General features: G+C 43.4%; 1 protein-coding gene across 2 annotated transcripts; it reads left to right on the top strand.

The window, feature by feature from the left end:
• The first annotated feature begins 15,984 nt into the window (after nucleotides 1-15,984).
• On the top strand, nucleotides 15,985-46,780 carry LOC141258853 (serotriflin-like). 2 transcript variants are annotated; one of them, XM_073674035.1, is made up of 9 exons: nucleotides 16,043-16,071; nucleotides 24,045-24,130; nucleotides 28,955-29,023; nucleotides 30,486-30,602; nucleotides 32,218-32,308; nucleotides 39,999-40,144; nucleotides 43,234-43,328; nucleotides 44,813-44,901; nucleotides 46,520-46,780. In XM_073674035.1, the coding sequence occupies exons 3-9, from the start codon at nucleotides 28,961-28,963 to the stop codon at nucleotides 46,663-46,665; spliced, it is 747 nt and encodes a 248-aa protein (XP_073530136.1). In that variant the 5' UTR covers nucleotides 16,043-16,071; nucleotides 24,045-24,130; nucleotides 28,955-28,960; the 3' UTR covers nucleotides 46,666-46,780. The 2 variants fall into 2 exon arrangements, with proteins under 2 accessions (XP_073530135.1, XP_073530136.1); XM_073674034.1 differs by lacking the exon at nucleotides 24,045-24,130 and having other exon boundaries at nucleotides 15,985-16,071.
• The last annotated feature ends 25,309 nt before the right edge of the window (nucleotides 46,781-72,089 follow it).

Genomic DNA, 72,089 nt, shown 5'->3' with positions numbered 1-72,089 from the left:
GAGGAAGCAAATGCGATTTGGGTGACACCTTTGAGGACTGGAGTATTTGTGATGTTGAAGTTGATGTGGAGGAGAGCCCACTTAAAGGAGCACTTGATATCCGTTGAAGCACCTGCTGTTTTTGTGCCTCATCTGGAATTTGTAGCGATTGGCGTGGCCGTAAGAAAGGGATCTTAACACATTGTCCGCTAAAAGAAGTAGACATTTTAGTTTGGCTGGAAGATGGTCTTTCTTCTGCAGATGTTACTGTTGCTTTAACACCTACCCCACGGACACAACCTTTTTTCCCCTTCCCAACACGCCTATTCCCCTTTCCACCAGCAGCAGGCCTTTTTCCACTCATTTTGGTGGTTAACTAATTCACAACTCTGGAGTTGTTTGCACAAAAAAACAATGGATGGTAACCGAGCAGAGCTGAGTGGCCAAACTGTGGTATTAGGCCAAAACTATTGGCTGGGTTAGATGCAGAAAAAAATTATTTTGAATTTGCAACCTGATGGAGGTCAGTATAGATGGACTAATACAAATAGTCCCACACACAGCTAGAAGCCCAAATATTTTTTCAGAGGTTCTGTAGATGCAGATAAAAATTATTTTTAATTTGCAACCTGATGGAGGTCAGTATAGATGGACTAATAGACCAAGTCCCACACACTGCTAGAAGCCCAAATATTTTTTCAGAGCTAGATGCAGAAAAAAATTATTTTTAATTTGCAACCTGATGGAGGTCAGTATAGATGGACTAATAGACCAAGTCCCACACACCGCTAGAAGCCCAACTATTTTTTCAGAGCTAGATGCAGAAAAAAATTATATTCAATTTGCAACCTGCTGGAGGTCAGTATAGAAGGACTAATAGAACAAGTCTCACACACTGCTAGAAGCCCAAATATTTTTTCAGAGCTAAATGAAGAAAAAAGTCATTTTTAATTTGCAACCTGATGGAGGTCAGTATAGATGGACTAATAGACCAAGTCCCACACACTGCTAGAAGCCCAAATATTTTTTTAGAGCTAGATGCAGAAAAAAATTATTTTTAATTTGCAACCTGATGGAGGTCAGTATAGATGGACTAATAGACCAAGTCCCACACACCGCTAGAAGCCCAAATATTTTTTCAGAGCTAGATGCAGAAAAAAATTATTTTTAATTTGCAACCTGATGGAGGTCAGTATAGATGGACTAATAGACCAAGTCCCACACACCGCTAGAAGCCCAAATATTTTTTCAGAGCTAGATGCAGAAAAAAATTATTTTTAATTTGCAACCTGATGGAGGTCAGTATAGATGGACTAATAGACCAAGTCCCACACACCGCTAGAAGCCCAAAAATTTTTTCAGAGCTAGATGCAGAAAAAAAATATTTTTAATTTGCAACCTGATGGAGGTCAGTATAGATGGACTAATAGACCAAGTCCCACACACCGCTAGAAGCCCAAATATTTTTTCAGAGCTAGATGCAGAAAAAAATTATTTTTAATTTGCAACCTGATGGAGGTCAGTATAGATGGACTAATAGACCAAGTCCCACACACCGCTAGAAGCCCAAATATTTTTTCAGAGCTAGATGCAGAAAAAAATGATTTTTAATTTGCAACCTGATGGAGGTCAGTATAGATGGACTAATAGACCAAGTCCCACACACTGCTAGAAGCCCAAATATTTTTTCAGAGCTAGATGCAGAAAAAAATTATATTCAGTTTGCAACCTTATGGAGGTCAGTATAGATGGACTAAAAGAATGATGCTATGCCCAAAAGATTTTACTTCACTAGGTGCAGTAAAAAATTGGTATTCTATACACAGGTGTTATATCTTGCAACACAGATAGGCTACTCCACTGACTAACACACTCTGCAATAGGCCAAAAAGGATTAGCTTTGCTAGATTCAGCCAAATGCTGTGAAAAAAACTTGCACAGCACTGGCACAGACCTGCCTGGCAAAAACTGATAGGAACTCATGTAACCTAGTCCTGAAAAGGACTCCAATTACAATTAGTCTTTACTCCCACAACCTATCTATTTAAGAGCACAGACCTCCCTGATAAAAGTCGTAGGAAATGCTGTAACCTAGTCCTTAAAAGGACTGCAATCACAACTATTCCCTACTCCCAAGCTATCTGTATATTTGTGCGAAAATTGGCTTGAAATTAACAAGGTATAGCGCACACAGCAACAGCGGTGCCGTCTAACACGCAGCTGCAGCAGTGAGAAAATGGTGGCGACGGGGAAAATGGCTTGGTCTTATAGGGCAAGGACATGTGACATACACTGCCAATGACACATGCCCTTGCTTGTGTGAAAAAAAGCACTTCGCTCCGTGTGTGCGCTGCTGATAGGCTGACAGATTGCACCTCCCCACTGCAAATGCGGGAAAGAGAAAAAAAAATGGAGATCTTCATTGTTCCTGCAGAGATCCATCCCCTGCCCCTCCCCCCACCCCGCTGTACACTCAAACTGCGTATTAACATTAATTTTCATCATTACTGAGAAAAAATCCAGTTATGATTTTGGTGCACGAACAGTTATCGAACATAACCTCGAACAGCCGAATTTTTCTCAAATTGTTCGTGTTCGCCGAACGGCTCGAACACCGCCCAAAACAGCTCGAATTTGAGATTGGCGAACAGTTCGAGTAGAACAACGCTCATCTCTAGTGCTGACGGACCAGGGACCTGCCTTAGAAGCGGAGGTCTTCCAGGAATTCTGCAATCTGTATGGCTGACGGAAGATAAGGACGACACCCTATCATCCGCAAACTAATGGACTTTGTGAGAAAATGAACCAGGTGGTAATGGATCTTCTGAAAACGTTGCCCCTGGAAGAACGCAGTCTGTGGCCTGAGAAGCTGCCCGATCTGGTGGACCTATACAACCACATCCCGGTAGGTTCCACCAACTGTACCCCGGCTTACCTAATGAGGGCGAGACCTGGTAAGTTACCTGTTGACCTGGAAATGGGAGTCCTGACACCCGAGGACACTTCACCAGAAGCAGACTGGGACACAGAGAGGCAGCAGCAGTACCGGAAAGTACAGGAGAGCGTGGAGCGAAGTCTCTGTCAGGCTAGGGAGAGACAAGAGAAAACTTACAACCAGTATGCTCCCGCTGTTCCCCTGGTGCCCAGAGAGCAGGTCTTGAAGAGGAAAAGACGGCTCCACAAGTTGGACGACCAGTGGGAGAAGGACCCGTACACCGTACTGCCCTCAAGCCATGAGAACCCGAAGGTCTGTACCATCAGTAAAGACGGAGGGGAGACCACAGCCATTGTATCCCGGGATCACCTGAAGAAGTGTCCTGAACAGCTACGGAACCCTGAAGAGGAACAAGAAGACAATCGACCCGTAGAGGAAAGGGAAGATATGGTTAGTACTGTGCTCGGAGACTTCCCTCGGTCTTGGACTCAAGTCAATGGTGCAGTTGTGGTACCCGTACTCACCTTCCTCCAACCAGCATCCCAAGCACCTACGGAGCAACAGGTAGAGCTGGAAGAACAGCCGGTCCAGGAGGCAGAAGACCCCACACCAGCAGATCAGGAGGATCAACCCTCTGCTTGCAGTGAGCCTGCCATATCCCTAGTGAGCCAAAGGGCCCATAGACAGCTGCCCAATTTACCCTTGACAGCTCCTACACCCTGTAGTTCAGGGCCAGACAGTCAGCTCCGTAGGTCCACTAGGGCCACTAGAGGCCAGTTACCCGCACGTTGGAGGATTTGAAGTGTATAAATTGTTTTATTTGTGGTTACCTGTTTTTCTTGTTGCTTGTGTATAATTATGTGTTTCTAGTTGTTTATAGGAGTCTTTGGTGGATTTACCGGGAATCCTGTGTACATAGTTGGAGCGTAACCCAGGACGGACTAAAGACTGTTAAGGACTCGGGGCAGGACAGACCCCTACCTGGTTACGTCTCCCTGTTTTGGTGAAATGGACACCTTGCTTTCTTCAAAGACTGCACCCGGTTACGGACATGCCGTATGTGTTTCTTTATTGTATTGTTATTGTTATATCTTGTTATGTTTTTCTAAAATATGTTTAGTCCCGGAGTACTAAATTTCACTAGGGGGGAATGTGACACCCCAGGGGTCTGGTTGCCACAGTGATAGAGATATTACGTCTGAGAGCAGGTGGGAGGTCTCTTGGTCAGGAATCCTATGCATGCCACACCTCCTGCACAGTCCTGGGAGGGGAAGAACTTCCCCTATATAAAACTGGGGCTGAGGCAGGGTCAGTGAGTAGAGAAGAAGAAGAGACAGAGAAAAGAAGCAAATATAGGAACAGAACATCAGGAGCTCTGTGGGAGCAGTGTTACAAGGAGTCAGGGGCTGGCAGCTGCAGAGCTCGCCCTGACTGAGAAGATTTCTTACCGGACCCGGAGTCCGAGGCTGTGGGGACTAACTCCTACCCAGCAGCAGAATCCGTCAGGCAGGGGATTCCAGGTCCTCTGGCCAAGAAACCCGAAGGCCCCGAGTCACCGGCCATACGGGTGAGCACCACACGGTACACTGAGGGACGTGGGCTACTTATACCCGCCTCTAGCAAGGTAGCCAGAAGAGTACAGTTAGTTTGGGAGGCCTACAACTCCGCCTGGCCAGGGGAGATCCCATCTGCTCAAGGACTGACCAGGCCCCAATCGCTAGCCAGTACTCCGGGAGGGTCTATCTTTGTCACCAGTAAAGACCCTGAACTACACCGTACCATCTCCGAGTGGTTCCTGCAACCCCCATCATCCACGTCGGCTGCCCTGAGGCCATACCCCTCCCGTTGGGGGTTATACTATCACGCTGCACAATCCTACCACCGGCCTCAGCGGTCTGCCCTGCAGCAGCAGCTCCTTAGCTGTACTCAACGGGTGGCGTAGTCGTCCAACATCTACCGCTGATACATCGCCGCTCAGTTTGACTCCCTGGGCACGGACCGGGTCACCGCCACGAGACTACAACCCTCAACCGATCCGGCTCCGGGTAAGCTCCTGCGTGCGCAACGCAGCGCGACACAGGCCCAGGGGCGCGTCATGTGAACATATCCGAAGGTGTGGAGGAACATTTTTGTTTTTTGATATTTATTTTGCCTTATATACAAGTCATTACCCTGGAAAGGATGTTCCTTAACATATTTCCCAGGAAATTCCATTTTGGTTTTGTTTTATTGTGAGTCTATAAAAGTGGCATAATACCTCTGACAACGTTGTTCACAGCAGTGACCTGGGAGTCAGAAATGCTTTCAGGGGTCTTCTCCATGCTGTTCCCATGTCATTTGAGCACTGTTCCCATCGATTTGGGCAATTTTTAGACCCTCTGCAGACAGCCGGCGGGAGCCGCCAGAAAAATGCTCTTGTTTCCCATAGACTTACATTGGGCTCGTTACTCGGACCGAGCACTTGAGCATTCCAATTTGCTCAACTGGAATGATGAGTACCCGAGCATTTTAGTGCTCGCTAATCACTGCCAATAGAGTGTGATGAGCATAGGGTCCCAGGTCTTATATAGACCCGATGACGCTACAACCAACATGGCTACGGCATTACAGTGACTGTCACGCAATACCTGCTTAGTAATTGGATGCCTAAAATGCGCCCGAGCATTTCAAAATTACTCGCTGAGCATCGAGCATCTCGAGCACTGTGATGCTTGGGCAAGTAACAGATGGTGGCGAGCATGCTTGCTCATCACTATTAATTAGTGCGCTATAAATGTTTGTTTGACGCCATCTTCATCTGTAGTAAGTGGCGCCAAACAAACATTCATTAAACACTAACTAATAATTGCACATTGCTTACGCCCTTTGCAGACTTTGTCCATCCATTAACTTTGACCATGCTCTGTAAACAGCACAAAAGTCAAGAATCTGAAGTGGACAGCTTCTTTAAAAGGGTTGTTTTATGATGTATTTTCAGGTATGCACTGTGCTCATCTGCCCTCCTGCTTACCTGTATAGTGCTCTCTACCATATGATAACCTTCAAATGAGCCCAAGGGGATTAAAACTACTGCATCCACGGATCTGGCCTGCTCCAGAGCAGTTCATTGCAAGCTCTATACAAAATTGCCTGTAAGTAAACAATAAAACCAGCAAGAAAGAAGAAAATCACAAATCCAGAGAGGATTTAAAAAAAAGATAAAATTAAAAGTTGACACTTTTTACAAGCACTTTTGCCGTTTTACCTAATTTAAGAAGATGAGCCAACCTCTTTAAGAATATAATGTATCTTTATAGTAGTCAGAGCACAGTTCCAAAAATGATAGATAGATTTAGATTCTGTCTACCGCTAGCCACCACTGGAGGGAGTGTTGTAGCTTGCTGTATACAATTTAATGCGGTTGTTCTAGCATAGCTATTTTTTTACTTACCTTATTTTTCGGACTATAAGATGAACTTTTTTCCTCCAAAAATTGTGAGGAAAGTGGGGGGTGCGTCTTATTGTCCGAATACTATATTATTGTATGGCCGCTTGGTGGTGGGTGTGGGGGTGCGGCACCGGGGGATCAGCGGGGCACCGGAGGCAGCAGCCGCCTGCTGCAGCCTAGCTGTACCCGCTACTAAAGAAAATGAATATTCCCTGCTCCCCATGCCCATGGGCGTGGAGAGCAATGAATATGCATTTCTCTTAATAGCCTGCACACTGTAGAAGCAAAGCAGCTCCTGCTGCCGCTCTGCAGTCAGTGTGCCCACTATTAAAGCTCATGAATATTTGCTACAACCAACTCCCATGGGTTGTAGTGAATATCCATGTTCTTTAACAGCAGGCACACTGACCGCAGTGCGGCAGCAGTAGCAGCGCTGCGGTACAGTGTGCCAGCTATTGAACATGCTCACTGCTCCCTACGCACAGAGTCCCGGCGTGGGGAGCAGTTACTATTCCAGCATGCCCTGCCATGCACTGCTCACACAGTGAGAGTGTCAGCAGCAGAGCGGGACAGCGCTGGAGGAGAGAGGAGATGAGTATGGTTGTTCTTTTTTTTTTGTAGGCAGCGTGATGGGGGCTCAGAGGGTGCCATACATACCAGGTTGGGGGCTCAGAGGGGTGCCATGCATACCAGGATGGGGGCTTAGAAGGTGCCATACATACCAGGATGGGGGCTCAGAAGGTACAAAACATACCAGGATGGGGTCTCAGAAGGTGCCATACATACCAGGATGGGGGCTCAGAAGGTGCCACACATACCAGGATGGGGACTCAGAAGGTGCCATACATACCAGAATGGGGGCTCAGAGGGTGTCATGCATACCAGGATGGGGGCTCAGAAGGTGCCATACACAGCAGAATGGGGGCTCAAAAGGTGCCATGCATACCAGGATGGGGGCTCAGAAGGTGCCACACATACCAGGATGGGGGCTTAGAGGGTGCCATGCATACCAGGATGGGGGCTCAGAGGGTGCCATGCATACCAGGATGGGGGCTCAAGGGGTGCCATGCATACCAGGATGGGGGCTCAAGGGGTGCCATGCATACCAGGATTGGGTATCAAGGGGTGCCATGCATACCAGGATGGGGGCTCAAGGGGTGCCATGCATACCAGGATGGGGGCTCAAGGGGTGCCATGCATACCAGGATGGGGGAATAAAGGGGTGCCATGCATACCAGGATGGGGGATAAAGGGGTGCCATGCATACCAGGATGGGGGCCACTTATACCAGGAAGGAGGGGCCATACATTCCAGGATGGAGGATATTAACAGAATTGGGGGACATTACCCCAATACCAGTGTCAGTAGCAGACCCCCTCCCCCAGAACAGGGCATCATGACCACATTTTTTGCTTAATTTTTTTTTCTATTTTCCTCCTTTAAATCCTAGGTGTGTCTTATGGTCCAGTGCGTCTTATAGTCCAAAAAATACTTTTTTTACAGGATAGGTCATCAATAGCAGATCAGTGGGGGTTCAAAACCAATGTCCCACTAATCAGCTGTTATTTCCTTTGCTCAACTCCATTCAATGCCGGCTACTGCAACACAGCTTCTATGTAAAATAATAGGATCTGTGCTGCTGGACCAAATAATAGCTGATCAGTGGGGGGCTTGGATGTTTAATGTCCACCAATCTCCTATTGATGACCTATCCTGCATATTTCATGAAATATACCCATGCTTGGAACAACCCTTTAACTCAATAATGACACAGCATGCAGTAAGCTCCAAAGCTCTCCGACTGAAGTTAGTCAGAATTATTTAATATCTCCAATATTCCGTCACAGTTTACATTATTAATATAAACTACAGAGAAAAAAATTAAAATATATAAAAGGGTAAAAACTACAGCCATCAAATAAGTAAGGATTTGTCTAGTTACAATCTAGATTGAATTGGTGATCTGTTTGTTTCTCTGCAAGTTCCAAATATTACCAAGGATACCTGGAGACTAAAGCTTGGCGACTCCAGTCCAATGCTTATGTCAAGACAAACTCATCTGCCAAGGAGATTTGACTGTGGTTCCTGAAATAAACGATTAAATATGAGCGTTATTTATTTTACTTAAAATATTTCCAGAGTCTGCACTGATCCATAACTTCAAAACCTAATCTGTGCTGTCATGAAGGATAACCTGTCCATGTCCTTGTACTTCATGTTTCGTGTTATTTACCTTTTCCTAATTTCTGAAGTTTCTTCTTCTTCTTCTTTTTTTTTATTTATTTTATATTTTTTTAACTTATTTGTTATATTCGATTGCTCCAAATCTTCAGAGATAATTTAGGCTTGTTTTCTGAGATTTAAGAAATTCTTGTCCAGTGGAGGTAATGTTATAAAACATCTATTCCCTATAGCTAATGGTGGACCACCATTCCTCGAGATATGTGCCCCAGTTGTCTGTCCCAAGTCGACAAAACATTTTTTAACACATCCTGTGGATATGAGTACAAATGAACCAATCCATTCATAATGATTCAAATTTGTTAAAAAATTTCACAGAAATTGTAGATTTACTATTATCTAAATTTTTGGGGATTCAATTCACAAAAATCCAGCAAAATGGCTGTAAGCCGGCTGTCACTTTGGTGGATTCTTTTGACGGCTGTAAGTAAGTAAACAATAAATTATAAAACATTGTTTTCACATGTCCTGGCCCCATCTCTCACCAGTCCTGATGATACAGCTCCCCAGCTGGTCCTCTGCTCTTTACTCTTTACTCCTTGGATGTTCTGGCACTGATTGGACCTAATGCCAAGTTGAGCACAACGAACATATTCAGATATGGTGCTTAACAAGGCCTTATGCAGTGGTTGGGCATTACACACGTACTGTATTCGTCTAGTGAATGCCAGAAGATTCATAGACCAGAGAAAGTAAGCAAAGGACCATGGAGGAACTGTGACAGCAGGACAGGATAGTATAATTTTTTATTCTTTTTAATGCCTTACCAGTTACCTCCCATTTGTTTATTACGGTTAGGCATGTGGAAAAATGTCAGAGCATAATTAATGTCTTTTTGGGGTACTTTAGAGCCTAACTGAAACTATTCTCTAATCTGTTGACCAATTCACTCATTTATAGATATGAGGTCTAAAACTAAAATGCCAGGTCTGACTTCTCCCAAGTCAATGGAAAATAAACATCACTAACTCAAAACTTTTACAGAAATAGAAAAAAAAAAGTATCCTGTATTTTTTAAAATAAAAATTGCATAGTTAACTCCTTCATGACATGTGCCGTACATGTATGGCACTTGGCATGTCTCTCCCTTTGGCGCGGACTCCAGCAATGAGCCCGCATCTTTCTGGGGACATGACAGCTGATCCACGTGATCCACTTGTGGCTGTTAACTAGTTAAATGCTGATGTCAATCTCTGACAATGGTATTCAACATGGCTACGGCGGAAGAGCATCACTAGTCCCGCCCATTGACGCCCATGTCACCTGACTGATGGCCGATGGGTTGCCATGACAACCCGGGGTCTGCAGGAGACCTCTGCGGTTGTCATTGCCAGGATGCTATAAGCGCCGCCCAGCAGTTGGCATTCATAGCAAGGGACCATTTCTGTTACACACAGGCAATCTGATCATCGCAGCTTCTAGTCTCCCATGGAGACTATTGAAGCATGTAAAAAGTTAAAAAAAAATTGTAAAAATTAAAAATAAACTAAAACAATATAAAAGTTTAAATCACCCCCCTTCCCCCCCCTTCAAAATAAAACAATAAAAACTGAAATATACACATATTTGGTATTGCCATGTTCAGAATCGACCGATCTATCAATATATAAAGATAATTAATCTGATTGGTAAATGGGGTAACGAGAAAAAAATGAAAAAGCCAGAATTAAATTTTTTTGTCGTCGCAACATTGCAATAAAATGCAATAACAGGCAAACAAAACATTGTATCTACCCAAAAATGGTATCAATAAAAACGTCTGCTTGGCGCATAAAAACAAAGTCTTCGCACAGTCCCATATCTTGAAAAATGGAAACGCTCCAGGTCTCGGAAATGGTGACTTTTTTACACAAAATTTGTATTTTTTTTCACCACTTAAATAAAAAAGAACCTATAGATATTTGGTATATACAAACTCGTAATGAACTGGAGAATCAAAATGGCAGGTCAGTTTTAGCATTTAGTGAAAATGGTAAAAAAAAAAAAAATTTAAACTTTTCCCACAAAAAATAAGCCCTCACGTGGCCATATTGACCAAAAAATAAAAAAAGTTATGGCTGTGGGAAGAAGGGGAGCAAAAAACGAAAGCGCAAAAATGGAAAATGGCAGGGGGTAAAGGTTTTAAAGACCTTTTTAACTTGTAGGACTACTTTCCTTGCAAAGAACCAAGGACCAGTGAGTGGATGGTGCCCTACATGCAATGTTCCATGGGAAAAAAAATTCAAATCAGCTCTCTTCCTTAAGAAGGATTTGACTCTTCAGTGCTATCCAAAGGGAACTATACTGCAATCAGTGTCTGAGCCATAAAAAGTCTTAAAACATAAATAGGTTTATCTTCCAAACCAGACACCCATCTATATACAGTTTTTATTAATTTAAAATCAATTTTTAAATCAAAATTTAAGTTTAAAATTTAGTGGCCTTCAGCTCGATCTCAAGCCATGGTGACTTGATGAATGACCATTCTGTATGAAGATTGGTCTTGTGCAAGCCTAGAAAGCTCCAACAGGGTCTTCTCCACCATTATCTTGATAGTATCAAGCCATCAGGTTGCTGGTCTTTCTTTTCACCTTGTTCCTTCTACAGTGGCTTGCAAAAGTATTCACCGTCCTTTTTACCTATTTTGTACAACCTGTGTTTAAACATTTTTGTAATCCGATTTTAGTGTGATGCATCAGCGCTAAATAGATTCAAAATAGTTTAAATATAGTTTAAAAATAAATTGGTGAAGTGAAGTGAGAAAAATCTGAGCATAAATTAACTTTATGGGATCAAATAACTAAAAATTTACATGCACATATGTATTAACCCATTTTAACCCCTTATGAAGCCTCTAAAAAATACTGGTGCAAGCAATTACCTTCATAAGTCACATGCTTAGTGAAAGGAAGTCCACCTATGTGCAATCTAAGTGTCACATGGTCTGCCAGTATATATACTTTACCTTTTCTGAAAGGTCACAGAGGCTGCAACACCATTAAGCAAGAGGTATCACTAACCAAACAACACCATAACGACAAAGAAGCTCTCCAAACAAGTCAAGGAGAACATTGTTGCGAAGTACAAGTCAGGGTTACATTGTAAAAAAAATATCCCAATGTCTGATGATCCCCCAGAGCACCATCAAACCCATTATCATCAAATGGAAAGAAGAACGGAGCACACAAACCTGCGAAGGGAGGACCACCCATCAAAACTCTCTGACCCGACAAGTACGGCATTAATAAGAGAGGTATCACAGAGACTAAAGGCAACCCTAAAGAAGCTGCAGAGTTCCCAAGTAGAGACTGAAGTATTTGTCCATATAACCACAATAAAATGTACACTCCATAGAGGTGGCCTTTATGGAACAGTGGGCAGAAAAAATCTTTACTTACACAAAAATTGTAAGGCTCGTTTTGAGTTTGCCAAAAGACATGTGGGAGACTCTGCAAATGTATGGAGGAAGGTGCTGTGGTCAGATGACACAAAAATTGAAGCAACACAGCTCATCAGCCCAAGAACAACATCTCCACAGTGAAATATGGTGCTATGGAGATGTTTTTTGGTAAAAGACATAGGGAAAATGGTTTGAGTTGATGGGAAGATGGATGGTGCGAAATACAGGGATATTCTTGAGTAAAACCTGTTTCAGTCTAAGTGATTTGAGACTGGGAAAGAGGTTCACCTTCCAACAAGACAATGACCCAAAGCATACTGCTAAAGCAACACTCGAGTGGTTTAATGGGAAACATGTAAATGTTTTGGAGTGGCCTAGTCAAAGCCCAGACCTTAATCCAATTGAGAATCTGTGGTCAAACTTGAAGATTGCTGTTCACCAGAGGAAACCGTTTAACTTGTAGGAGCTGGAGCAGTTTTGTCTTGAGGAATGGGCAAAAATCCCAGTGGCAAGATATGGAAAGTTCATAGAGACTTATCCAAAGTGACTTACAGATGTAATTGCTGCAAAAGGAGCCTTTTCAAAGTACTGACTTTAGGGGGGTGAATAGTTATGCACAATGAAGTTTTCAATTATTTTGTCCTATTTGTTGTTTACTTCACAATAAAAAGAAATACAAATGATCACAGTTGTAGGCATTTTCTTTACATGAACTGATTGAAATGATGCAAACCCTCAAGAAAAATAGTGAAATTCCTGGTTGTCAGGTAGCAAAAATGCCAAAGTGGAGTGAATACTTTCACAAGCCAGTGCATTCTTCCTATCATTATGTCATTCTCCATTGATTTCTCTCTTTATTTATGTGTCCAAAATATGCAATTGTAGCTTGGTGATCCTTGCTTCGAGTGACATGTCTAGCTTTATTTGTTCCAAAATTGATTTGTTTGTTCTTCTTGCCTTTTATGGTATTGATAATATCCTTCTCTGGCACCACATTTCGAAGGTGTAGATTATTTTTCTGTCTTGTTTGTTTATCGTCCAGTTTTCGCATCCGTATGTCACCACAGAAAAGAACAAATTAAGTACGAGCCGTGACTTCATCGCCAGTGAAATGTTACTCAATTTGAAGACCTTTTCCGGTGACTTCATTGTTGATTTGCCCATAGTTGTTATCCTGTTGACTTCCGGTGTCGTCAGTGCATCTTGAGTGATCATCAATTTAAGAAGATTGAAGTCCTTTACAACTTCCAGTTAGTCACCATCCATTTCAAATGTGTCCTGGCTGTTCCTGGTAATAATCAATATCTTTGCTTTCTTTGTGTTGAGTAGCAGTGCCATGTTCGAACTTTCCTTCTTGACACTCTGTAATAAGTCCTTCATTCCGTCTACGCTTGTTGCTACCGATGTTGTATCATTTGCAAGTCATCTAACATGTACCTCAAAATAATTCTTAAGTAGAAAAAATAGATAATTCTTTACAGTCAAGTCCTAGATTAGCTACATAGAGGGGTGTTTACTGAGACTGGAGTTTCATACAACATTTTTAAAGGGAACCTGACAGCTGATACAGTGCCATGAAAAAGTATTCATACCTCATGAACTTTTCCATATATTTTCATTTTACACTCACAAATTTAAATTAATTTCATGGGGATTTTATGTGATAAATCAACACTAAGTAGCAAGTATTTGTGAAGTGTAAATGATATATGATTTTATAATTATTTTAAAAATATAAGTCTGAAAATTGTGATGTGTATTTGTATTCAGCCCTCCCAAAGCAAACACTTTGTTGAACCACCTCTCCCTGCATTCACTGCTGCATGTCTTTTGGGGTATGCCTTTAATAGCTTAACTTACCTAGATGCTGAACTTTTTGCTCTTTCTTCTCTGCAAACTAGCACTAGCTCAGTAAGATTGGATGGAGGCATCTGTGGACAGGAAATTTCAAGTCTTGTCACAGATTCTCAATTGAATCGAGTTCTGGATTGTGACTTGGCCATTCACACATATGAATATGTTTTGATCTAAACCATCCATTGTAGCTATGGCTGGATGTTTAGGGTTGGTGTTCAGCTGGAAGGTGAACCTATGTCCCAGTCTCAAGTCTTTTGCAGCCTCTCAGGTTTTGTTCCAGGATTGCCCTGGATTGCTCCATCCATCTTCTCATCCAGTATCTTTGTCTGTGCTGAAAAATACCAATCATACCTTGCAGCAGTTCAGGCTTGCATTTTTTTACAGTGCCCATCATTGTAAGTTTTCGTTTTAGCGACAGCTGCCCCAGTTGGTGCGATGTAAAAAAGTTGTCACATGTCACATTTTGTCCTCTTAGTCAAACGTCAAATCTGAAATGACTCGTATTCACTGATTATTTTCAGGTTTTTCACCAGGACTTTTTCCTGTGTATACCTGAGCGTTTGGAGCATATGAAATGCTGTTGTCACAAAGTGTCCAAATCTTGATGCGTACTTTGCTGGTTTACTCAGTATATATTGTTTGAAGAGCACCTTCCTCAGAATGCACAAGTTGTTCATCCACAGTGACATTTTCACCAGTATTGTATAATTTTGGAAGAATCTCTCTCCAGTAAGTCCAAAATGTTCTAATATAGGCTAGTTATCAGAAAAGTATCTGAAGTTAGCAGAGGACAACTTTCCTGCCTGGGCAGAAGGCTGTAAGTTGCCAATTACATATTTGTTTTTAGAATGAATTGCTTGAATCGGACTAGTTGTCTTGGTATCATCATCAGATTTAACTTCAGAACCAGAATTCTCGTAATCACTCTCCCAGTCACTTATATGACCATCATCTTCGGACACTTTCTCTTAGTTGGATATCTTTTTCGGAATCTGAGACATTGGCAAACCTCTACAATTCAGCTTCACTCAATGGACGTCTTCGCCACATTTTTATCCAATCATCCAAATAATCGACACATGGCTTTCATGGGGTTAAATCAGCCCTGTGGAATAAAATAGCACTATACAGTATTAGTAAGCAATAATAATAATAATAAAATGCAACAACCACTAACCAGTGTAGCTTATATACTACAGAAAAGCAGACCTGCACAAACCTGTACTCACAGCCCATCCATCTACAGTAACTTGCAAAGGTATAGAGCACATGGACCTGTAGGAACTGGAAATATGGATAAACAATAGTAGATGCATTAGATAATCCACAATGATACTATAAATCATTTATGTGACTGAAAATATGGCAGGAGATCTGTATAAAACACTATTGGGTCATATTGACTAGAACAGTACATGGGTAGCAAATATTATTTTATACAGAAAGAGTTTAAAGGAAAAAAAAAACACTCATAGCAACACCTGTCCATAAACACACTTGCGTAACCACAATTTGCCGATCCTCATAATAAATAATCTGCAGCTTCACAAACTTTTCTTTCGGGTCAAATAGACCCTAACCCGATTAGGGTTAAACTTACATGGCTGAAATCATGCAGCAAGTGTTTGATATACAGTATGTTGGCCATGGGTCGAACTGCATGTAGTAGCTGTCAGGTTTCCTTTAAATGAAATTCACTGGTGTCAAATCATCCAAATTTATTGAAAAAAGCACTCTTACAGGTCTCATTCACATGTTCATTTTTCATGTACGTGTTCTATCTGTGCTCTTCATATCGTGCAAAAATGTAGCAAATTTTCAGAGTTTGATACAGTAGAAATCTACCACTTTGATGAATTGGTCCCTTAGGGTTTATGTTATCAGCTTTGTGAGCAGAAAAAGATATAATAGTAACAGTAGTAATTATAATACAAAACACACACATGTTAAGCTTTGACAAAATCTTTATCTGTCCATTTCTCGACAAGCCTTATGCCTACAAATACAGGCGGAAAGTTTTTGTCCACAAATAGATTATACAATTTTATTTGTGTTTCATGAGTGATTTACGGCTAATCCCATGTGTTAACACTTGCAAAAACATTTTTTTCTGCCCTTGTAGTAAATCATTCATTGGTGTCAACGGGTTCATTGAGTTTAAGGTCACGGTACCTCAATATGATATATAAACCATTTTGCTAACATGAGTCTCTTGTTTGACCTTCAACAATAGAAGGTGAACTACAACCACAGGTATGGTAAACTGGTTTACAAGTTAATATATCATTTATATAATGGAAGAAAAATTTATGATTAGCCTGAAAAAATGTCAACCTAAAAAAAAACCTTTACCATGGCTTTTTTTTTAATAATCTTTCTATCATTTTTGGTGAAAAAGTTTCTTGACTCTCAAATAAGTCATCAAAAATTGTAATTGTTTTCTTTAGTCCTTTCGGTAAGTTTATAAAAGAAAATGTCCAAATGTAAATATTTGTTGGTTTTATTAATACTCAGGTGAATTTTTACAGTTTTTTTTTTTATTTAATTGAATTACTTTAATTGTTTCACTTTTATTTAATTGTTTTACTTTTTTTATGCTTTTTACTATTTGTTTTGAAGAACTTCAGGTCTTGATTGTATAGAGCTGTATTCTAACTTGTACAGATTTTTGTCATCTATTTTAAACTCAGAGATGTAAACCATTTTGATAATGTTCATTATGTTACTCTATTGTTATGTTACTGTAGACATTAAATATTTCATTTTAAGCTTATGACCATGAGGGTGATAGCTATAGGACGTGAAAATATAGGTCTTGCACCCAGAATTTGGTACCTGAGGAAACCCAAAAGTCCTTGTGCCACATAAGACATCTTCGTTATAATGATGTCAATAGTGAACTTACCCGTTGTGCATTTTACTTATTTTTTTATTATTTTAAGCTGTTTAAGAATCTGTAAATAAGAAAAGGAACTTAGGAGTAAACTGTATAGGAAATGTTGCAACAGAATACATTTATCTTTACTTATTTATTTACTTCTTTAACTTAGTTTTTTAGCACATTTATTACTTTAATAAATGCATTTGTGTTGATAGAATGTTTGTTACAAATGGCATAATAAACAAACAGTTAAAGAAAACCTGACAGCTGAGGCATGCTGCACTATCCACGGGAAGCATGCATCAGACTGTGGCTGTATGAATTTGGCCATGTACGTTCAACTCTAAAATTTATAGAAAAACATTGTTTAATAGCTGCCAGAAATCAAGCTGTATTGGAGACTATAAAGGCAGATGGGTTCCTCATGGCTTCACTCCACCTACTGCCCTGGAAGGATATGTCTCACACTGTGTGAATGTACAGGGAGAGACCTATCACTCAAGAGAAGCGGGTGGGAAGAAGCAGGAAGGGACCCACCTGTCTGACCAGTCTCCTCTACGGCTTTTTCCCTAGAGACAAATAAACTGTTTTTTTTTCTTAAATCTGCGACGTTCCAGAGTTAAACATACCTGAGATCATACAGCTAGTGTCTGATACATGCTGCCAATGGATTGGCAAGCATGTAGCAGCTGTCAGGTTCCCTTTAAATCAAATTGTGAAAAAAAGCAATTCTGGGTTTTGAGTTTGTGACATTCATTGTTAAGCAAAAATATTCTGGTCATTACAATTATGTAAATGCTGAAGAAAAAATTCTGAAATTGGTAAAATAATTTAAAAATTTGTGTCGCCATTTTCTGACACCCCTAGCTTTTTTACTTCCATCGATGGAGCTGTGTTAGAGCTTGTTTGTTTTTGCCCTAAGCTATAATTTTATTGATAATATTTTGGGGTACATATGATATTTTGATAACTTTTTATTGCAGAAGTGCGTTGACCAAAAATTTAAAATTCTGGAGTTTGGATTTTTTTTCTTCTTTTTGACTTTTAACATATGGTTTAAATAATTCTATATTTTGCTATATAGCACTTTTTTGCACATGATTATATCAAATATGTCTAATTTGTTTTATATTTTTTTAATTTCTCTATTTTTGAAGGGGTAGAAAAGAAGACTGCTCAAAGCTTTGTATGATTTTCTTTAATTTCTTTATATTTTTTTATTGTTATCCTATTTTTTAGTCCCTTTAGGGGACTTTCACCTTTGATCACTTTTACTGCCAAAATATTGCAGTATAAGCCAAGACAAAATCGTAGTTCTCCCATAAATCCCAACTTGTGTCACAGGAGAACTAGCATGGCAGTTATGGGGGCCTTCAGCAGGCACAGGGTGACATGAGAACACATTCGTTCATAATGATCACGTCATGCAGTCAGAAATTGACAGTGCCACTTAAATAGTTAAATGGCAGCGATCAGAGTGCGCTATAGTTACAGACAGATGCCGACTATGTAACACAGTCAACATCTACTTGGTATGAAACAAAATCAGCTCCTGAACCGGCTTTATACTTTGCTTAGCGAGCTATGATGAATATGTACGCCATAGGTTGTTAAGTAGTTGAAATGAACATTTTAAGAGCCTGTTTCTCTTTTTTATTTGTAAAGAAATCTTGGCTGAGATTTAACCTGAAAATAGGAATATGCCCTAAAAATCTCCACTAAAGTTTAAGAAGATAAAATAATAATAATAATAATAATTTAGTATATTATAGTGTGTATATATATATATATATATATATATATATATATATTTAATATATACTGTATATATACATATAATGAGTTGATTATATGGAGAATCGAGTGTGGGTCGAATTTATTACAATTCGTGGTTTCATGTGAATATTAGAATATTTTGAGATTAGATTTGAGGTTCACAAAAATATATTTTTCTGCACCATTTCCCACACTGATAAAATATCGGAGAGTGGGCTAAAGTCTAATTGCTTTACTGTGTTGGCCTCCCCATTGTGCCCTACCACTATAACATCTAGCCGATTATCATACCTTGTACAGTGGTGGTCAGTACCTGGGTCATCACAGATCAGCGGTTCCCAGTGGAGAAGTTATTTTCCATGTCCAGAGTCACTGGGTAAATCTCTCCCTCCTGTAGAGTGAAAGCTCTTATGGTCAGAGGAGTCTTCTCTCTCTATCCTGTAGAATGCAAGCTCTTATAGACATCAGGGTCCTCTCTATCTCTTTTGTAGAGTGTAAGCTCTTATGATCAGTAGGGTCCTCTTTATATATCCTGTATAGTGTAAGCTCTTATGGTCAGCTGGGTCCTCTTTCTCCTGTAGAGTGTGAGCTCTTATGGTCAACAGGGCCATCTCTCTCTCCCCTCAAGTGTATTTTCCGAGCAATTACAAGCTTTCACCGTATTCAGATTCACACAAATTTATTCACTACAAATCACATTTTTTGGGAATATTCAATGAAGTCAGTGAATTCAAATTGCAGAAGATCTGCTCATGTATATATATATATATATATATATATATATATATATATATATATATACAGTGCTGGCCAAAAGTATTGGCACCCCTGCAATTCTGTCAGATAATACTCAGTTTCTTCCTGAAAGTGATTACAATCACAAATTCTTTGGTATTATTCTCTTCATTTAATTTGCTTGCAAGGAAAAAACACAAAAGAGAATGAAGCAAAAATCAAATCATTGATCATTTCACACAAAACTCCAAAAAAGGGCCGGACAAAAGTATTGGCACCCTCAGCCTAATACTTGGTTGCACAACCTTTAGCCAAAATATCTGCGAACAACCGCTTCCAGTAACCTCAATGAGTTGCTTACAATGCTCTGCTGGAATTGTAGACCATTCTTCTTTGGCAAACTGCTCCAGGTCCCTGATATTTCAAGGGTGCCTTCTCCAAACTGCCATTTTGAGATCTCTCCACAGGTGTTCTATGGGATTCAGGTCTGGACTCATTGCTGGCCACCTTAGAAGTCTCCAGTGCATTCTCTCAAACCATTTTATAGTGCTTTTGAAACTGTGTTTTGGGTCATTGTCCTGCTGGAAGACCCATGACCTCTGAGGGAGACCCAGCTTTCTCACACTGGGCCCTACATTATGCTGCAAAATTTGTTGGTAGTCTTCAGACTTCATAATGCCATGCACACGATCAAGCAGTCCAGTGCCAGAGGCAGCAAAGCAACCCCAAAACATCAGGGAACCTCCACCATGTTTGACTGTAGGGACCGTGTTCTTTTCTTTGAATGCCTCTTTTTTTTTCCTGTACACTCTATGTTGATGCTGTTTCCAAAAAAGCTCTACTTTTATCTCATCTGACCAGAGAACATTCTTCCAAAACGTTTTAGGCTGTCTCAGGTAAGTTTTGGCAAACTCCAGCCTGGCTTTTTTATGTCTCGGGGTAAGAAGTGGGGTCTTCCTGGGTATCCTACCATACAGTCCCTTTTCATTCAGACGTCGACGGATAGTACGGGTTGACACTGTTGTACCCTCGGACTGCAGGGCAGCTTGAACTTGTTTGGATGTTAGGCGAGGTTCTTTATCCACCATCCGCACAATCTTGCGTTGAAATCTCTCGTCAATTTTTCTTTTCCGTCCACATCTAGGGAGGTTAGCCACAGTGCCATGGGCTTTAAACTTCTTGATGACACTGCGCACGGAAGACACAGGAACATTCAGGTCTTTGGAGATGGACTTGTAGCCTTGAGATTGCTCATGCTTCCTCACAATTTGGTTTCTCAAGTCCGTAGACAGTTCTTTGGTCTTCTTTCTTTTCTCCATGCTCAATGTGGTACACACAAGAACGCAGGACAGAGGTTGAGTCAACTTTTATCCATGTTAACTGGCTGCAAGTGTCATTCAGTTATTGTCAACACCTGTTAGGTGCCACAGGTAAGTTACAGGTGCTGTTAATTACACAAATTAGAGAAGCATCACATGATTTTTCAAAGGGTGCCAATACTTTTGTCCACCCCCTTTTTTAGGTTTGGTGTGGAATTATATCCAATTTGGCTTTAGGACAATTCTTTTTGTGTTTTTTTTCATTGAAGACAAATTAAATGAAGAGAATAATACCAAAGAATTTGTGATTGCAATCATTTTCAGGAAGAAACTGAGTATTATCTGACAGAATTGCAGGGGTGCCAATTCTTTTGGCCAGCACTGTATATATATGTATATGTATATATATATATATATATATATATATATATATCATATTTATACATACATATGTGAAGATACTTTATTTAAAGTAAAAAAAAAACATAATAAACCTTTCTGCCAAAATTCATTGTTAAAGTCACCATCTGTAATAATTTAAACCTTTTTTTTTCTACAATTGAGCCTATAGTAACATATATGGTATCACATTTACATAGTAAATAAAGTTGAGCTAATCTCCTGAAATTCAATGCTGGAAGATTCGCTGAGTTCACGGGTGGGGTTGGCATTTGATTCCCATCAATAAATTATGTGTGAATGGAATCTAGCAGGAAGGTGTTAAGAATAACCTCCTATAATCACATCTTCTCAACCCTGCACATACACCCTGTTGCTGCTTTCTCTCTTACCACCTCTTCAGCCACCCATAGGTCTTCTCTCCTTTGGTTCTGTCATTGCCTCCCTTGCTAATGGCCTAGAAAAATGAGGGCTGCAAGTTTCCGTGATGGCTGATCTTGCCCATGCACACAACACACATAAATTATATTAACGACATATCTACAGTGGCATGAAAAAGTTTTGTCACCCCTGGTCAAAATTACCGTTATTGTGAAAAGTTAAGCACGTTAAAGATGAAATTAAATCTAAAAAACTTAAAGTTAAAGATGACACATTTCCTTTGTATTTTAGCCAAAAAAATATATATTTCCATTTTTTTTTCATTTTGCAGTTAAGCAGGGTTCTGATTTGCCTCTCTAGCAATCCTAAGAGCAGCTCTCACTAAAATCTTGCTTGGTCTTCCCTATCTTGACCTCCACTGTTCCTGTTTACTGTAGTTTCTTAATTACATTTCAAACTGAGGAAAGGGCAACTTGAAAACACTTTGCTATCTTCTTATAGCTTTCTCCTGCTTTGTGGGCCTCCACCATTTTCATTTTCAGAGTGGTAAGCAGCCGCTTAGAACAACCCATGGCTGCAGTTTTTTGGCACAAGGTTAGAGGAGGCTGGGTTTTTATAAAACTGAAAATTTTACATCACCTGGCCTTTCCTAACAATGATAGTGATTGAGCCATAACCCTAACAGGCTAATTAAGGTCTGAAATCTTGGTCAAAGTTATCTGAGCACACAAATCTCCAAGGGTGGCAAAACTTTTGCATCGGCCCATTTCCCTTTTTGTAATTTTTTAAAATGAAAAAATACAGTATATATTTATTTTTTACCTAAAATACAAAGGTAATGTGTCATTTTTAACTTCAGGCCTTTTAGAGATCATTTCATCTTCAACTTTCTTAACTGTTCACACTAACAGTAATTTTTACAGGGGTGCCCAAACTTTTACATGCCACTGTATCGATCTTCCCATGCCTAGTCTTTACCTGTATAGCAGAATCTGGCAAGTAATTTGAGCCTAAATGTCATGGCCGTCAGCAGGTAATCAGAGCGTGTCGTTGACTATTGGAGAAGATCAACGCTTGGCTTAAAAGGTTTTTGGAGGTTAATCAGGGGATTATGTGTGTATCATATTTCTAATCCGAGAGACAAATATTGAAACAAAGAGTTATATTTTTTTTTCTGGGGCAAATCCTGTGCAGGAAAATATACCAGATTTACAGAAAAGAAAAGAAAGTGACAATCAGCGAGAACTTATTTTTAACATGGAATCCAATAATAATTTCACAGTATAATTATTACTATGGTTTAGTAATTATCCAGCTTCTTACTAATTAATGTTCTAATTTGTTTTTCTTCGTAAGGACTGGGGTATTTTTGAACTTGATCTAAAACCACAAGTTGTCTGTTGTTACTACTCACAGGTTTAAGGGCTATATTTTATTTCTTATTTCATTTATGTCTTTTATTTTTTAATTAATTTACTTCTTTTTATTTATTTATTTTTGACTAATTTTGTAGCTCTTTGACAGATAAAGCTTTACACTATCTCTATATATATTTTTTGAGTTTCAGTATTATTAAGTCAAAGTGTCTAAAAAAAATTCAGAGAGTCTAGTTATTTTTTGGAGTGATAGTGGATTCTTAATATTATTATTATTTTTTTTTACTAAATTTATTTTTTATTTATTTTCCTTTGTCTTTTTTTATACATGTTCGTATGAAGCCCACAAAAGCTATGTGAGTCACAAAAGCCTTTAACCCCTTTCGAACATTAGACATACAGTTACAGTCATATGTCGTTTTCCTAATTTTGAAGTGGGCTCGCAAGCCAGACCGCATTTTTCCTGGCAGATGATGGCCGAATTATTCAGCCACCTTCTGCTTCTAACAGCTGCAGTTGGGGCGGAACAGAACCTGTGGTTGTTAGCATGTTAAATGCCATTGTCAGTCTCTGACATTGGGATCTAACAGGCGCCGACAGGGGGGCGCATCATTCCACAGGTCCATCGGTGCGCCTGTGACGTGAACGCGGGCCGCTGATAGGTTACCCTAACAGATAGTTTGGGTTCTCCTGAAGAAGTCCATACTTGTCATGTAGATCCTCCTGTGAAAGCCAGCCCGTAGCTGGCATTCATAGAAGATGGTGATGTCCATAGATGACACAGTGCTATGTATAGCACAAACAATTAGAGGATTGCAGTTTCAAGTCCCCTAAGGAGACTATTAAATGCAGTAAAAAAAGAAAAAAAAGTTTTTAAAATTATGAAAAAAAAATGCAATACAAAAAAAGTTCAAGTTACCCCACCCCTTTTCTCTATTGAAAGTAAAATAGTGAAAAAAACATATTTGGTATGTTTGCATTTGTAAAAGTCCAATCTATCAAAATATATAATAAGTTAAACTAATGGGTAAACGATATAACAAAAAAAAAAGTCTAAACACCAGAAGAAAGGTTTTTTTGTAAGTCACAACATTACAATAAATGCAAAAAAGGTGATCAAAACATTGTATCTACCCCAAAATAGTATTAGTAAAAATGTCATCTATTGGGGCAAATTATTTTTTTTATAAATTGTCAATTTTTTTTCACCACTGAAATAAAAAAAATACCTATACATGTTTGGTATTTGGCATCTGCATAATCGTATTGATGTGAAGAATCATATTGCCTTTTAACAGCTTTGCACACAAGTCATTTTGACATGATACCTCATATGCTCCTTTTTTTTTTAACGTTTAGCATATCTACCTGACGACGACATTGTGTGCACATACCCTTACATTGACAGTTATAACCCTTAGACAAGGAGTTACACACCAAAGAGGGTAAGCAGTTTTTATTCTGCTGAGCCCAAATACAAAAACTGTATAAGGGCCAAGACCTACGACGTGCCATTTATAACATTCATGTCTTCTTATGTGGCAAAGGTAGGACCGACATGAAACTGTTGCCTCTTAACCCCTACTGTCTACACCCCTGTTGACTGCTATTAGAGCCTTTGAAAGATGGAAGTCTAGAACTGGTTGTTCCAGACCATTTAATAAGTGAGGAGTACAAGGGCATTCCTATCTCCGGAGATTAGTTTTGGAAATGCACTTTCATAATCCATATTATTAAAATTTGAGCTAGTATTGTGGAGGGTGGTCTTCACTGCTCAGGATGTTCATCTCTTTGCCAGAGTGGAGATATTTATAACAGTTTTACTCTGTTACCTTGTTCCTGTGATGTCCGACAGTGGAGGCCGACTGCCCTTAAGAGCTAAATATTATATGCAGTGAGGGACATAAGAAAGTTTGCCCACTGACAAAGACATGAACAGTCTATAATTTTAAGGGTAGGTTAATTTTAACATTGAAAGATAGAATACCAAAAAAAAAATCAAGAAAATCACATTGTATAAATTAGATACATTTATTTGCATTCTGCAGTGAGAAATAAGTATTTCATCCTCTACAAACCATTATGAGTTCTGGCTCCTACAGACCAGTTAGAAGCTTCTAATCAACTCTTTACCTGCATTAAAGACAGCTGTCTTACATAGTCACCTCTATAAAAGACTCCTGTCCACAGACTCAATTAATCAGTCAGACTCTAACTTCTACAACATGGGCAAGACCAAAGAGCTTTCTAAGGATGTCAGGGACAAGATCTTAGACCTGCACAAAGGTGGAATTGGCTACAAAACCATAAGTAAGATGCTGGGTAAGAGGGAGACAACTGTTGGTGCAATAGTAAGAAAATGGAAGAAATATAAAATGACTGTGAATCGACATCGATGTGGGGCACCATGCAAAATCTCACCTTGTGGGGTATCCTTGATCATTATGAAGGTGAGAGATCAGCCCAAAACTACATGGAGGATCTTGTTAAGGAACTCAAGGCAGCTGGGACCACAGTCACCAAGAAAACCATTGGAAACACATTACGCCTTAAAGGTTTAAAATCCTGCAGTGCCCACAAGGTCCCCCTGCTCAAGAAGGCACATGTACGGGGCCCGTCTGAAGTTTGCCAATGAACACCTGGATGATTCTGTGAGTTATTGGGAGAAGGTGTTGTGGTCAGATGAGACAAAAATTGAGCTCTTTGGCATTAACTCAACTTGCGTGGTTTGGAGGAAGAGAAATGCTGCATATGACCCAAAGAACACCGTCCCTACTGTCAAGCATGGAAGTGGAAACATTATGTTTTGGGGGTTTTTCTCTGCTAAGGGCACAGGACTACTTCACCGCATCAATGGGAGAATGGATGGAGCCATGTACCATATAATCCTGAGTGACAATCTCCTTCTCTCCGCCAGGACATTAAAAATGGGTCGTGGCTGGGTCTTTCAGCAAGACAATGACCAAAAACATACAGCCAAGGAAACAAAGGAGTGGCTCAAAAAGAAACACAGTAAGGTCATGGAGTGGCCTAGCCAGTCTCCAGATCTTAATCCCATAGAAAACTTATGGAAGGAGTTGAAGCTCCGAGTTGCCAAGCGACAGCCTCAAAATCTTAATGATTTACAGATGATCCGCAAAGAGGAGTGGACCAAAATTCCTCCTGACATGTGCGCAACCCTCATCATCAACTACAAAAAACGTCTGATTGCTGTGCTTGCCAACAAGGGTTTTGCCACCAAGTATTAAGTGTTGTTTACCCGAGGGATCAAATACTTATTTCTCACTGCAAAATGCAAATACATTTATCTAATTTATACAATGTGATTTTCTTGTTTTTTTTTTTTTGATATTCTATCTCTCAAAGTTAAAATTAACCTACCCTTAAAATTATAGACTGTTTATGTCTTTGTCAGGCAAACTTACAAAAACAGCAAGAGATCAAATACCTATTTTCCCCACTGTGTATATATATACAGTACAGACCAAAAGTTTGGACACACCTTCTCATTTAAAGATTTTTCTGTATTTTCATGACTATGAAAATTGTACATTCACACTGAAGGCATCAAAACTATGAATTAACACATGTGGAATTATATACTTAACAAAAAAGTGTGAAACAACTGAAAATATGTCTTATATTCTAGGTTCTTCAAAGTAGCCATCTTTTGCTTTGATGACTGCTTTGCACACTCCTGGCATTCTCTTGATGAGCTTCAAGAAGTAGTCACCGGAAATGGTCTTCCAACAATCTTGACGGAGTTCCCAGAGATGCTTAGCACTTGTTGGCCCTTTTGCCTTCACTCTGCTGTCCAGCTCACCCCAAACCATCTCGATTGTGTTCAGGTCTGGTGACTGTGGAGGCCAGGTCATCTGGCGTAGCACCCCATCACTCTCCTTCTTGGTCAAATAGCCCTTACACAGCCTGGAGGTGTGTTTGGGGTCATTGTCCTGTTGAAAAATAAATGATGGTCCAACTAAATGCAAACCGGATGTAATAGCATGCCGCTGCAAGATGCTGTGGTAGTCATGCTGGTTCAGTATGCCTTCAATTATGAATAAATCCCCAACAGTGTCACCAGCAAAGCACCCCACACCATCACACCTCCTCCTCCATGCTTCACGGTGGGAACCAGGCATGTAGAGTCCATCCGTTCACCTTTTCTGCGTCGCAGAAAGACACGGTGGTTGGAACCAAAGATCTCAAATTCGGACTCATCAGACCAAAGCACAGATTTCCACTGGTCTAATGTCCATTCCTTGTGTTCTTTAGCCCAAACAAGTCTCTTCTGCTTGTTGCCTGTTCTTAGCAGTGGTTTTCTAGCAGCTATTTTACCATGAAGGCCTGCTGCACAAAGTCTCCTCTTAACAGTTGTTGAAGAGATGTGTCTGCTGCTAGAACTCTGTGTGGCATTGACCTGGTCTCTAATCTGAGCTGCTGTTAACCTGCGATTTCTGAGGCTGGTGACTCAGATAAACTTATCCTCAGAAGCAGAGGTGACTCTTGGTCTTCCTTTCCTGGGGCGGTCCTCATGTGAGCCATTTTCTTTGTAGCGCTTGATGGTTTTTGCAACTGTACTTGGGGACACTTTCAAAGTTTTCCCAATTTTTCAGACTGACTGACCTTCATTTCTTAATGTAATGATGGCCACTCGTTTTTCTTTACTTAGCTGCTTTTTTCTTGCCATAATACAAATTCTAACAGTCTATTCAGTAGGACTATCAGCTGTGTATCCACCAGGCTTCTGCACAACACAACTGATGGTCCCAACTCCATTTATAAGGCAAGAAATCCCAATTATTAAAACTGACAGGGCACACCTGTGAAGTGAAAACCATTTCCGGTGACTACCTCTTGAAGCTCATCAAGAGAATGCCAAGAGTGTGCAAAGCAGTCATCAAAGCAAAAGGTGGCTACTTTGAAGAACCTAGAATATAAGACATATTTTCAGTTGTTTCACACATTTTTGTTAAGTATATAATTCCACCTGTGTTAATTCATAGTTTTGATGCCTTCAGTGTGAATGTACAATTTTCATAGTCATTAAAATACAGAAAAATCTTTAAATGAGAAGGTGTGTCCAAACTTTTGGTCTGTACTGTATATATATATATATATATATATATATATATATATATATATATATATATATAATATATATATATATATATATATATATATATATATATATATACAGTATATATATCTATATATATATTTTTTTTATTTTGTTTTTCCTTTTCTCAGTCCTAAAACAAATCCAGCGAGTCCATGCCAGATTGACCACCATTTTTATGGTTTCGAGCAAAAACAAATCACAAAAAAAAATTATTCTAATGATCTCAATTATTTTTGTAAAACTTTAAGTGAATTCATTTAGTTTATAATCTACACACCCCCTATTAATATTATTGAGAATTATGTACCCCTTAATTTTCCTTTTGGTGTCCAGGTTTGTTCAAAGTGGAGATTCACTTTAATATTGGATTTACAGGTATACAGTTTTTGAAGAAAAATCAATGATCATTTTTTGCCGTTTGACCTCTTCCATTTTGGTTTTCTCTCTGAACTGTATCGCTATTGTGAAAGTGATAACAAGCAGCTGATGATAGATTTTATTATGCCTCTATTTTATTATATTTCTAGCTTGGGTGGTTAATCAGTAGAACTGGGTTTAACAACATATAAAGACAAGCACAAAAGAGGGTGTTAAAATAAAAAATTTAAAATAATGCAAGACAGTCAGATCTGTAAACAGCAGCATATTAAAGAAGCATTCCTCCCATCAATGTTTTTAGCCTCTTAATATATTTAAATCAACATATTATAAACCACTGTGTTCCTACAAGTGTTCATTTTGCCTTTCTACCCAGTTAAATCATTTTTTTCCATTAGGTCTAAGACATCACATGATTAAAACTGACTAGCAAAATCCTTCTAAGCTCTATGTAGAAATGGGAGGTCAATTTTCCTTGTATGAGTCATGAGTCACTGCAAAAGTTCATGGCAAGGGAAGGAGGGAGAAGCTGGGTAAGGAATTGAAGAGGGAAATGATAAATGCAGGGACAAGAGACTTCCTGTTTCTACATAGAGCAGAGAAAACAGAAGAATTAACTGGGTAGAAAGACACAATGAGCAATTGTAAGTGCACAGTGCTATATAATATGATGATTGGAATGTGTTAGAGGATAAAAACTTTATTTGATTGCTTCTTTGTACGGAACATTTTTTATTAGTTTTATCTATGATTTTCTCATCTTTTTCAGCTTAAGATGAATTTGGTGACTTCCTTGTTACTTTGTCTGACGGTATTAGTTCAGCAAACTATATGTCAGGTAATTATTCATGGTAAATGTATTTTTATCAAGATATCATCAGGCAACTCAAATATTCAAAACAGTTTTCATTTCCATCTTTGAATTATCTATTGAATAATATGTTATTAGGGTGGAAAGTGTTCTCATCATGACACACGTTGAAGCAAGTTGTTAGAAGAGGCAATGTATGATGGGAAATAAGGGGTCATGGTGCATTCTGATGCCCTTCAATGCAGAACTCAATATTGCACCACTCTTGTCTACATGGTTATGTCTAGTACTGCAGCTTAGCCCCTTTAACTTAACTTATATCTATTTGACAGGAGTCTGTTATGTCTCCCAGCATGTTGCTTTAGGGCATTAGGATTTGTAGATTTTAGGTTTATTTTATTAAAAAATAAGAAACTTCATGAAACAGACATTAACACAAATTCATATTTATGACCATAAAGTTTTAATGGCACTCCTAACCATGAATATTAGATCCTATACAAAAAGAGGGGAGTACTACGCCAATTTTTTTTTTGGAAAAAAAATCAGACTTTATTAATTACATGATAATATATAGAAAAAGAATCAATAAAATCACTAAAAACCAGGAGGATCGGCTGCATGATCAACTGATCGGTGTGGGGCAAACTATTAAAAATCCTGGTGATCAAGTCTGAGTAGAATATCGTGAGTTGGGGACCTCAAGTTACAATATCTATAGAATTAAAATTGAGCAAACCTCACAAAATTTGTTTCCGGTAGATTCGCTCAATTCAGGGGGGAAGGTGGGAAGAAGATTCAATTTGCATTAATTAAATTTGATGCTAATCGAATCTGCCAGGAAAAATGTTAAAAAAATCTTTTATACTCACCTCTCCTCAGTCTTTCCAACACCTTTTTTGCCACTGCCCGGTTCTCCAAAAGGTTCCTCATCCATGCTGGGTTGACCAACCCTCATACTGTCACAGGAAATGAGACTCACGTCATTGACTTCATTCCAGAAGATCTTGACTGAGAGGAAGGGTAAAGAGGAGCAATCAGAGGTTTAGGCAGAAAGTGGGGGTAGCGGCACAAGTATGGAGATGGCTGTGGAGAGGTGAGCAATTGTTTATTGTTTTTTTACCCTTATCTTATCTTATCTTATCTTTAGAATTCAGCAAAACAACAGCCAGTTTGCCACCCTTTTTGCTAGATTTATGAAATTCAAAGCCCTAAAAATTTGAATTACTTAGAATCTGATTTTTTGCTAAATTCATAGAATATATATTTAATTAGAATCAACGTGCTCATCTTTATATATAACCTATAAGGAGTTATGTACTTAGACATGTGAGAGCTATACTGTAGCTGTCATTTACCTCTAGCGGTCATACTTTTGCGGAAAAACTAGAAAGGAACCCATCCTTTACCATAGTTTGCCAAAAATAAAACTTGATGGGTAGATGAAGCTGATTTTGAATATTGCTCTCATTTCTAATTTCTTCTGCAGGATGAGACCTATAAAAAATATTCTTGTGAAAATGAAGACATCAAACAATACATTGTGAGCAGACACAACGACCTAAGATCGCAAGTGAAGCCTCCGCCAAGCAACATGCTGAAAATGGTAAAACTTTACTTCATCTCATTGGTTTTCCATTTTGTTTATTCTTCAAGTTTTTGCAAATTTTCTATGGTGAATGACCAGTGAATACAGAATTATTTTGGGCAATCCTGAAAAATAAAAAAGTTATGGCTTTTGGAAGAAGGGGTGAAAAAACCTTGCAAAGACGAAAACTGACTATGGAGGGAAAGGCTTAAACACATTGATAAAGTTATGATCCATTTTCATTTTTAAAGCATTTTACACTAAGTCCGTTATCTTCAATTTGATAGAGAAAGAAACAACCAGCTCACCCACACTCCTTGGCATCTGGAGGCACGGAACACAAGGGAACACTTGCAATAGTAAAAAGAAAAAGGATGTTCTAGCTTCCATAAAGTGCGAAAATATTTATTGGTTAAAAAAGGATTCCATGAGTAGAATAGCAACGCTTTTCAAACACGATCCTGCATTCTTTATCAAAGCCCAAAACTTTGATAAAGAATGCAGACTTGCATTTGAAATGCATTGCATTAAAATGTCACACAAAACTCTAACATTTGTGGAAAAATTTTTAGCATACAAATAAAGAACACTCCACGTGTGTGTGGACCTGAACACATTTGCTCAAAAATTGCAAGTAATTAATTAGCTGCAAACATCTGGGTTAAAAAAGCATAGCTGTATTGGTGAAAAGAGAAAAATACAGATGAGCAAATTAAAAACAGATTTAGTAAATGGCGCAAATTAAAGATGAATATGGTGCAAAACAAAAACAGCCTGAAAACAGGAAGAACTAGACAATAAGTCGGCTGAAATGCAATCATGAATTTGAGCCAAAATGTTGCAAAATCACTCCAATAAACCAACGGCGAAAAAAGTGAAAAATTAGTGGTAGACATAGATAAGTCTTATATCTAAAGATGTTATGTTCTGCTACCAGAGCTAAGGAAAGAGAGGAGATCTGTCCCTACGATAGAACTCAGCTTAATCCCTACGATGTAACAGGGAACCTGATCCTGCGATCAGACCTGCTAAAGTCCTAAGCTAGTCTGTACGGAGACCTATAGATATGGGGAAGGAATCCCTACAAGTACTAAGGACTGGGAGGAAAATGGGACACCTCCTAACAGAAATAGTAGCAGACAGATGAACAAACAAAATATATAGAACAAAGAGGTCCGTAGACCAAGCAAACTAACAGAGTTAGATACAGAGCACAGGCTAGCTAGAAAGTAGTTATACAATGAAGTCCAGCAAAGCCAGAAGGGCGGAGCAGGATTAAATAGGCCAACAAGGTCATGTGACCAGCAAAGGAAAAAACCTAAGAGCAAGGTTCTAACAAAAGAGGCACCAACTTATCAAATATTGTGCAATACTTTGATATATTTGGTACAATTAATAACAGCCTAAAGGAAAGGGATCTTTAAAAATTTGCCTCATTATGAATTCTTCATTTTATTTTTTTTTTGTCTTCAGGTCACTCATACTTAAGGGGTCTTTAAGGGCTGTGTGGCAAACTGTGCTGGACTTTGCCATCAAAGCATGGTCCTAATGTGAGAAACCATAAATTATATGCATTTTTTGTTGGTTCTTTTCACAGAGGTTAATGGTTTATATTTGTGTAATTTTCTTTAAGGAATGGGATGATGAAGCGGCGGCTAATGCAGCCAAGTGGGCAAATCAATGTCTAAATTGTCACAGCAAAGCAGAGCAAAGAGAGATTACCAGTATGTATATCTATAACTAAGGTCTTGAATTTAGACATTAAGTATAAATGGAGGAGACTAAATTGGCTGTATGGGAGATAAAAAAAATCTTGTGTACACTATATGGAGAAAAGTGTTACGACACTACATATTACACCTACGACATCCTAGGTTCCACCCCATTCTTCAGCCATAGGCATTAATTTGGAGTTCCTTACCCTTTATAGATGCAACATCTTCCACTCTGGACTTTCTGCAGTAATTTGGAGTGTGTATGTCACAGGTCCTGTTCTCCTGTCATTTACCAAACACAGACTCCTCCATCAGATGCAGATAAAAAAGTGCAATCTGTCACTGCACAGAACAGGTCTCCTCCAGAGTCCAATGGTGATGGCTTTACATCACTCCATCTGATGCTTAACATTGTGATTGGCGCACATTCCTTAGTTGATTTAGAAATGTCCCTGTATGTTGGGGAGACAGGGCAAAAACTTAGAACAAGAATGAATTGTAATTGCCACACAATAAAAGAAAAAAAATGGATCTACGTGTTGTCAAATATTTTGGTATCCCTGATTACAGCACCATGGACATGTAATTACTGGTATTAAAAGGTAACTTCAAATCTCAGAGAGACAGGAGTCTCGGAATATAAACTCATGACAACCTTTAACACACTCAGGAATAAGTATGCAGGAATGAGTATGTCACATGGATTTATGTCTTTCTATATTAACTAAGGAATGTGCTCCTCAGACCATGTGGGGGCATCACAATCATGGACAAGAACTCCATTATCTATGAACTCTTCCACTATTTACGGCCACAACTGTTCATCCCTCTCCCATAATGATAGCTCTGCTTCACCACACTTGTTTTATCTATTGCACTATTTCTGTGTCTTATTTTGTATAAATATGTGACTCTTCAGATTTTGTGTTATACTATGCCTGATGAAGAGACCTGAGTAGTCTCGAAAGCTTGCAATTTGTTGCCATCTTTTCAGTTAGCCATTAAAAGGTATCAACCACTAAGGACTCTCAAATTCTAATATTTTTATATAACTTCCAAACACTTGTGCAACACGGATCACAAATAACAGTATAAGACATACATAAGAGCTCCAAACAATGTCCAAATAACAGTATCATATATCATGCATAGCCAATTTTCTACATAGATCAGAATGGTGGGCTCAAAATAGTGTACAGATCACAATGTCACGCAATGTCCAAACTAAAATGCCATTTGTACATTGAATCCAAGTAATTTTTACACAATTGTTTTTGCACACTTCTTTTTTTGCTCTTTCATAGTTACTTTTTTTGTGTGTTATTGGTTGATCCCACATTTATTTGGTAGTGCCCTCAAACATGTGTTTGCTTCTTGCATCCAAGTGATAGCGCCATGCTGTGCAAAAATATAGAAATGCAAAACAAACAAAAAACAAGGTGACATATTGCACAAAACAGTAGCAAATGGCGCACAAATTATAGTGGCAAAATGTACCCAAATGCCATAAAATATGTGAATATGAGGAATAAAGTCAATATAATTGAGCCAAATTATGCACAAATAATATGGTGGCACAATATATACTGCTCAAAAAAATAAAGGGAACACTCAAATAACACATCCTAGATCTGAATGAATGAAATATTCTCATTGAATACTTTGTTCTGTATAAAGTTAAATGTGCTGACAACAAAATCACACAAAAATCATCAATGGAAATCAAATTTATTAACCAATGGAGTCCTGGATTTGGAGTCACCCCCAAAATTAAAGTGGAAAAACACACTACAGGCTGATCCAACTTTGATGTAATGTCCTTAAAACAAGTCAAAATGAGGCTCAGTATTGTGTGTGGCCTCCACGTGCCTGTATGACCTCCCAACAATGCCTGGGCATGATCCTGATGAGGTTGCAGATGGTTTCCTGTGGGATTTCCTCCCAGACCTGGACTAAAGCATCCGCGAACTGGACTGTCTGTGGTGTAACGTGACGTTGGTGGATGGAGCGAGACATGATGTCCCAGATGTGCTCAATCGAATTCAGGTCTGGGGAACGGGCAGGCCAATCCATAGCTTTAATGCCTCCATCTTGCAGGAACAGCTGACACACTCCAGCCACATAAGGTCTGGCATTGTCCTGCATTAGGAGGAAGACAGGGCCAACCACACCAGCATATGGTCTCACAAGGGGTCTGAGGATCTCATCTCGGTACCGAATGGCAGTCAGGCTACCTCTGGCGAGCACATGGAGGGCCCTGTGGCCCTCCAAAGAATTGCCACCCCCACACCATTACTGACCCACTGCCAAACCGGTCATGCTGAAGGATGTTGCAGGCAGCAGATCGCTCTCCACGGCATCTCCAGACTCTGTCACGTCTGTCTCATGTGCTCAGTGTGAACCTGCTTTCATCTATGAAGAGCACAGGGCACCAGTGGCGACTTTGCCAATACTGGTGTTCTGTGGCCAATGCCAAGCGTCCTGCACGGTGTTGGGATGTGAGCACAACCCCCATCTGTGGACATCGGGCCCTCATACCACCCTCATGGAGTCATTTTCTAACCGTTTGTACAGACACATGCACATTTGTGGCCTGCTGGAGGTCATTTTGCAGGGCTCTGGCAGTGCTCCTCCTGTTCCTCCTTGCACAAAGGTGTAGGAGGCGGTCCTGCTGCTGGGTTGTTGCCCTCCTATGGCCCCCTCCATGTCTCCTGGTATACTGGTCTGTTTCCTGGTAGCGCCTCCAGCCTCTGGACACTACGCTGACAGACACAGCAAACCTTCTTGCCACAGCTCGCCTTGATGTGCCATCCTAGTTGAGCTGCACTACCTGAGCAACTTCTGTGGGTTGTAGAGTCCGTCTCATGCTACCAAGAGTGTGAAAGCACAACCAACATTCAAAAGTGACCAAAACATCAGCCAGATAGCATTGGTACTGAGATGTGGTCTGTGGTTCCCACCTGCAGAACCCCTCCTTTATTGAGGGTGTCTTGATAATTGCCAATAATTTCCATCTATTCTCTCTTACATTTGCACAACAGCATGTGAAATTGATTGTCAATCAGTGTTGCTTCCTAAGTGGACAGTTTGATTTCACAGAAGTTTGATTTACTTGGAGTTATATGCTGTTGTTTAAGTGTTCCCTTTATTTTTTTGAGCAGTGTATAAATGACAATTATAAAAAGGGTACAAAAACATTAGAGAGGACATTTTTTTTTACTTAAATACATGCATTTAAGGATAAGGCCATGGCCCCACTATCAGCATTCAGTCAGTATATTTTCTCAGGAGTGGAAGCCAAAACCAGGTGAGGAACAATCAGAGAAAAGGTACAATAGAAGCAAGTGCACTAATTCTGCATTTATCCGTCACTCCTGGTTTTGTTTCCCACTCCTGAGAAAAAAAATTCTGACCGAGTACCGCCCAAATACTGATAGTGGGGCCGTGGTCTAAATCAAACTGTTGCAAATGAGTTTCATTAAAATGTTTGCGTTATTTGACATTTACATGCTTTTTATTTCCCTGCACATTTCTAGATGCAGAATGGCATAATTGAGAATCTATCAGCGAACTCATTCTGAAGGGGCGTTTGCAAATTTTTTATCTCTGTTTTTCTGAGCTGCTCTTTGCTGGTTTACAACCACAGATCACATCAAAGTTCAATTGTGTTTTGATATTGTCATAAACCAGGTGAGAGGAGCTTAGAAAATGATGGATAAAAAATACAAATTCCCCAATCGGATCAAATTCTCAGTTAACTCATTCTGAATCCAACAATGTTATTATTATTATTTATTATTATAGCTACATTAATTCCATGGCACTTTACATGTGAAAAAGGGGTATATGTAACAGACAATAAGTACAAAAGTTTGAACAAAAACAAGTCACCGACTGATACATGGGGGGGGGGACCCTGTCCGCGAGGGCTCACAATCTAGAAGGGGGGGTGAGGATACAGTAGGTGAGGGCACAGCTGGTCGTGCAGAGAGGGTTACTGCAGGTTGTAGGCTTGTCGGAAGAGGTAGGTCTTCAGGCTCTTTTTGAAGGTTTCCACGGTAGGCGAGAGTCTGACGTGTTGGGGTAGAGAGTTTGAGAGTAGGGGGGATGCACGGGAGAAATCTTGTATGCGATTGTGGGAAGAGGCGATCAGAGGGGAGTAGCAAAGTAGGTCCTGTGAGGATCGGAGGTTGCATGCACGTAACTACCGGGAGACTATATCACAGATGTATGGAAGAGACAGGTTGTGGATGGCTTTGTATGCCAAGGTTAGGGTCTTAAACTTGAGTCTCTGGGCAATGGAGAGCCAGTGCAGGGATTGGCAGAGGGGAGAGGCAGGTGAATTGTGGGGGGACAGGTGGATTAGTCAGGCAGCAGAGTTTAGGATAGATTGCAGGGGTGCGAGAGTGGTAGAAGGGAGGTCACAGAGCAAGAGGTTGCAGTAGTCGAGGTGAGAGATGATGAGGGTAGGCACTAGTGTTTTTGCAGATTCATGGTTGAGGAATGTGCGGATCTGGGAAATATTTTTGAGCTGGAGTTGGCATGAATTGGAAAGAGCTTGGATATGTGTTTTGAAGGAGAGATCATAATCAAGGGTTACCCCGAGGCGAACTTGCGGAACTGGGGAGAGTGGACAGGCATTGACTTTGATAGATAGCTCAGGTGGGTGGGTTGAGTGAGATGGTGGAAAAATGATGAATTTGGTTTTATCCATATTAAGTTTTAGGAATCTAGCAGAGAAGAAAGATGAAATAGCGGACAGACATTGTGGGATTCTGGTTAGTAAGGAGGTGATATCAGCTCCAGAGAGGTAGATCTGTGTGTCATCAGCATAGAGGTGATACTGAAAGCGTTGAGACTCTATGAGCTGTCCCAGGCCAAAGGTGTAGATGGAGAAAAGCAGGGGTCCTAGAACTGAACGTTGTGAGACACTGACAGATAGGGGGCGAGATGAGGAGGTGGTGTGTGAGTGGGAGATGCTGATTGTCTGGTCTGTTAGGTATGAAGAGATCCAAGATAGGGCCAAGTCTGTAATGCCGAGAGATGAGAGAGTCTGTAGTAAGAGGGATGGTGCACTGTGTCAAAGGCAGATGACAGGTCTAAGAGGAGGAGGACAGAGTAGTGTCGCCTGGATTTGGCAGTCAGTAGGTCGTTGATGACTTTAGTCAGGGCAGTTTCAGTGGAGTGATGCTTTCAGAAGCCAGATGATAAGCGGTCAAAGCGGGAGCAGGAAAAGAGGTGGGAGGACAGTTCAAAATGGACTTGTTGTTCTAGTAGTTTTGAGGCATATGAGAGAAGTGATATAGGGCAATAGCTAGACAGAGGGGATGGGTCAAGGAAGGGCTTTTTGACGATGGGTGTGATCGAGGCATGTTTGAAGCATGAGGGGAAGATGCCAGTGGTTATTGACAGGGTGAAGAGGTAGGTTAGGGTTGGGATGAAGACTGCGGTGAGGTTTGATATGAGGTGGGACGGGATTGGGTCAAGTTCACAGGTGGTGAGATGTGATTTGGAGAGTAAAGAGGAAGGTTGATCTTCCGTGATGGCGGAGAAGCTGGCTTTGGAGGAGAAGAGTTGAGTAGTTATGAGAAGGGACAGTGAGGACTTATGGTCAAAGCTTTGCCTTTTGTGGTCAATCTTCTGCTTGAAGAATGAGGCAAAGTCTTCAGATGAGATGAGTGGGGAGGGAGGGTGAGCTTGGGGATGGAGGAGTGAAATGAAAGTACTGAAAAGCTGTTTAGGGTTGTGGGACAGGGAGACTATGAGCAATGTGAAGTAGGTTTGTTTTGCCGCAGTTAGTGTGGACTTGAAAGCAGTGAGAGACTGTTTGAATGCGATGAAGGGTTGATTGGAGTGGGACCTTTTCCATCTCCGTTCAGCAACCTTGCAAGCCCGTCTCAGTTATTTAGTCAGGCTGGTGTGCCAGGTTTGCTTGTTGATTGTGCGAGCTTTGGTATGTGTGAGGTGAGGGCGGCCAAATTGAGAGTTGCAGCTGTTGTGGTGTTATATAAAGCAGCAGCAGGATTTACATCGTGTAAGGAATTTATGTCTTTAAAAGCGAGAAGGGATTCAGAGAGTGAGTGTAGGTCAAGGTGTTTAAGTTTTCTGCGAGGGTGTGCAAGTTTCTGGATAGGAGATTGTGGACCTGGAGAGAAGAGGGAAGAGAATGTGAGTAAGCTATGGTCAGAAAGAGGGAGAGATGAGTTATGGAGGTTGGTAAGGGAACACAGGTGGGTGAAGATGAGGTCCAGTGTGTGTCCATTTTTGTGAGTGGCTGCGGAAGTCAATTGAGAGAGGCTGAAGGAGGAAGTAAGGGATAGAATCTTAGAGACAGATGAGTGGAAAGTGTCAATGGGGATGTTGAATTCACCCATGATTATAGTGGGGATGTCAGCAGAAAGGAAATGGAGTAGCCAGGTAGTGAAGTGGTCTAAGAAGGGGGTAGCTGGCCCTGGGGGGTGGTAAATGACAGCCAGTTGGAGGTTGGAGGGGGAGTAGATGCGCACACAGTGCACCTCAAAAGAAGGGAGGGTAATGGAGGGTGGCAATCGGATATGTGAGAAGGAGCAGTTATTTGACAGGAGAAAGCCAACTCCTCCGCCATGCTTGCTGCTGGGATGGGAAGTGTGGGAGAGGTGGAAACCACCGTATGAGAGTGCAGCTGGAGAGGCTGTGTCAGAGGGGGTGAGCCAGGTTTCGGTGATGGAGGAAGGAAAGTTTGTTAGCAATAAAAAAAGATCATGGAAGTAGGAAAGTTTGTTGCAGATGGAGCGAGCATTCCATAGAGCTCCTATTAGTGGGAGTGGGGAAGCGGGGGCTGGGCGGATGGGTATAAGGTTAGAAAGGTTGTGGAAATGTGTGATAGATCTAGGATGAGAGATAGACATGACTGTGGGGATGTGGTGGGGGAGTGGGATTTGGAGATATATTGCCAGCAGTGAGGAGTAGCAGAGAAAGTGTTAGTAGGTGGGAGCAGGAGAGAGCATGAGGTGGCTTTCTGTGTTTGGAGACAAAGCATTGCATGTTGAGAAACTGTTCTGAGGAGAAGGTGAGATGGATGGGGAGAAAGGAGGGAGAGATGACCAGTTAGTAGAATGGAGGGAGAGATGACCCAGATGGGGTTAGTAGAAAGTGAAGGACTATAGAGGAGAGAGTGAAAACAAACAGGAACATTGTTTACTGTGACTAAGTATCCAGTTACCTTCAGTTCCCTTCTGGTTTAATTCTGTTATAATTCTTAGCTGAGTATATCTTCAGTACACTTCTGTGGTACGCTGGCAGACTGACATCCTGCAGATGTATAAGTCACAATATATTTGCTACAAAATGCAGGCAGCTGTGAACCAGAGGGGAGAGGCCTCTGTTCATCTATATCAGATAATTAAGACTAAGCTAGATGCAGGATATTTAAGGCAGAGTAAACAGGGAGGTCATAAATAAGGGTGGAGGAAGAGCAGCGATTAGGTGAAAGACATACCAGAACACACATACAGCCAGCAAAGGTATGGGGTTATCCAAGTAGGAGGAAAGCTGGGTTGCATACCAGAACATACATCCAGCAAAGGTATGGAGGAATCACAGCCATGTGAAAAATTGCACAAAATTCGTGCATTAAAAAAACTCCACTATAGTTTGCACATCCTTTAAGATTACTGTATAACTTTAAGCAAAGTATTACAAATTATGATTTTACTTTCAGCTTTTGGATGTGGAGAAAACTTATACATGTCTAACAGGCTACACAGCTGGGTAAAAGTCATCCAAGGCTGGTGGGATGAAAATGAATTATTTAATCATGGAACGGGAGCAACAGAAGATGGTGCTGTCATTGGTCATTACACCCAGGTAGGTGGCTGTGTATTTGGAAGCAGAGACCTCTTAGAAAACAGGGCTTTCTGAATGCTTTTTTCTGATATGCTGCATCATTAGACTCAGAGGAGGGCAAGAATCTATTAAACGCAAACACAACTTTAGCAATGTCAAAGTGACCTCACCATAAATGACTATGGTTAAAGGGATGGTGACTGTTAACACTATAACTTTCTTATCTCTGTTTCTATATCGATTACATCTGTATTATTCTCTTTTCCTCACACACTAATCTTCATCCTTGATGTGCGGTCACACACTATCTGTACAGTTTATTTAGTGTTTTATGGCTTTCTCTCCCTATCTTTGTGACCAAGATGTGAGCTGAGACATCCTCTCACTATCCAGATGTATCACAAAATTGCTGCTGGATTCCCTTTCACTGCTTTTATTCTGGCTTTGATAGTCCCTCCTGATTGGCTGTGTTATACCATGTGATGTGATAGCTGGATGGTATTATAGGAAAGTCCATTTGGCTGCAGCTGAGGTCATATGATCCTTCTTCTGGATGATGCAATCTTCTGCAATGTGTAAAATGGTCATTTTATTGAATTCGTATGAAGTTAATCTAAAATTGTTCGTATTTCACAGGTCCAACAAATTGCTAAAAATGTAATTCAAATTGAATTCTCATTGAATTGATCTGATCATCTCTAATGTCTTAAACAAAATAAGCTGTTATATAATACGTACTGCATCTACAATGCCCTTTTTAGTGATTGTAGTATTTCTAAGGTCCACATATTTTCCCCACATGGATCATTGTATTTGAGGAGACTACCGCCTCCTGGTTATTGGGAAGCTCCTCTTTTCTCAATACCTCATATCCCAAGAGAATTTTTGTAGGCCACCACATCATCTTTAATTTCTCTTGTTGTCCCTAAAGATACATTGCGTATTGTACAGTGTCTATTTTAGTACATGATCAGAAATGAAAGTCAAACATCAGAATGATGTCAGTTGGAGGCTAAATACCCTGTCTGAGAACTGACTTTGACAAGTGACTTTTACAACTGTAATAATAGGCACTGCTTGCTGATGGGACTTGAACCCAAAATCTGTTTCCAGAAGCCAGTGCACTAACCACTGATCTATAAACTCAATTGAAGAAATCTAGGAGTTCTATTTGGTAATATGATTTTTAGTGCAAACCAGTCTGAAACTCATTGGGACGTATGCACAGACTTCAAGCAAGCCAAATTCAAATGATGTGTGATTTTGATGTATGAGTCTGATGTATGACTTCCTTCAAACATCAGAATCAGAATCACAATGACTTTTAGTCACCCTGAGTATTTTCATGGTTGATCTTATAAGACAAGAAAAGCTATCAGTTACTGTCTCTTGACCTGATGGATGAATGGTAAGGCATCAGCCTATGAAGCTACATGGTCTGTGTTCAAATCCCAATAGAAGCAGAAATGTTTTTATTTTATATATTTTTTTAATTTAGCTTAGTTAGCACACAAAATACAAGGATGTTTTACTTTTAATATCTGACATTCTGATTGTCATCCTGACGCGTTAAGAGTTTCAAACACGCTGTCTATTTGCATGGTAAATTACATAGCCGAAGTAAATTGAGAGTTTGAAGCCAGTTCTTGGGTGGATGGAAAGAAAAATTTACAATAAAGAAATTTTATCAATAAACCCCTTTAAGAAATTATGCAAATGTACAGTCACTTTGGAATAGATATGTAGTAAATGAGTGCCTACCAATTTACTTTGGCTATGTGACTTACCATGCAAATAGACAGCGTGTCTGAAATTCTTAATACATCAGGATGACAATCAGAATGTCCTGGCGTCGGCACAGTGAGGAGGAAATGGCTACAGGTATCTATATGCGATTCATTTCAAAGGTTACCCTACTTTAACTTAACTAGGAGTTGTGGGATAATAGTGCCCATTGATATTATGAATAGCACTGATATACTCCAATGCTTCTTATGTATGGGTTACAAACCTGATCCTTTGAAGTTTTAATCTATGTAGACCCTTCCTCCATTCTACTGTTGCTGTACGCATGAGTATTGCTCTCTGTTTTATTCCTTGTTTTTTTTTTGTTATTTTCTTTGCAATCAATAAAGTAATGTGTAATATATGGAACCTTATGGCTTTTTTCATTATTGGTATTCCTTGTGGTTTATAGCCATGACTAGTTAAAGCTAGAGTGCCCACTGTACATAACTGCTTCTATTATGTTTGGGCAAACCTTATTGGCATTGATTTGGTTTTATATTAAGCAAATGTACATTCACTTGGGAATAGATATGAAGTAAATGAGTGCTTCCCAATTTACTTTGGCTATGTGACTTACCATGCAAATAGACAGCGTGTCTGAAATTCTTAATACATCAGGATGACAATCAGAATGTCAGATATTAAAAGTAAAACATTCTTCTATTTTGTGTGCAAACTAACTAAGCAAAATTAAAAAAAAAAAAAATTCTACCTTTATTGGGATTTGAACCAAGACACTGTAGTTTAAGAGGCTGATGCCTTACCATAATGATATCATGTCAAGGCGAAAGTAGCTGGTAGCTTTTCTTGTCTTATGAGATCAACCATGAAAATACTCAGGGTAACTAAAAGTCATTGTGATTCTGATTCTGATGTTTGAAGAAAGTCACACATCAGACTCACACATCAAAATCAAACATCATTTGAATTTGGCCTAATGAGTTTCAGACAGGTTTGCACGGAAAATCATATAACCAAATAGAACTCCTAGAATTCTTTAACTGAGTTTATATCTCAGTGGTTAGTGCACTGGCTTCTGCATCCAGTGTTTTGGGTTCAAGTTCCATCAGCAAACAGTGACCTTTTTTTTATTACTATTTTACAGTTGTCAAAGTCACTTGTGAAAGTCACTTGTCAAAGTCATATGTCAAAGTCACTTGTCAAAATCAGTTCTGAGACAGGGTATTTAGCCTCAAACTGACATCATTCTGAAGTTTGACTTTCATATCTGATCATGTCCTAAAATGGACACTGTAGTATTATATATATCTCTTTTTACAATCTTATGTCTCCATGTTACTGTTTTATTTCTTTACTTGCAGCTTGTTTGGTATAAATCCTTTAAACTGGGTTGCGCACAAGCTTATTGTCCCAACCAGAAATTGCCTTACTTCTACGTTTGTCACTACTGCCCAGCGTAAGTTAATTTTTAGCATTTTTTAAATCCTGCTTTATGTATTATAGTTTACTGCTGTCTGCAATTTAGTTAATTAATTTCAATGGGACCCGATGATCAACTAATGTGCATGAGGCATCCTGCATGTGCCCTAATGAAATCAGGATCATTCATGTGTTTGGGGGAATATGGACTTGCTAGCTGTCTTCTGAATGACCATTGTCCGACTGCTATCTAAAGTTAATGTCCTGTGACTCAGGCAGCAAAATTGGAGGGCGGGAGGGGCATATTACTGTGTTAAGTTTGTCACTAATACTGTCTTCTCAAGTGAGAATTCTGATACATTTAGCTTAGTAAATCTGTTCCATGAATTAAAAATAAAGATTCAGGGTCATAAGCAAAAAAGTGGGTTCTAATGTGGGGTCTATATAGATTGGGGTCTGATCTTGAGTCTTCATAAATCATGGGTGTGATCTACGATCTCTATAGATGGCGGCTCTGTTTTCTAATTTGTATAGATAAAGTGGTCTAGTTTGGGGTCTATCTAGTTGGTAGTCTAAGGTGGGCTCTTCAGCGGGGTCCGATCTGTATAGATGAGTGGTCTAGACTGGGATCTGTATAGATTTGGGTTCACGTGGGATCTGTATATTTGGGGTCTTAATTGGGCTCTTCATAGCTGGTAGTGTATGTAGTCTGGGTTCTTTAAAGATGGAGGTCTGGTATGGAGTCTTCATAAATTGGGGTCTAAACTGGGATCTGAATACATGGAGCATGATCTGGGATCTGTATACATGGGGGATTGGGTCTTGTATTTGTATTGGTTATAATGGTCCTGTCTGGGGTCTATGTTTATTTTGGGACATGTTGAAGGGGGTAATAGAGTATAGACTATTTGGGATTCTATGGAATGTGGCTCATAGTGATGACTGGCATATGCTTCAAGAATGGCAATAACATATTGTAACTGGGAATACAAGAGAAAGCTTTTACAATACAAAGTAAGGTTATGTTCACTCAATGTCATAGGGAACTCCACTTCAGATTATTATTTCTACTACAGATTGGCCCCATTGTAATTTTAAGGTGTTGTGCCACAAACAACATATATAATATACCCACTGGTTAACTGTATCATTACTGGACATCTGACCTCTGGGGTATTCTCCAACCATAAGATTGGGGGAAGCCAAAAGTACTGTGTGTGAATGGAGCAGATGTGAGCATGTGCAACCACACCCCTAAAAACTTGTATTATGGAGTAATGATTGCACATGCTCACTACAATTTTAGTCACACTATTGACTTCGGAAACTTAGGGACCCTATTTTCTTAATTGTTTGGGGTCCCAGCAGTTTGACCCCCAGAGATTGTAAATGTATTAATTATCCTGTGGAAAGGTGATAAATGCTATTTATCTGATAACCTTTTAAAAAAAGCCAAATGTTGAACGTGGAATATAAAGTGTAAGTAAAATGAGATTCTAACTATGTCCCATTTTATGACAGAGGAAATGTGAAAAAGACCATCAATGTCCCGTATGAAGCCGGAGACGCATGTGCTCAATGTGAAAACGATTGTGTGAATGGCCTGTGTGGTAAGATTTTGTTCCTTTTAGCTAAAATAAACATGAAGTTAATGTTTTCTCAACTTTGGGGCCTGCAATTTATGTAAAAGCAGGTGTTTCATTGACTTAGATGAACTTTCTATGAAGAGAATAATGAGAATAATGAAAATTGGGAAATACTTCAAAAACACCTTTTAAAAGGAATTTGTGTCAGGATATATAAAACTCATTAAAAGAGGCCCAAATCATAGCCCACCTTCAACTTTTCCATTAGCCATAAATACTCTTTCTAACAAGCTCTAACAAGCAGTAGCAACAGAGCAAAATTATGACCGACCATGAAACTGAATTAAAAGGACTTTAAAAGAGAGCCCCCCGTGAAGATAATGCAAAGAGTTGATTCCAGACTGGTAGACATGGTAGGATTAATTACATAAGCTGGGGCTATATACAAATACAATCACATTGCAGCAACCACTGCACATAGACAAAGGATATGGACATCTTTTCATTTATTTTCTTTTTTTTTAAATAGTGTAAATGATAAATTCCCTACTGTTTTTGTTGTAGCGCCTGTGCAGCTCTTTCACATAGCTGGCTGTGTTGCTCCTTCTGAGAAACATTCTGCAGCTTGATGCTTTTGGTTTCGCATAGGCTCACTACTCTCCCCTGTTTTTTTCTTAGTGTTAGAGATTGCAGCAGAGAGTGGGAGAGGACTTACCTGGCAGAACCAGCATACTGGGGACAGCACAGTGGCTCAGTGGTTAGCACTGCAGCCGTGCAGCTTGGCATCCTGGGTACAAATTCCACCAAGGGCAAAATCTACAAGGAGTTTGTATATTCTCCATGCGTTTGCATGGGTTTTTTCCAGTTTCCTCCCACACTCCAAAGACTTACTGATGGAGAATTTCAATTATGAGCCCCAATGGGGGACAATGCCGATATTGTCTGTGAAGCGCTGTTGAATTAATGTCGCTATATAAGTGAGTAAACTAAATATTGCTGGGAGAGACACTCCCACAAGTCTGAAACAAGGAGATCATGCTGCCAGTAAAGAAGATTGTAATCTTAAAATTTGTATACCATTTTTAACTAAAAGTGACCACAATAATTTGTAACAAACTTTTTTTTTGGATTTCGATTTTTTTTTTGTTAATTTGCTTCACTCATTTTCCGACTGCACACGCCATTCATTTTACAGTTATAAAATAACTGGACTAGTGCAGTCCTTTACTTCTACATAGATATGAGATAGATAGATTGTGCAAAAAAATAAGGTATTGTAAGCTGTTGGTGCTTTTTTAGATCAAAATTTCTAGTTAAAGTCCTGTGATCACAGCAGCATCAATACTGATTCACGTAGGCGATCTCTTTCTTTTACTGCAATGTGAAAGGAAAGGGAGGAGATGCCAGTGTTATGTCACCCTGCAGACCTGTATACACAGTGCTCTGAACGGATTATAGCTTTTCTGTACATTTACTAATGATTGCAGCTTATAAGTGAATTAAGAGATGTTTACAGCACAACAGCGGATCGTTGAGGGGGCAGTCTTTAATATGTCACAGTTGCTTTCGCTGTAAGTCTGTATTACTGCAATTTATTAAAAATTATTTTTTTTCCAGTAACGGTTGCTTTACTTTATTTCAGTGAATTCCTGTCCATATAATGACGACTATGATGAATGTTCTTCATACAAGGAAATCTGTGACTCCGAGGAGGAAGGAATGGAAGAGGAGTTTAAGGTTAAGAACATTTGTAAAGAGACTTGTAACTGTGACTCAGAGATTCGTTAATCACTCTAATATCAGGCAGATCAACTAATGCATCATTTACCAATGAATGATAATTTGCAGACCGTATTTCTTGTATTTCTTTTTGGACACATTAAAATTGAAAGAGAAAATAAAACTTTGTGCATCATTGATTTTTTAGTATATTTTTTTTAGTCTTAAGAGTAATCTCTCCATTTCCATATCTATCTATCTATCTATCTATCTATCTATCTATCTATCTATCTAATCTATCCTATCTATCTATTATATAGCTATATATATTACCTGTTTAAAAAAATAACAAGAACACTCAAATAACACATCCTAGATCTGAATGAATGAAAAATTCTCATTGAATACTTTGTTCTGGACAAAGTTGAATGTGCTGACAACAAAATCACACAAAAACCTGTAACATGCCTGGCGGCGTCCTTGCATGGTGGTCCATCTCCCACTGTGCAAGAGCGCGCACTTGATCTCCTGTCCGGAATGTCTCTCTGGCTTCCCTCCATGCTGTCTGTTTGTGTCTGTTTCTGCTGCTTAAGGGCGGCGCCCGATCACTTCTTGCTTTTTGTACCTGCTGTGGGTCACACCCCTTGTGCGTCCTCAGCCTATTGATGTCTGTCAACTCGTATATAACCCAGCTGCGGCAATCAACCCCTGCCTGGTGTTTCATTCAGTGTGTGTGTGGCACCCCAGGGGTCTGGTTTCCACAGTAATAGCAATATTACGTCTGAGAGCAGGTGGGAGGTCTCCTGGTCAGGAATCCTAAGCATGCCACACCTCCTGCCCAGTCCTGGGAGGGGAAGAACTTCCCCTATATAAACTGGGGCTGAGGCAGGGTTAGAGAGGAGAGAAAGAGAAGAAGAGGAGTCCCAGACAGAGACACAGTCTGGTCTGGAGTGAGGCAGCTATAGGGAAAGAGAGATCAGGAGCTCTGTGGGAGCCGTGCTAAAAGAGGTCAGGGGCTGGAAGCTGTAGAGCTCGCCCTGATTGAAGAGTTCTCACCGGACCCGGAGTCCGAGGCTGTGGGGACTAATCCTTACCCAGCAGCAGAAACCGACCGGCAGGGGATTTCAGGTCCTCTGGCCAAGAAACCCGAAGGCACGGTCACACGCAAGGGACCAGCACCGCCGTCGTGAAGCGGAAGCTACCAGAAGGCCCCGAGTCACCGGCCATACGGGTGAGCACCACACGGTACACTCAGGGACGTGGGCTACTTTTACCCTCCTCTAGCAAGGTAGCCAGAAGAGTACAATTAGTTGGGGAGGCCTACAACTCCGCCTGGCCAGGGGAGATCCCATCTGCTCACGGACTGACCAGGCCCCGATCGCTAGCCAGTATTCCGGGAGGGTCTATCTTTGCCACCAGTAAAGACCCTGAATTACACCGCACCGTCTCTGAGTGTTTCATCATCCACGTCCGCTGCCCTGAGGCCATACCCCTCCCGTTGGGGGTTATACCATCCACGCTGCACGACCGTACCACCGGCCTCAGCGGTCTGCCCTGCAGCGGCGGTCTCATGACCGCATTCAACGGGTGGCGTAGTCGAACAATATAACATCTTATGCCAAGCACCGCCACTTAGTTTGACTCCCTGGGCACGGACCGGGTCACCGCCACGAGACTACTACCCCTATCGGACCCGGCTCCGGGTAGGCCCCCGCGTGCGCAACGCCACTCAGCACAGGCCCAGGGGCGCGTCAACTTTTGGCGTAGTCGGCAGGATTCCGTGCCCGCAACCACCGGGTACTGCGTGCCTGAAAAAGACTGTTAAACTCACCTGTAGTGAAGATTCCCGCCATCCGACGCCATCTTCTACCTTCTTCCCGCCATCCGTGGAGTTTTCCCGCCATTGGACGCCATCTTCTGCCTTCTTCCCGCCATCCGTGGAGTTTTCCCGCCGTTGGACGCCATCTTGAAGACGCCGCGCGGGAAGAAGAGGGGCGTGGACTCCGAAAGCGCGCGAGAACTGAAGCTCCGCCTCACGTCCGGACGTTGCGTAAGGTCCTGGAAGGAGCCCAGCAGACGCCGACGTCACAGGAGCGCGACGGAAGGTCCTCAACCCTGACGATCCACTGCGGAGCCGCGGCCTACGGAAGAGGATCATCGCAAGGTAGGCCACGGTCCACTAGGGGGGAGGAGGATGTCGGATACGGAGGAGAGCTTCACTGCCACCGCCACCGCCAGCGCCACCGCTGCAGCGGTCATGCCTTTCACCATGCCCTATATCCCGGGGGCAGCCTGGCTACCCCAGTACTCAGGGGAGTCACATACCCTAAATGACTTCAGAGAAAAGCTGGATAGCCTCTTCCAGGTGTACCCCCTCACAGAGGAGCAAAAAGTGAGCATCCTGGTGGCTCAATTAACAGGGGCAGCCCAAAGGGAGGTAAAGTCCTGGCCACTTGGGAGGAGGAGGACTGTCGCAGAGATACTAGCCCGGCTGAAGGATACCTTTGATACCCGTACCTCAGCCGAGATCAAGCTTAGATTCTACGGGTGCAAGTAGCGAGCACATGAGAATATAAGGGACTATGCACTAAACCTACAAGAAGCCCTGAGAGCCATTAAGCAGGCTGACCCTGACGGCGTGGGAAACGAAGACAAGTTGTTGACTGAACAATTTATAGAGGGTCTACATTGCAATGCCCACCGAACCCAGTTGCGGGCAATGGCCTTACAGGACCCTCATCTGGACTTTGCACAGTTCAAGGACAGAGCCATCCGGGTGCTCCGAGAACCGGCATCAGGTGGCGCTGTGACCCACAGACGCCCTACTACCACTTACCACCAGGAGACGGCGCCCTTGTCGGCAGGGCCTGTGGGGGCTGATGCGCAGGCTTTAAACAATGACTCGGCTACAGACCTGCACCATCAGGTCCAGGAGCTAACTAAAAGCGTTGCTGCGCTAACCCGAACTGTGCAGTCTTTACAGGTTTCTACTCCAGGGAAGATCCAGCTGGCATCCGGACCGGAGGATATCCCGTGGCGACGACCAAGGAGGACCCCACCGGCCAGAGGAAGACACAGCGACCGATACAACGAGGACGGACAACCCATCTGCCGCCGCTGCAATCAACCCGGACATATGGCAAGGTACTGTCCTTTAAACTGGCACAACCTGGGGTAGAGGGCCAACCCCTAGGAATAAGATCACCAGGCCCATCGAACTGGCGTGACAAATATGTGGGAGGACGTCCAGTCTTGCCTGTGGTACTGGATGGCATTCCTATGAGTGCCCTACTGGACACCGGGTCACAGGTCACCACCATCCCGTACGTGCTCTTCAAGCAGTACTGGAATGACTCGGATATAACCCGCTACCCTGACGACGACTTGAGTATCATCGCCAGCAATGGTCAGCCCGTTCCACAGATCGGATTTAAAGAGGTGACCATTAAAATCGGTAAAGTCGAACTGGCAGCACAGGGACTGATCATTGTGGACATTGACAAGCGCGAGAGTCACCCAAAGATAACTCTAGGAACTAATGTGATTGAAAATTGTCTTGCAGAGGTGATTCTCATTTTACAGCAGGTTGCCAAGAACGCCAGCTCCGGCCAGCAGCGAGTGCTCCAAAAAGAGATCCGGGCACTGATGCGACGGCAACAGGTGGAACTCTCCGGTGGTGAGATTGGTAGCGTGAGAATGTGTGACCCTTTCCCTATTGCCATGCCCCCGAAAAGTGAAATGATGATTTGGTGCCGGGCAGCTATTGGTCTGAGAGGTAGAGATTACCAGGCAATGGTAGAACCAGTCTACTCAGACAGTAGGCCCACCATTTTGACGGCACGGGGGGTGGTTGATGTACGCCATGGGAGGGTGCCCGTTCGCATAATAAATATCGGGAAGAGGGAAGTGTACCTGCCCCGGTATGCTACGCTAGCCAAATTGTATACCATCAACCAAAATTCTGTACAGACCGTGGAACCCTTGCCTCCATCTCATCCAGAGGAAGGTAACGGCTCTAAGAAACCAATGGAGGACTGGTGTCGGCAACTACATTTGGGTACTGACTCCACTCCCTCACACCAGAAACAGGGAGTCTATCGGGTGGTTCAAGAGTACGAGAGAGTGTTTAGTAAACACCCGTTAGACTTCGGGCGAGTAAAGGGGGTAGAACACCACATCCCCACGGGAGGCCATCCTCCCATAAAGGAGAGATACCGACCCGTACCCCCTGCACACTACCAACACGCCAAGGGGATGCTTAGAGACATGAAGGAGGCTGGAGTAATCAGGGATAGCTGTAGCCCCTGGGCAGCTCCACTAGTCTTGGTTAAAAAGAAGGACAACACCATGAGAATGTGTGTAGATTACCGGAAAATCAACCGTATCACCCACAAAGATGCGTACCCCTTACCAAGGATAGAGGAGTCTTTGGCTGCTTTAAAATCTGCTAACTTCTTCTCCACTTTGGATCTCACTAGCGGGTACTGGCAGGTTCCTGTAGCAGAGGCGGACCGGGAGAAGACCGCATTCACCACCCCGATGGGACTTAGCGAGCTTACCTGCATGCCGTTCGGACTCTGCAACGCACCAGGAACCTTCCAACGATTGATGGAATGCTGTCTGGGACACCGGAACTTTGAGACGGTCCTGCTGTACCTGGATGATGTTATAGTTTATTCCAAAACCTACGAGGACCACCTGAAACACCTGGCGGAAGTGTTTGAAGCCCTGGCAAACTACGGTCTGAAGGTGAAACCGTCGAAGTGTCACCTGCTAAAACCAAAAGTGCAGTACCTGGGACACGTGGTGAGTGCTGACGGAGTGGCTCCCGACCCTGATAAGATCAACGCGATTAAGGAATGGCCAAGACCCTCCAGCGTAAAGGAAGTGCGGCAGTTCCTCTGGTTGGTAGGCTACTACCGAAGATTCATCCCCGGTTTCACCAAAAAGGCAGCTCCTATGCAGGACCTCCTGATAGGCCAGTCCAGGAAGGCCAAGAACCAGAAGCCGCCCTTCAGATGGGAGAAGCTGGAAGAAGAGTCCTTCCGCCAGCTGAAGATGGCCCTCACGGGGGATGAAATCCTGGCGTACCCTGATTACAGCCAGCCCTTTATCCTCTACACCGACGCAAGTAACATCGGGCTAGGAGCCGTACTGTCCCAGATCCAGCAGGGGAAAGAACGGGTAATTGCTTACGCCAGCCGAAAACTACGACCCACCGAAAGAAACCCTGAGAATTACAGCTCATTCAAGCTAGAGCTCCTGGCAGTGGTGTGGGCAGTCACCGAACGCTTTAGGCACTACCTCGCCTCTTCCCGGTTCACTGTGTACACGGATAACAACCCGTTGACACATCTGGACACTGCAAGACTCGGTGCCCTGGAGCAGAGATGGATGGCCCGTCTGTCCAACTATGAATTTACGATCAAATACCGGGCAGGACGCTCGAATACCAACACAGATGCCTTGTCCAGAATTCCAAACCTACCGGACGTAGGGGAAGATCCAGAGGAACTGGAAGAAGTTGAACTCCCCGCGTTCCACCGTCATGGGACTATCCAGTATTCCCACCGTGTAAGGGGTAAGCAATCCGCTACGTTTAACCCCTTACCTCATTACAACTGGGCGGAAGCGCAGGACAGTGACCCCGCTGTCCGACTGGTGAAGGAGATGCTGACTCAGCCAGATGCCCGCCTTGACCCAGATGCTCCGGAGGAGACCAAGCAACTGTGGGTTGAGAAGAGTCGACTGTTCCTTTACAGGGGGAAGTTGTGCCGCAGAATGGTTAACTCCCGGACGCATGAACTGATCTGGCAAGTGGTGGTGCCGAGAAGAGACGCGGCTATGGTACTGGAGGCATACCATGACGGAGCTGGGCACTTCGGATGGAAGAAGCTGGAGTTCCTGCTGCGCGGGCGGTTCCACTGGGTAGGCATGAGAGGAACCATCGAGAGGTGGTGCAGAGACTGTGGCCTATGCAACCTAAGAAGGAAGGACCGTGCCAGCCAGAAGACTCCCCTGCAGTCCATCGTCACCAGGCAGCCGTTGGAACTGGTAGCCTTGGATCATGTAAAACTGACCCCCAGCAGAAGTGGCTACGTCTATGCGTTAACCATCGTGGATCACTACTCCCGGTTCTTGGTTGTAGTCCCCGTCAAGGACTTAACGGCTCAAACAGCAGCTAGAGCCTTCCAGCAGCACTTCTGCCGTCCACACGGATACCCAGAGCAGGTGCTGACGGACCAAGGACCTGCCTTTGAAGCGGAAGTCTTCCAGGAGTTCTGCACTCTGTATGGCTGCCGGAAGATAAGAACAACACCCTATCATCCGCAAACCAATGGACTCTGCGAGAAGATGAACCAGGTGGTGATAGACCTTCTGAAAACTGTTAAAATAATGGGTCAGCTTCGAATCATTGCCTTTAAGAAGACTTGTTTTTCAGTTAGATAATCCTTATTTAGCAATACTTTTGTTTGTTCTGTTTTCTTGTAGTGTTCTCATGACCTTTATAAGAATTGGCTCATTGGTTTATAATTATCATACTTGTCCTATGTCTGTACACAAAATAAAGTCCCAATATATCACTACCAGGAAACTCCCTAAGTTCACCATGACCTGAACTGTATTCAGTACTATCAGTGAGAAAGGATGTTGGGAGTATCATACATCATGAATATCCTGCAGATGTATTGACAAGCACCTGTTATTTAATTATTCTGCGCCAAAGATAACATATTACTTACATCATCTCATACGCATGTATCAAAGCACAACCCACGTTGATTGGGGTATATAATTATATTACATCTTAAAATAAACAGAATCATTCTCTTGAGACAGTCTGTAGTGAGTGTCTTATTTGAAGCGTCATTCCTATAGGAAATCTATATAGGTAATCTCTTTTGTCTACCTGAGAAGAAGTGAGATCCCCTCCCGTCTTTAACAGCTGGAGGCCCTTCAGCGAGATCTGTTTTTTTCCTTTTAATTTCATCTGAGACTGAACAACTGCTTTACCCCTATCCCGAACAGAAACAAACCCCGGCCGGGTAAGTGAGTGGCCTTAACACTCTGAGCAAATTTCTCTCCGGGAAAGGTGGGGTCGATCTAGGTCAGTCTCCGGGGATCTTGAACGGGAAACCCTCAGGTAGCAATTTTATTATTATTATTATTATTATTAATTTTTTTAATATATATTATTACTAACAATTTCACATAACTGGAAAATTACTAATTCAAATACTATATCATATATCTGTATTTTTGCATGCATTAACTATTTCATATAATATATACATAGTACTTCTACATCCCCAATCATTGCTGCTTCCAACTTAACTAACGTTCATACTAAGTGTAACTGTGTTAAGTTCATGCTTATTATAGCAAAAATGTACAAGATATAAGTGATTAGATGACGTGTGCTGAATGCGTGTGTAGTACTCTGCTTAGCAAATACAACAATGGAGCTGTCACGCATTTTAGGAAGCTGCGAGATTAGTGTGGAATCTGAAGGTTAGGGGGCTACGGGAGGAAGATAATACATTCCTTACGTTAGTATATGTGAATATTAACAGTCATTGTTTTGTTGAACCTTATACCATTTATGAATATTGTGATATTGATTCAGCTAGAGCAATAAATAGAATCCAGGATTCACAGGATATAAAGTTATTTTGCCCAGTTGCCCTAGAAAATTTTAATAGGAATTGGAGTACGAGAAGTGCTGTGGTGGAGAATGAGGAGGTGTTAATGACTGAAGTGGTGATTAAGAGAAATGAATAATTGATAGGCTGCAAAAGTATACATGACTTGTGAAAAGTGTTTGTGCTCGGTTACAGTAGTGAGAAAGCGAAAGCCTCATGGTAGGGATACTGCTTCGTTTCTGGAAAGGATACATTTGTACCCTGTAAGTGCACACCAGTATAGGAGAAGTAACGTTACATACCGAGTTTTCCCTGCCATATTGTTCCACATCCACACACTATAGGTAAAGAGTGGCAGTATATTATAGAAAACAGATGGTATATGCCTGTGTGACAGGATATTATTACTCATAATAATTATCTTGCCAATATTGGCACGGACTCAGGAATAGACGTAGGATATTCTTCAAGTGAGGACTCTGACCCAGATGTATGAAGAATATATAGCGATTGCTTTTGGAACGGTTTTTGTTTATAATAGTCTACATTTATTTGTTTAGACAAACTTATCTCAGCATCAGAGCAGAGCAAAGAGTTGCAGTTCAGCTTAAGTCCCTCGAATCAGGGGTAACTGGCTAACGTACTTGACCAGTTGACCCAGCTGATTGAATCAGGGGTAACCAGCTAACGTATCTGACTGGTTGACCCAGCTGATTATATAGCAGGATACTGAAGATAGGGATCGCAACCCTTGACAAATCCTGTTATGGGTGCTCGAATCTCCAGATCAAGGAACAAGGATCCGAGGTGCACCATGTGTGATCTGGTGAGAATGGAGCATGGCAGGGCAGCTGTAAAAGATGCAACAAAGATATTGAAAAAGAGCTGGTATGCCAGCCAAGGGATGCCTAGATGCTGAGAGATGGAAACGGTTTAGTCAGGAACATTCACAATGGATTGATAAGCATGATTACGGAGCACAGGTTGCAGCCTGGTTGAGAACTAGTGAGAGACATCATCCCCTTTTAATTCCCGATGATGATGAAACTGATCAGGTAGTGATCAGAAGCAGATCTCATGTCATACAACCCCCGACACCTAGTCGGGAACAAGGTCCAATCCAGGCTGCGCCCTCCGCTCAGTCAGAGAATAGATTAGAGCCAAGTGATAGGTCAGAGTCAAGTGTAAGTGTTGAGAAAGAAAAATCACTGTCCGAGGTTTCTACCTCCCCAACAACCATACATAGTGCCAGCACTATCAATTTTCTCCCCCGCATAGTACTGCATCTACTACAGATAGTGACAGATCCCTTCACCTGCATATGACACCATCCCCACCATGACTCCACGAGAAAAAATAATTTTAAAACTAAAAGTAGGCAAGGACGGGACTTGGGGGGGTTGAGGATAAAGAGAGAGAAAGGGAAAATCTAGCTATCAGCTCAGTTGCCAGTGAGGAGGACGGTGGAGAGGAGAACGCAGGCACACACATGCAGCCCACAGACCCTCCCCGCACTCAGCAGCTAAGAGGAACAATAGCACTACGCTCTAAAACATGGATCTGCCCAGGATGTCAGGATAGTAATACAATATTTCAGTGTGAAAACTGTAATCTCGACAAAAGAAAACCAGAGACGGCTGCATTCCCAGTCATTACACAAACAACCAGGGGTACACAGGGGGATGAAGGACAACAGGTAAAACGGATACCACCACTTGGTATAAACCATGGTCTAGGTCAGAACAATTGTCCATGGCAAATAGTTTTCCAGACATGTATAAGAATCCGATAGGATATTATAAGACGGTGAAAGGGGTAGCTGAGAACTATGATGCCACTTGGAGTGATCTGGTACCGCTCTGTAGTCTCAATGGTGGAGTACCACTTGTGGAAAAGGTTAAACAGGTCCACGTAGGAGACGGAATAGAAGCGCTACCGGGTGACACTAAGACCCTAGAATCGAGGAAACAGTTTATCCTCCGGTTAAATGCAGTCACTAAAATAATGGCAGAAAGCCTTATCTCAGGGATGCCAGAGATATTCCAAGAACCTGAGGAAACGGTTGATAAATTCCATGCTAGGTGCGTAGCTGTGTTTAAAGATCATGATTATAATTTGAATAATCCAAGGGAATTGGGGTTTCTGAGAAATATGTTTATCACTGGTCTCAGAGAAGACCTCAGGGCAGAGGTGTTTAAGCTGCACCCAGAATGCTTATATGCCCCTTGGAGCAGTAAATATCCACATTCAGAGGATTAGAACAGGCCATAAATAAGAGAAAAAGAAAGACAAGGTCACCCCAATTATGGTAAATATACACCCAGATGCCTTTCAGGACACTATTAAGGACACAGTAAAGTCAGTTACCCGAATTACTTTAGGCGGAAAAGTAGACGGGAAAAAAAAAAATAATAAATGGACCCAGAGGATTGTAAACAAAGGGTTTCTGTTTTGGGTACGGTGAGAAGGGTCACATCTAAAAGGAAACTGAACCTGTAAATGTTAAAGATAGCACATGCTATTGACTTATGTACCCATCTTCTTGTCTCAGATAAATATCCTAGAAATTTAATAGGTGCAGACATTCTTAATGTAGTGAATGCAATGATTAAATTTGGAAAGAAAGGTGTTACCATTGCAGGTCCATTATCTGAAACAACAATATCAACAATGATGTCAATAATTCAACTTGAAAAGGAGGTGGATACAGGTCTCGATGACAACATACAGGAGATGCCTGGTAACATACCAACCGTACTATGGGTACAAGATAAAACGGATGTTGGACTGTTAAAAATAACCCCAGTGACAATTAGGTTGAAGCCTCGTGTTGCACCGGTACGTATGAGACAATATCCCCTGAGCAAGGAGCAAACAGAAGCAATTGCACTACAGGTGAATAAATACCTAGAAAAAGGTATAATCAAGGAATGTATGGTCCATGATTTGAGAGAGATTAATAAATTAATGGTTGTAGACACGCCCATAGTACCAAATCCACATACCCTATTAAATCAAATTCCATCTAATGCAAAATTTTTCAGTGATTGACCTCAGTAATGCTTTCTTCTCAGTGCCAATAGATGATGAGAGCCAGCTGCTGTTTGCATTCATCCATGGAGGAAAGCAGTATTGCTGGACCCGGTTGCCTCAGGGGGGGGAGCAACTTCTCCCTCCATGTTCTCAGAGGCAATGGCAGGAGTACTTCTCTCTTGGCATCCTGAGAATCAAGACATTCAGCTACTTCAGTATGTGGATGATCTACTGTTGTGTACCCCAAGTAAGGATGTATGTTTAAAAGAGACATTATCTTTACTAATCTTCTTGTACCACGAAGGTTACAAGGTATCCAAGGAAAAACTGTAAATTGCAAAGGAAAGAGTAGTGCTCTTAGGACATTGTATCTCCTTCCCACTCAAACATATCACTCCAGAAAGGAATTAAAAAAAAAAAAAAAAAAAAACAACAATCAGTCAGGCTGTAGAACCAACAACTTCCAGCACATTAAGAATGTTCCTGGGGCTGGTCAGCTACTGTAGAGAGTGGATTCCTTCTGCATCTGCCATGATGCAGCCCCTATTTCACATGCTCTCTGCATGCAATAAGGGTCAGCTTTATTTGCTGACCCTAAAAGAAAAACAGGGGTTTCAAATGCTCAAGGACGCCATTCTCTCAGCACCAGCACTAAAAATCCCCAACTATGGCCTACCATTTTTCCTTTTCTGTCATAAATCAGGGGGGCATGCTAAAAGTGTGCTCACCCAAAAATATGGAGGTAGACATCGTCCTCTAGGATACTACTCTGCTCAGCTAAATGTTGTTGCAAAGGGAGCACCCTCATGCATCAGAGCGGTAGCCGCCTGTGCAATGTTGAAAGAAAAGGTGGCTAATATAGTGCTAGACAATGCACTAGAAATTCAAGATCCCCATTCAGTACAGGAACTTCTGCTCCAGGCCAGGACAAAACACCTGTGCATGAGCAGATTGACCAGGTACGAGGTGGCAATATTGACACTCCCAAATGTCACTATCAGAAGGTGTACAACTCTTAACCCTGCCACACTAATACCTGAACCAATTGATGATGAAACATTACACCTTGAGCATAACTGCTTTGAGTTAATGGACGCAGAAACTAAACCACTAGCCAATGTACAAGAAACACCAATTTCCGAGGTGGATCTAGAGCTATATGTAGATGGCTCCCGATACTACCTAGATGGGAAGCCCCATACAGGCTATGCCATAGTCAGTCAAAATGAAGTATTAAAGGATGAGGCACTGTCCCCTAGAATGTCTGCCCAGGAAGCTGAGTTAAAAGCACTCGCTGAAGCATGTATAATTGCAGAAAACAGAATTGAGAATGTTTTTACAGACAGTCGCTACGCATTTGGCATTTGCCATGATTATGGTCCCATATGGAAAAGCAGAAAGTTTATCGGTTCTTCTGGTAAACCCATAAAGAATGCAGAAGCAGTAGCACAACTCCACAGAGCGTTGGAGTTCACACCAAAGAGTGCACAAAAGAGGCTGAGGGAAACAGGAGGGCGGATGCAGCTGCAAAAGCTGCAGCCCTGTTGCCCCTCCCAGTAGAAACATTCACTGTGCAAGTGTCTGGGAGTGTGGACCTGGATCTCTTGCAGAGCCTACAGGATCAGGCCTCTGCACCAGAAAAGGAAGAATAGACTAAACGCTCAGCTAAACAGGGAAAGGATGGACTGTGGAGAGCAGATGGCAAATACTGTCTGCCAAGATCCCTGCACTCTATGATGTGCACTCTTTCTCATGGACCAACCCATCAGTCCAAGGATGCAATGGTAAGTCAGGTAAAGATCTATTGGGTAGCACCAGAATTCCACTATGCTGCTGTTAAATTCATACAGGGATGCATAATCTGTGCATGTCACAATGTGGGAAAAACGGTGAAAGTGCCACCAAAGTGCACTGTGAGACCATTATACCCGTTTCAGCGACTTCAGTTAGATTTCATTCAGCTCCCGAAGGTAGGCATTTATGAGTATGTGCTTGTCTGTATCGACTTATTCTCATCATGGCCAGAGGCCTGTGATATAGAACAAGCACAGCGGATCAAGGAAGGTGTGCGGAAGGCAAATGCCTTAGAAAATTTACCACTACCCGAGTGGCTCGCTTGCATGAATCCTTTAAACTTATTTAGGGAAGTTTGAGGGTGAATAAGTGGTGTCATACATTTCTTGATCCAGGCTGTGTTTATAATAGTGGTGGTTGCAATAATCATGAAACTTTTTGTGATGATGATAAAGAAAATTCTTGCTTCTAATTGTAAATGTTTTCCAGGTAAATCCCAACATAAAATTGATACAGACACTGAAGTGAAACAAACCCAAGTCCTTACTACAATAATAACCACAGTACAGCGAGAATGCATCTCCTGCAACAAGATTACTGCAGCAGACTTATCGGATTGTATGTTCTGCGCAAAACCATTGGTCTGAAAAGCAAATCCTACCAGCAGAGGATGGAACCTGATAGATGCTGAACTCTCAGCTACTATTTGCTCAAAGATACCGAACATATAACTTGTAGTTGTATATACACAGCAGTCTATTATATTAAAGTAGACATATACCTGACAATCCCTCTATACATATAGCAACTATACTCAGAAAATGGTAGGGAAAGTAAGGGACAGTGGGTCTGATAACAAATTAATTTGAACGGATGCGCAGCAGGACTGGCATCCCACTACATACGGAGGGTAAGCCCCGTGATGTCGTGAAGTAGGGTTAATTTGCAGGCCTAGAATTTAGGTAGGGACATGAGGGACAGACAGTATGACAAGATGATAAAAAGAGGGGAATTGTTAAAATAATGGGTCAGCTTCGAATCATTGCCTTTAAGAAGACTTGTTTTTCAGTTAGATAATCCTTATTTAGCAATACTTTTGTTTGTTCTGTTTTCTTGTAGTGTTCTCATGACCTTTATAAGAATTGGCTCATTGGTTTATAATTATCATACTTGTCCTATGTCTGTACACAAAATAAAGTCCCAATATATCACTACCAGGAAACTCCCTAAGTTCACCATGACCTGAACTGTATTCAGTACTATCAGTGAGAAAGGATGTTGGGAGTATCATACATCATGAATATCCTGCAGATGTATTGACAAGCACCTGTTATTTAATTATTCTGCGCCAAAGATAACATATTACTTACATCATCTCATACGCATGTATCAAAGCACAACCCACGTTGATTGGGGTATATAATTATATTACATCTTAAAATAAACAGAATCATTCTCTTGAGACAGTCTGTAGTGAGTGTCTTATTTGAAGCGTCATTCCTATAGGAAATCTATATAGGTAATCTCTTTTGTCTACCTGAGAAGAAGTGAGATCCCCTCCCGTCTTTAACAAAACATTGCCCCTGGAAGAACGCAGTCTGTGGCCTGAGAAACTGCCTGATCTGGTGGACCTATACAACCACATCCCTGTAGGTTCTACCAACTGTACCCCGGCTTACCTAATGAGAGCAAGACCTGGTAAGCTGCCTGTTAATCTGGATATGGGAGTCCTGACACCCGAGGACACTTCACCAGAAGCAGACTGGGACACAGAGAGGCAGCAGCAGTACCGGAAAGTACAGGAGAGCGTTGAGCGAAGTCTCTGTCAAGCAAGAGAAAGACAGGAGAAGACTTACAACCAGTATGCTCCCCCTGTTCCCCTGGTACCTGGAGAGCAGGTCTTGAAGAGGAAGAGACGGCTCCACAAGTTGGACGACCAGTGGGAGAAGGACCCGTACACCGTACTGCCCTCAAGCCATGAGAACCCAAAAGTCTGCACAATCAATAAGGACGGAGGAGAAACCACAGCCATTGTTTCCCGAGATCACCTGAAGAAGTGTCCCGAGCAGCTACGAAATCCTGAAGAAGATCAAGAAAACCCTCGACCCGCAGAGGAAAGGGAAGAGATGGTCAGTACTGTACTCGGAGACTTCCCTCGGTCTTGGACACAAGTGAATGGCGCTGTTGTGGTACCCGTCCTCACCTTCCTCCAGCCAGCATCCCAAGTGCCTACGGAAAAACAGGTAGAGCTGGAAGAGCAGCCGGTCCAGGAGGCAGAAGACCCCACACAAGCAGACCAGGAGAATCGACCCTCTGCTTATGGTGAGCCTGCCGTGCCCCTAGTGAGCCAAAGAGCCCGCAGACAGTTGCCCATCTCACCTTTGACAGCTCCTACACCCTGTAGCTCAGGACCAGTCAGTCAGCTCCGTAGGTCTACTAGGGCCACTAGAGGCCAGTTGCCCGTACGTTGGAGGATCTAAAGTGTTTAGACTGTTTTATTTGTATGTACCTGTTTATAGTTGCTTGTAAATAATTATGTATTTCTAGTTATTTTATAGGTGTCTTTTATGGATTATCCGGAATCCTTTGTATATATGTTTGGAGCGTAACCCAGGAAAGGATTAAGACTGTTAAAGACTCGGGGTAGGACAGACCCCTACCTGGTTACGGCTCCCTGTTCTTTGGTGAAATGGACACCCTTGTTTTCTTCAAAAACTGCACCCGGTTGCGGACACGCCGTGACCATCCTAATGTGTTTTTCTATATTGTACTATTTCTGTTTATAACTTGTTATGTTTAAAAAAAAAAAAATATATGTTTAGTCCCGGAGTACTAAATTTTACTAGGGGGGAATGTGGCACCCCAGGGGTCTGGTTTCCACAGTAATAGCAATATTACGTCTGAGAGCAGGTGGGAGGTCTCCTGGTCAGGAATCCTAAGCATGCCACACCTCCTGCCCAGTCCTGGGAGGGGAAGAACTTCCCCTATATAAACTGGGGCTGAGGCAGGGTTAGAGAGGAGAGAAAGAGAAGAAGAGGAGTCCCAGACAGAGACACAGTCTGGTCTGGAGTGAGGCAGCTATAGGGAAAGAGAGATCAGGAGCTCTGTGGGAGCCGTGCTAAAAGAGGTCAGGGGCTGGAAGCTGTAGAGCTCGCCCTGATTGAAGAGTTCTCACCGGACCCGGAGTCCGAGGCTGTGGGGACTAATCCTTACCCAGCAGCAGAAACCGACCGGCAGGGGATTTCAGGTCCTCTGGCCAAGAAACCCGAAGGCACGGTCACACGCAAGGGACCAGCACCGCCGTCGTGAAGCGGAAGCTACCAGAAGGCCCCGAGTCACCGGCCATACGGGTGAGCACCACACGGTACACTCAGGGACGTGGGCTACTTTTACCCGCCTCTAGCAAGGTAGCCAGAAGAGTACAATTAGTTGGGGAGGCCTACAACTCCGCCTGGCCAGGGGAGATCCCATCTGCTCACGGACTGACCAGGCCCCGATCGCTAGCCAGTATTCCGGGAGGGTCTATCTTTGCCACCAGTAAAGACCCTGAATTACACCGCACCGTCTCTGAGTGTTTCATCATCCACGTCCGCTGCCCTGAGGCCATACCCCTCCCGTTGGGGGTTATACCATCCATGCTGCACGACCGTACCACCGGCCTCAGCGGTCTGCCCTGCAGCGGCGGTCTCATGACCGCATTCAACGGGTGGCGTAGTCGAACAATATAACATCTTATGCCAAGCACCGCCACTTAGTTTGACTCCCTGGGCACGGACCGGGTCACCGCCACGAGACTACTACCCCTATCGGACCCGGCTCCGGGTAGGCCCCCGCGTGCGCAACGCCACTCAGCACAGGCCCAGGGGCGCGTCAACTTTTGGCGTAGTCGGCAGGATTCCGTGCCCGCAACCACCGGGTACTGCGTGCCTGAAAAAGACTGTTAAACTCACCTGTAGTGAAGATTCCCGCCATCCGACGCCATCTTCTACCTTCTTCCCGCCATCCGTGGAGTTTTCCCGCCATTGGACGCCATCTTCTGCCTTCTTCCCGCCATCCGTGGAGTTTTCCTGCCGTTGGACGCCATCTTGAAGACGCCGCGCGGGAAGAAGAGGGGCGTGGACTCCGAAAGCGCGCGAGAACTGAAGCTCTGCCTCACGTCCGGACGTTGCGTAAGGTCCTGGAAAGAGCCCAGCAGACGCCGACGTCACAGGAGCGCGACGGAAGGTCCTCAACCCTGACGATCCACTGCGGAGCCGCGGCCTACGGAAGAGGATCATCGCAAGGTAGGCCACGGTCCACTAGGGGGGAGGAGGATGTCGGATACGGAGGAGAGCTTCACTGCCACCGCCACCGCCAGCGCCACCGCTGCAGCCGTCATGCCTTTCCCCATGCCCTATATCCCGGGGGAAGCCTGGCTACCCCAGTACTCAGGGGAGTCACATACCCTAAATGACTTCAGAGAAAAGCTGGATAGCCTCTTCCAGGTGTACCCCCTCACAGAGGAGCAAAAAGTGAGCATCCTGGTGGCTCAATTAACAGGGGCAGCCCAAAGGGAGGTAAAGTCCTGGCCACTTGGGAGGAGGAGGACTGTCGCAGAGATACTAGCCCGGCTGAAGGATACCTTTGATACCCGTACCTCAGCCGAGATCAAGCTTAGATTCTACGGGTGCAAGCAGCGAGCACATGAGAATATAAGGGACTATGCACTAAACCCACATGAGAATATAAGGGACTATGCACTAAACCTACAAGAAGCCCTGAGAGCCATTAAGCAGGCTGACCCTGACGGCGTGGGAAACGAAGACAAGTTGTTGACTGAACAATTTATAGAGGGTCTACATTGCAATGCCCACCGAACCCAGTTGCGGGCAATGGCCTTACAGGACCCTCATCTGGACTTTGCACAGTTCAAGGACAGAGCCATCCGGGTGCTCCGAGAACCGGCATCAGGTGGCGCTGTGACCCACAGACGCCCTACTACCACTTACCACCAGGAGACGGCGCCCTTGTCGGCAGGGCCTGTGGGGGCTGATGCGCAGGCTTTAAACAATGACTCGGCTACAGACCTGCACCATCAGGTCCAAGAGCTAACTAAAAGCGTTGCTGCGCTAACCCGAACTGTGCAGTCTTTACAGGTTTCTACTCCAGGGAAGATCCAGCTGGCATCCGGACCGGAGGATATCCCGTGGCGACGACCAAGGAGGACCCCACCGGCCAGAGGAAGACACAGCGACCGATACAACGAGGACGGACAACCCATCTGCCGCCGCTGCAATCAACCCGGACATATGGCAAGGTACTGTCCTTTAAACTGGCACAACCTGGGGTAGAGGGCCAACCCCTAGGAATAAGATCACCAGGCCCATCGAACTGGCGTGACAAATATGTGGGAGGACGTCCAGTCTTGCCTGTGGTACTGGATGGCATTCCTATGAGTGCCCTACTGGACACCGGGTCACAGGTCACCACCATCCCGTACGTGCTCTTCAAGCAGTACTGGAATGACTCGGATATAACCCGCTACCCTGACGACGACTTGAGTATCATCGCCAGCAATGGTCAGCCCGTTCCACAGATCGGATTTAAAGAGGTGACCATTAAAATCGGTAAAGTCGAACTGGCAGCACAGGGACTGATCATTGTGGACATTGACAAGCGCGAGAGTCACCCAAAGATAACTCTAGGAACTAATGTGATTGAAAATTGTCTTGCAGAGGTGATTCTCATTTTACAGCAGGTTGCCAAGAACGCCAGCTCCGGCCAGCAGCGAGTGCTCCAAAAAGAGATCCGGGCACTGATGCGACGGCAACAGGTGGAACTCTCCGGTGGTGAGATTGGTAGCGTGAGAATGTGTGACCCTTTCCCTATTGCCATGCCCCCGAAAAGTGAAATGATGATTTGGTGCCGGGCAGCTATTGGTCTGAGAGGTAGAGATTACCAGGCAATGGTAGAACCAGTCTACTCAGACAGTAGGCCCACCATTTTGACGGCACGGGGGGTGGTTGATGTACGCCATGGGAGGGTGCCCGTTCGCATAATAAATATCGGGAAGAGGGAAGTGTACCTGCCCCGGTATGCTACGCTAGCCAAATTGTATACCATCAACCAAAATTCTGTACAGACCGTGGAACCCTTGCCTCCATCTCATCCAGAGGAAGGTAACGGCTCTAAGAAACCAATGGAGGACTGGTGTCGGCAACTACATTTGGGTACTGACTCCACTCCCTCACACCAGAAACAGGGAGTCTATCGGGTGGTTCAAGAGTACGAGAGAGTGTTTAGTAAACACCCGTTAGACTTCGGGCGAGTAAAGGGGGTAGAACACCACATCCCCACGGGAGGCCATCCTCCCATAAAGGAGAGATACCGACCCGTACCCCCTGCACACTACCAACACGCCAAGGGGATGCTTAGAGACATGAAGGAGGCTGGAGTAATCAGGGATAGCTGTAGCCCCTGGGCAGCTCCACTAGTCTTGGTTAAAAAGAAGGACAACACCATGAGAATGTGTGTAGATTACCGGAAAATCAACCGTATCACCCACAAAGATGCGTACCCCTTACCAAGGATAGAGGAGTCTTTGGCTGCTTTAAAATCTGCTAACTTCTTCTCCACTTTGGATCTCACTAGCGGGTACTGGCAGGTTCCTGTAGCAGAGGCGGACCGGGAGAAGACCGCATTCACCACCCCGATGGGACTTAGCGAGCTTACCTGCATGCCGTTCGGACTCTGCAACGCACCAGGAACCTTCCAACGATTGATGGAATGCTGTCTGGGACACCGGAACTTTGAGACGGTCCTGCTGTACCTGGATGATGTTATAGTTTATTCCAAAACCTACGAGGACCACCTGAAACACCTGGCGGAAGTGTTTGAAGCCCTGGCAAACTACGGTCTGAAGGTGAAACCGTCGAAGTGTCACCTGCTAAAACCAAAAGTGCAGTACCTGGGACACGTGGTGAGTGCTGACGGAGTGGCTCCCGACCCTGATAAGATCAACGCGATTAAGGAATGGCCAAGACCCTCCAGCGTAAAGGAAGTGCGGCAGTTCCTCGGGTTGGTAGGCTACTACCGAAGATTCATCCCCGGTTTCACCAAAAAGGCAGCTCCTATGCAGGACCTCCTGATAGGCCAGTCCAGGAAGGCCAAGAACCAGAAGCCGCCCTTCAGATGGGAGAAGCTGGAAGAAGAGTCCTTCCGCCAGCTGAAGATGGCCCTCACGGGGGATGAAATCCTGGCGTACCCTGATTACAGCCAGCCCTTTATCCTCTACACCGACGCAAGTAACATCGGGCTAGGAGCCGTACTGTCCCAGATCCAGCAGGGGAAAGAACGGGTAATTGCTTACGCCAGCCGAAAACTACGACCCACCGAAAGAAACCCTGAGAATTACAGCTCATTCAAGCTAGAGCTCCTGGCAGTGGTGTGGGCAGTCACCGAACGCTTTAGGCACTACCTCGCCTCTTCCCGGTTCACCGTGTACACGGATAACAACCCGTTGACACATCTGGACACTGCAAGACTCGGTGCCCTGGAGCAGAGATGGATGGCCCGTCTGTCCAACTATGAATTTACGATCAAATACCGGGCAGGACGCTCCAATACCAACGCGGATGCCTTGTCCAGAATTCCAAACCTACCGGACGTAGGGGAAGATCCAGAGGAACTGGAAGAAGTTGAACTCCCCGCGTTCCACCGTCATGGGACTATCCAGTATTCCCACCGTGTAAGGGGTAAGCAATCCGCTACGTTTAACCCCTTACCTCATTACAACTGGGCGGAAGCGCAGGACAGTGACCCCGCTGTCCGACTGGTGAAGGAGATGCTGACTCAGCCAGATGCCCGCCTTGACCCAGATGCTCCGGAGGAGACCAAGCAACTGTGGGTTGAGAAGAGTCAACTGTTCCTTTACAGGGGGAAGTTGTGCCGCAGAATGGTTAACTCCCGGACGCATGAAATGATCTGGCAAGTGGTGGTGCCGAGAAGAGACGCGGCTATGGTACTGGAGGCATACCATGACGGAGCTGGGCACTTCGGATGGAAGAAGCTGGAGTTCCTGCTGCGCGGGCGGTTCCACTGGGTAGGCATGAGAGGAACCATCGAGGGGTGGTGCTGAGACTGTGGCCCATGCAACCTAAGAAGGAAGGACCGTGCCAGCCAGAAGACTCCCCTGCAGTCCATCGTCACCAGGCAGCCGTTGGAACTGGTAGCCTTGGATCATGTAAAACTGACCCCCAGCAGAAGTGGCTACGTCTATGCGTTAACCATCGTGGATCACTACTCCCGGTTCTTGGTTGTAGTCCCCATCAAGGACTTAACGGCTCAAACAGCAGCTAGAGCCTTCCAGCAGCACTTCTGCCGTCCACACGGATACCCAGAGCAGGTGCTGACGGACCAAGGACTTGCCTTTGAAGCGGAAGTCTTCCAGGAGTTCTGCACTCTGTATGGCTGCCGGAAGATAAGAACAACGCCCTATCATCCGCAAACCAATGGACTCTGCGAGAAGATGAACCAGGTGGTGATAGACCTTCTGAAAACATTGCCCCTGGAAGAACGCAGTCTGTGGCCTGAGAAACTGCCTGATCTGGTGGACCTATACAACCACATCCCTGTAGGTTCTACCAACTGTACCCCGGCTTACCTAATGAGAGCAAGACCTGGTAAGCTGCCTGTTGATCTGGATATGGGAGTCCTGACACCCGAGGACACTTCACCAGAAGCAGACTGGGACACAGAGAGGCAGCAGCAGTACCGGAAAATACAGGAGAGCGTTGAGCGAAGTCTCTGTCAAGCAAGAGAAAGACAGGAGAAGACTTACAACCAGTATGCTCCCACTGTTCCCCTGGTACCTGGAGAGCAGGTCTTGAAGAGGAAGAGACGGCTCCACAAGTTGGACGACCAGTGGGAGAAGGACCCGTACACCGTACTGCCCTCAAGCCATGAGAACCCAAAAGTCTGCACAATCAATAAGGACGGAGGAGAAACCACAGCCATTGTTTCCCGAGATCACCTGAAGAAGTGTCCCGAGCAGCTACGAAATCCTGAAGAAGATCAAGAAAACCCTCGACCCGCAGAGGAAAGGGAAGAGATGGTCAGTACTGTACTCGGAGACTTCCCTCGGTCTTGGACACAAGTGAATGGCGCTGTTGTGGTACCCGTCCTCACCTTCCTCCAGCCAGCATCCCAAGTGCCTACGGAAAAACAGGTAGAACTGGAAGAGCAGCCGGTCCAGGAGGCAGAAGACCCCACACAAGCAGACCAGGAGAATCGACCCTCTGCTTATGGTGAGCCTGCCGTGCCCCTAGTGAGCCAAAGAGCCCGCAGACAGTTGCCCAGCTCACCTTTGACAGCTCCTACACCCTGTAGCTCAGGACCAGTCAATCAGCTCCGTAGGTCTACTAGGGCCACTAGAGGCCAGTTGCCCGTACGTTGGAGGATCTAAAGTGTTTAGACTGTTTTATTTGTATGTACCTGTTTATAGTTGCTTGTAAATAATTATGTATTTCTAGTTATTTTATAGGTGTCTTTTATGGATTATCCGGAATCCTTTGTATATATGTTTGGAGCGTAACCCAGGAAAGGATTAAGACTGTTAAAGACTCGGGGTAGGACAGACCCCTACCTGGTTACGGCTCCCTGTTCTTTGGTGAAATGGACACCCTTGTTTTCTTCAAAAACTGCACCCGGTTGCGGACACGCCGTGACCATCCTAATGTGTTTTTCTATATTGTACTGTTTCTGTTTATAACTTGTTATGTTTAAAAAAAATATATATATGTTTAGTCCCGGAGTACTAAATTTTACTAGGGGGGAATGTGGCACCCCAGGGGTCTGGTTTCCACAGTAATAGCAATATTACGTCTGAGAGCAGGTGGGAGGTCTCCTGGTCAGGAATCCTAAGCATGCCACACCTCCTGCCCAGTCCTAGGAGGGGAAGAACTTCCCCTATATAAACTGGGGCTGAGGCAGGGTTAGAGAGGAGAGAAAGAGAAGAAGAGGAGTCCCAGACAGAGACACAGTCTGGTCTGGAGTGAGGCAGCTATAGGGAAAGAGAGATCAGGAGCTCTGTGGGAGCCGTGCTAAAAGAGGTCAGGGGCTGGAAGCTGTAGAGCTCGCCCTGATTGAAGAGTTCTCACCGGACCCGGAGTCCGAGGCTGTGGGGACTAATCCTTACCCAGCAGCAGAAACCGACCGGCAGGGGATTTCAGGTCCTCTGGCCAAGAAACCCGAAGGCACGGTCACACGCAAGGGACCAGCACCGCCGTCGTGAAGCGGAAGCTACCAGAAGGCCCCGAGTCACCGGCCATACGGGTGAGCACCACACGGTACACTCAGGGAGGTGGGCTACTTTTACCCGCCTCTAGCAAGGTAGCCAGAAGAGTACAATTAGTTGGGGAGGCCTACAACTCCGCCTGGCCAGGGGAGATCCCATCTGCTCACGGACTGACCAGGCCCTGATCGCTAGCCAGTATTCCGGGAGGGTCTATCTTTGCCACCAGTAAAGACCCTGAATTACACCGCACCGTCTCTGAGTGTTTCATCATCCACGTCCGCTGCCCTGAGGCCATACCCCTCCCGTTGGGGGTTATACCATCCACGCTGCACGACCGTACCACCGGCCTCAGCGGTCTGCCCTGCAGCGGCGGTCTCATGACCGCATTCAACGGGTGGCGTAGTCGAACAATATAACATCTTATGCCAAGCACCGCCACTTAGTTTGACTCCCTGGGCACGGACCGGGTCACCGCCACGAGACTACTACCCCTATCGGACCCGGCTCCGGGTAGGCCCCCGCATGCGCAACGCCACTCAGCACAGGCCCAGGGGCGCGTCATGTGCTTGCACTCTGAAGGTGCCAGGTCCCGTTTTTTGTCTCCTGCCTTGCGGTATCAGTTCCCGTGTCTGAACTGAGTCCTGTCTATATCTCCTGCCTTGCGGTATCAGTTCCCGTGTCTGAACTGAGTCCTGTCTTTGTCTCCTGCCTTGCGGTATCAGTTCCCGTGTCTGAACTGAGTCCTGTCTATCTCTCCTGCCTTGCGGTATCAGTTCCCGTGTCTGTACTGTGTCCTATCTGTGTACCTTAACCTGCAGTCTGTACTCGTTCCTTGCCTGTTCGTTCCGCCGTCCTGGAGGCTGTATTTCCAGGCCAGTCTGAACACGCTCCTTGCCTGTTCGTCCTGCCTCTCTGGGGGCCGTATTCCCAGACCCGCTCCTGTATCCCGCTGCAGTGTCGGTCTCCTCCGTACACTCAGTTACTGTCTGAACTCTCTCCTATCCTTTACCTGTTTTGCCTCTATGTCCGTTCCATTCCTTTTTCTGCAGAGTCTGAACTCGTACCTAACTCCTGCTCGTTGTCACTGTACTTCCGTTTGTGAGTTTGTGGTCCACTCGCTACTTCTCTGCAAGTACCCTGTGGGCATCTGGTTCTGCCTTTCCCTTCTAGTCTGTTCCGTGTGAACAGAGCCCAGTTCCCACCGCGTCTGCGGTTTTCGTTTTGCTCACCTCTGTCCGCCGCGTCTGCGGTTTTCGCTTTGCTCAGCTCTGTCCGCCGCGTCTGCGGTTTTCGCTTTGCTCAGCTCTGTCCGCCGCGTCTGCGGTTTTCGCTTTGCTCAGCTCTGTCCGCCGCGTCTGCGGTTTTCGCTTTGCTCTGCTCTGTCCGCCCCGTCTGCGGTTTTCGCTTTGCTCTGCTCTGTCCGCCCCATCTGCGGTTTTCGCTTTGCTCTGCTCTGTCCGCCCCGTCTGCGGTTTTTGCTTTGCTCAGCTCTGTCCGCCGCGTCTGCGGTTTTCGCTTTGCTCAGCTCTGTCCACCGCGTCTGCGGTTTTCGCTTTGCTCAGCTCTGTCTACCGCGTCTGCGGTTTTGAATTTGTCTCCCAGTCTGTACTGGACCCTACCCAGCCTGTGCTCTAGTCTGCCTGTTCCTGTATTCCCCGGTGTGGGTCAACAGCCGTGTCCGGAGTCTGACCTGGAGTAGACCCTGGTTCCTCTGCTCGGTTCCTCCCTGGTGCACTGGCGTCGTATGCCGTCGTGCGACCTTCAGGCACTCTCCGGTTCATGGCACAGTGGAATCACTACATAAACACGCACACGCCAGTCAGTCCGGGCGTGTGCATAACAGCATGCTCAGGCCATGGTTCCCGTTGAGCCCCACGGCCTTCGCTCTCTGAGAAGTTTTCCAGCGAATACATGCATTAAAAATAGATAAATAAATTTTTTTTTTCTCAGCTGAGTTCCAGGCGAATTACGCACCCGTCCAGATGGATCTATCTGCTCTCGTTCCTGCGAATCCGCCACGTTACTATGGGGATCCAAGACAAAGTCGTGCATTTGTGGAGCAATGCATGCTACACTTCAAGTTCTACCCTCTATGTTTTCCCACCGATCGGGTTAAGGTGGCATTCATTATGTCTTACCTGGCGGGTGATGCCTTGGAATGGATCAACCCCCTATATGAAACACAGGATCCGATCCTCCTGGACCTAATGGCCTTCCTGGTGGCCTTTCTAAAGGTCTTCGATGATCCTAACCCGGAGGCTCCTGCTGAAGCTTCACCTCCCAATATCCCGGAGCAGCCCCGATGGGTAATGTGTGTGGGTAGCGCAATAGTCCTCCAGCCCAATGAGACTACTGCCCACCCAGAATCCTCACAGGGTGACTACGCTTCCCGGAAGACTTCTCCCAACCTCAAGAGGCAGTCCAGACGTGCTAGACGTAGAGGCAAGCCGTCACGCCAGGGTCTGTCCTCCCTGAGACCTCCTGACCCCAACCTTGATGTCCCTACTGAAGCTTCATCTCCCTGTATCCCGCAGAAGCCCCAACGGGTAATGTGCGTGGGTAGTGCACCGGTTCTCCTGCCCGAAGAGACTTCTGCCCATCCAGACTCCACACAGGAGAACTTCCTGCACCCGGCATCAGATGCTTCACCCACTTTAACCGGTGTGCATGTCCAAGGATGCTCCAAAGCTGTGGTTACCTCTGAGTCTGTGCACCTCTACTACCTGGCGGAGGACCCCCTGTTGCCTCCT

This window comes from Phyllobates terribilis, unplaced genomic scaffold (genome assembly GCF_046119375.1).
Source record: "Phyllobates terribilis strain yellow unplaced genomic scaffold, ASM4611937v1 Scaffold_3__8_contigs__length_932513732, whole genome shotgun sequence".
NCBI classification, from domain to species: domain Eukaryota; kingdom Metazoa; phylum Chordata; class Amphibia; order Anura; family Dendrobatidae; genus Phyllobates; species Phyllobates terribilis.
Note: the sequence above shows the minus strand (reverse complement) of the source record. Positions and strands in the feature narration are given on the sequence as shown.

Bases quoted from the DNA above. Each gene is read 5' to 3' on its own strand.
- LOC141258853 (XM_073674034.1), top strand. From the start codon at position 28,961: ATGAATTTGGTGACTTCCTTGTTACTTTGTCTGACGGTATTAGTTCAG. The intron at 29,024-30,485 runs GTAATTATTCAT...TTTCTTCTGCAG, and splicing joins TTCAGCAAACTATATGTCAG to GATGAGACCTATAAAAAATA. The intron at 32,309-39,998 runs GTATGTATATCT...TTTTACTTTCAG, and splicing joins AGAGCAAAGAGAGATTACCA to CTTTTGGATGTGGAGAAAAC.